A 72,089-nucleotide genomic window follows, 5' to 3' on the forward strand; every position below is an offset into this window, starting at 1 on the left:
TGATGCCGGCATAACAGATGCCGAGGTCTCGTTTGCTTTCAATCAGCTCCGTGTCACCACCGCGGCGGGACCTGACGGAGTGTCAAACAAAGCGGTCATAAACCTAGACCACACATCTGTCGCGGGACGGACTAATCAACACCTACTGGAGGGAAGGCGAGATCCCTCAGAAATGGAGGCACGCGAGGGTCACCTTCAACACGAAACCAGGCAAGAAGATCTAGATCGAGAATATACGGCTCATCGCCCTCACGTCTTGCATCGAAAAGCTAATAGAACATGTCATCCTTATCCGACCGCAAAATTGCTCAAAAAACCGCGGCTTACTTCCTCCAACAATAATTGGCTTTAGGACAAACTTGTCCACGCCGGCCGTGATGCTACAGTTTATGAAGGATGTGCTGGACCCTTCATGTGGAACTGAGACGAAGGCGGTACTTGGACTAGACCTGAGCAAAGCCTTCGACAACGTCTCGTACGAGGCAATCGTCACAAATATCTCTAAATTGGACCCTGATGAAAAGATATTTATATATGTCCGATCATATTTCTAACCGAGCGGACAGCAGAGCTCACTCTAGGTAGCCTTAAATCGGATCCCATTCCTCTGAGAAGCCAGGGCACACCTCAAGGCTCGGTGCTCTCACCTTTCCTATTTAATCTTGCACTCATTACACTTCGCCCCAAGCTCGCTGCCCTGCCGGGGCTACAGCACACGTTCTACGTGGACGACATCACCCTGTGGGTAACCACAGGGAATTACGGCCAAATAAAGGATACGCTGCAGCAGGCGGTCGCATAATCGAAATTTACGCGTCGGGAGCAGGCTTTGAATGCTCGCACGTGAAATCGGAACTGCTGGTTTTCAGGGCCAAGCCGCGCTGAAGAAATGCAAACCAGGCCACCTCGATCGCCCTGAATGTATGTGTGAGAGGCCAACCGGTCAGGGAGGTTCAAACTATGCGCATACTGGGCATGCACATGCAGGACAATCGCGAAAACACCGAAACAATCAACAGACTCACTGCCGCGGTGAATCAGACTGTACGACTCATCAAACGAACCGCCAACAAAAGAAAAGGAATGAAAGAAAAAGATATCTGTCGATTAGTCCAGGCTTTTGTACTGAGCAGGATTGTCTACTCCTTCCCGTACCTGCAACTGCAATTCGCGGAGAGAATGAAGGTCCAGAGCGTAATCCGACATGCGTACAAGGCTGCCCTTGGGCTCCCGCACAACACGTCTACGGAAAGGTTGCTGGCCCTTGGGGTTCACAACACGCTATGGGAGCCGTGCGAGGCGCACCTTTTCTCCCAGCTCGGACGACTCACCCGCACGAACGCGGGAAGGTCTATCCTGTACAGACTACACATGTGAGAAAAACTAAAAAAAACTCAAAAAGAAGGTCGCGGAAATCACGATAAAGGCAAGGGATTACGCAACACAACTGGCCAGGCAGGGACGGCAGCAGTTCAGCAGCTCACCGCTCAGTTCAGCACGGCCAAGACATGGCGCATACTAAAGGCCCTCATGAACCTAACAAAGACAAAAACAGAAAGTGGCAAGGCAATTCAGAAATCGGTCCACCAGTACGACGGAAAAGACGAAGAACTGCTAGAAGCAGTCCACATCAAATGCTACGGAAAGGACAACCCCCAGGGCTCCGACGGGGAGTACCAAGGGGCGGACAATTCTGCAATGGACAGGCCGATCACGAGAGAGGAAGTCCAGGCGGCGATAAGCGCGACAACACGAAATACAGCAGCCGGCGCAGACAAGATCAAGAACGCCTTGATTCGCAACCTCAGCGACGAGGCAATCGACCAGCTCACGGCGTACCTCAACATGCTGTGGGCAGAGGGGATGGTCCCGAAGGAGTGGAAGCACGCTGTCGTGGTTATGATACCCAAGCCCGGCAAGAAGCTTCAGATAGAGAACCTGAGACCCATTTCCCTCACGTCGTGTCTTGGCAAATTGTACGAGAGAATCGTCACCAGGCGAATCCAACAATATCTAGAGGACGAGGAGCAGTACCCGCACAGCATGTTCGGCTTCCGGACGAACCTGTCAACGCAAGACGTCCTACTGCAGATCAAGGAAGAAATCATAGACACGGCACCCAGAACTGGCGAAAACATTATCGTGACCCTGGACATCAAAGGGGCCTTCGACAATGTTAGCGACGAAGCCATCATGGAAGGCCTAAACAACGCCAATTGCAGAAGGAGGACCCACGACTACGTAAGATCCTTCCTAACAGAACGCACAGCGATAGTGGAGTTGGGAGACCTGCGAAGCGACACCTTCACCACCCCACGAAAGGGCACGCCGCAAGGATCCGTAATCTCACCAGTGCTCTTTAACATTGCGATGACGGGACTGGCCAGAAAACTCAGCAAGATCGATGGCATCCAGAACGCGATGTACGCCGACGACATTACGGTCTGGGCGAATCGAGGCTCGCTAGGACAAAAGCAAGAGAGACTGCAGGAAGCAGCAACATGCGTTAACGAGTACGTGAGAGCAGGGGGCCTAACCTGTTCCATGGAGAAGTCGGAACTTCTTAGGGTAGGGTCCAACCCCACCAAGGAGGACCTGACAGTAAGGTTAAAAGGCCAAAATATACCGGAAAGGGACACGATACGCATCCTAGGCATGTGGATCCAAGGAAACAGAAGATGTACCCACACAATCAGTCTACTCAAGACGCCGACAGAACAAGTAAGCCGCATGATAGAGAGGGCATCGCAGAACAGAAGCAGGATGAAGAAAAGCGACACGATCAAGCTCGTCAGAAGCCTCATAGTGAGCAGTGTCACGTACTCGTTGCCATACCACCGCATGACCAAGAAAGACAAAGAACAGACGGAGGCGCTGCTAAGAATAGCGTACAAGACGGCACTCCACCTACCAAGAAACACACCAATGAAAAGCTGCTACAAATGGGCCTAAACAACACATTCGAAGAACTAACGGAGGCCCAGCTAAGTGAGCAAATAGTCAGGCTCCAACAGACAGTCACCGGCCGCAAGCTCCTAGAGAGATTATGACACGACGTAGAAGGGATCGTAGATAGAACAGCCACATCCCAGACGAGGTCCGCCAAACACTGGATCTCAGCCCCTGCTGAGAAACATGCATCGCAACCTCCACGCCGCTAGAAGGCAGGCCAGGGCAGACTATGTGCAGCGGAACCTAGCCACACTGGAAAATACAGTATGCACAGACGCGGCCCTATACCCATGGGACCGCAGGACCAGAAAGTTCAGAGACGCCGCAGCAGTGGTAGACCACATGGGGGAACCAATCAGCAGTGCGACGTTAAGAAACTGTACGGTAACGGAGAGGGAGGAGGCTGCCGTAGCTCTAGCGGCGACCGAAGGTTACCGTAGGAACAAGTCTCTGATATTCCTAACAGACTCCAAAGCAGCATGCAGGAACTACACACGGGACAAAATAAAAAAGGAAGCGCTGAGCATCCTCTTCGAAGCAAGGCTTCCAAATAAGACGTTAAGACACAGGATTTTCTGGATACCGGCACACACCGGGATAGAGGGTAACTCGAGGGTAGACAGCCTAGTTCGCGAGATCACGAACCAAGCAGGGCAGTCAGAAGCCCTGGAGGACCCCATAATGGTGGAACCAACGTATACAAAAATACTGAACTGCCACAGAGGGCGGAGATACAAATACCCACCACCCCACACATCATTAACACAGCACGAGGCGGTCTGCTGGCGGAGACTGCAAGCAGGGACTTTCCACAATCTATACATACTACACAAGATGTTCCCTACACAATACAGGAACACATGTCCGTGGTGCGTGGCAACCCCCACACTATACCACATCACATGGGAATTCGAATGAAACAGAGCCTTCCACAAACTAAATAACCCGAGTGCGGAACAATGGGAGGGTCTGCTGACCAGCCTCGAGCTCACGGCCCAAAGGGCACTGGTGCGGCACGCCTGCGAAGCAGCAAGACTCAGCGGTGTCCTGGAATGGGGGCGCCGACCTTGTGAAGAGGCCGAAGATATGAAGACATCGGCCCGCCGCTAAAACCAGACATTTTAGAGCAATAAATGTTTTCTCTCTCTCTCTCCAGAGAAGGACGCGAAAACACCGTTACCTCACACATTAAGACAGCTCTCTTCATTAAACCCTTTCCCAAGAATATGCACCCCGCGCACTACGAAGGCCGAAGCATGGCGAGTGCTCGAGCTCTACATGCGAATTACGGCCAATACGTCAATGCAGCACACGTGGATGCGGCGGAATATCAGCATAACCAGAGACAAGCGTTCGCACTGGCCGCTGTGAATGGGAACGGTATACTCGTTGGCGGCCGAGTCAATCGCAACCACCTCCTCCGAGACGGCGGAGGAAGCGGCCATAGCCTTAGCTGTTATTTTCAAACACGTCCGTCGATATTATATTCAGTGATTCTAAAACAGCCATTCGCAATTTCGCGCGGGGCCGCATCACGTCTACTTCTCTCCGCATCCTCCAAAGCACCCCTGTTCCGATTAGGGAAATTGAACTAATCTGGGTCCCGGCCCACTCGTCTAATCCGGGGAACGAGGTAGCTCGCGCGCAAGCCCAAGGTTTCGTCGACCGGGCAGTGAGCGCGCCCTCCGACCCAAATTTCACGAGGGAAGGGTTAATTCCTTATCATGATATTACCCATCACTTCAGGCTGGAAAGGCGCACATATCCGCCTCCACCCCCTGAATCTTTAACACAGGCGCAGGAAGTTACCTGGCGCCGACTACAAGCACGCTACCTCCTAAATCCGACGGTGCTTGCCGTCATTTACCCAGGCCAGTAGAACCTAAACTGCAGTAAATGCGGCGAAAGATCGACATACGATCACATTCCCTGGAACTGCGCAAATGATCCACCTGCGGTGGAATACAGCTCTTTTCTCCCGAGCAGTGGAAGGCCGTGCTGGTCAGCTCGGACCCGAAGATTCAACTACGGGCCATCGATCGGGCTAATGAGATCACCACCAGCCATGGACTAGTGGCCATCTAGTAGGTTTCTCCTTAGACCTGCTTGAGACGAAATAAATGTTTTGGAAATATAAATAATTCATACCGGGCAGTCACCTTCTTTCTCTCAATCGTTTGGCTTAGTGGGATTGCTTATGCAACAACAGATAGCAAACCGCAAAATGTTTGTGATGGATGCTTTCCAGATTTGGCTACTGACACACCGTTAAGGCGAAAGCCATTATGACTCATGCTTGCTGCCAGGACGGTCTCCATCTGCCCGTAACACCTTAGTTCGATGACATCTAGTCGGTGATGAGTACTAACTAATCAATACCTAATAATTATGTAGCGCTAATTAGTCTATAATAATGACTACAAAGTCATGAGTAATGAGAGATGATTCACTAAGGCGTCTTCGGCCGTGGCGTCATGATCAAATGTGACGTTATCATAGTCACATCCATTCATGTCTAATGACCTGAACAGATGTCATAATGACGTCACAAGGATCCCTGCGGGCGTCCCTGTCCAGGCGTCCGTGCGGCGCCTCTCAAATGGCGCTTCATCGAACGCCGAACCACACAGCACATAGAACACGTCGGTATTATATGCAGTGATTCTAAAACAGCCATTCGCAATTTCGCGGGGGGCCGCATCACGTCTACTTCTCTCCGCATCCTCCAAAGCACCCCTGTTCCGATTAGGGAAATTGAACTAATCTGGGCCCCGGCCCACTCGTCTAATCCGGGGTGATTTACATGAAAGAGAAGGCGTTCTATCTGTGAAATTGGGATTACTGAACAGATCTGCAAAGAAAAGGAGGAAGGATAGAGTGAAAGAAAGACAGGTCCCGTGTGGAGGTCTACGGACCTCTGCGCTACAGACGCTTTCGCCTCATCGCACTTTAGGGGTCGAAAGTGCCCTAAGCATTTTTTTAATGCCGGGCGTTACACAGAGAGCCTCACACTACCAGTTTTAAAGAATGCGCAAGAGGGCCTTGTACGTACATCCTGACTATTTAGGTGCGCTGAAAAGTCAGTGCCTGACCTCGAGCTTTGTATGTGCTTTTGTAAGAAAAAATGTTGCGTGTGAACTGCAACTACGAGTACATTTCTCAGACGTTTTGAACACAGGGGTAATTATTAGATTAGGAAGAACAAGCTTAGCACTTAAGTTTCAGTTATCGACGATTCAGTTGAAAATATCTGACATAAATATGCGTACTTCGCTCGTAATACTGGCTTCCCGCCACGCACATCTTTAAAAAGACCTCGCGTTGTTTATTTTATGCTGTAGAACCTGTGCGCGTTATTTCTTCAACATTACGACGTTCAGAGGCTCCATTGCATATATTTTACGTTAAATATTTCAAACTTCATTACTGATAAAGAAAACGTAAAGCTGGATCCAGCGTTCCTCTTGACAGTTTTGAATTTGTTAATACAATGTGGACCCCTAAGAGTAAAAATAGGAAAGGTCATTAGTTATTTTAGCTACTTTTTTTATTACCGAGCTCTAGCACGTACTTATGTCAACTTAGCTGTAGTTCGTAGAGCGCACTGCTGTATGCTTTATATCCGAAAGGGCTTAAGATAATGACTTTTAAGCCCAGAACTTCATATATATATATATATATATATATATATATATATATATATATATATATATATATATATATATATATATATATATATATATATATATATATATATATATATTGTAGGGGGTGTGTTTATTCAGTCCACGCAGAGGGATTCAGCTTCAGCTGCTCAGGATGAATTCGCAGCGGAGCGTCAGGCGTATCGAATCACGAAGACAACGACCCACTTCTTCGTCCTCGAGAGCGCCAGCACGTGATGCATGTCAGTGGCAATAACGATGAAGATTACCACGCTACAATATATATATATATATATATATATATATATATATATATATATATATATGGACGTTATACGTCCACCGCCATGGTTGTGGGCTATATATATATATATAAGTATATATATATTATATATATATATATATATAGGCAGATCAAACAAGGGGAAATGAGGGTGCTCGTTATAATACATGAAGGAAAGATGCCAACAGTCGGCGAGGCCAAGGAAAGCGTTGGGGACGGCACTTTTATGTCCTTTTTTTTTTTTAAATGTTTACTTGGATAGTCACAGAAATTAGTAATGTAATCTGTTTAGGGGAAGATAATTAGACAGAAAGTAGAAGAAAAAACAACGTGCCGACGGTGGGATCCGAACGCACGACCTCCGAATAACGCGTCCGGTGCTCTTCCAACTGAGCTACATCGGCCGCTGTCCCCCCTGCTACGTTCTTGGGTATTTATGTTGTCTGTATACGAACCTTCTACTTTCTGTCTAATTATCTTCCCCTAAACAGATTACATTACTAATTGCTGTGACTATCCAAGTAAGCATTAAAAAAAAAGACATAAAAGTACCGTCCCCAACGCTTTCCTTGGCCTCGCCGACTGTTGGCATCTTTCCTTCATGTATTATAACGAGCACCCTCATTTCCCCTTAATTGATCTGCTTGTAGCTTACGGGGGTCTCGGTTCTGGCAGTCTTGAAGCCATAGGTAGCGTAAGAGGGTTCTAGCACAGCTTTCGCCCTCGCTCTTGATCAGGTTCTACGTGACGCTCGCGGTAACAAAGGACGTCCCACGTCCGCCGCTATGGCTGAGGGTGGCGCTGGTGAACACTCTCAAGGTTCGTATACAGACAACATAAATACCCAAGAAAGTAGCAGGGGGGACAGCGGCCGATGTAGATCAGTTGTAAGAGCACCGGACGCGTTATTCGGAGGTCGTGGGTTGGGATCCCACCATCGGCACGTTGTTTTTTCTTCTACTTTCTGTCTAATTATCTTCCCCTAAACAGATTACATTACTAATTTCTGTGACTATCCAAGTAAACATTTAAAAAAAAAGACATAAAAGTACCGTCCCCAACGCTTTCCTTGGCCTCGCCGACTGTTTGCATCTTTCCTTCATTCCTTCACATATATATATATATATATATATATATATATATATATATATATATATATATATATATGGACGTTACACGTCCACCGCTATGGTTGTGGGCCGCGCTGGTGAATGAACACTCTCAAGGTTCGTATAGAGACAACATTAATACCCAAGAAAGTAGCAGGTGGGACCGCGGCCGATGTAGCTCAGTTGGAAGAGCACTGGATGCGATATTCGGAGGTGGTGGGTTCGGTCGCCACCATCGGCACGTTGTTTTTTCTTCGACTTTGTGTTTATCTTTACCCTAGACAGATTACATTACTAATTTATGTGATTACCGAAGTAAAAATTAAAAAAAGACATAAAATACAATCCCCAATGCTTTCCTTATCCTCGCCGACTGTTGCCTTTTGTCCTTCATTTATATATATGAAGGAAAGAAGCCAACAGTCGGCGAGGACAAGGAAAGCATTGGGGATTATGTTTTATGTCTTTTTTATTAATTTTTGCTTGGATAATCACAGAAATGAGTAATGTAATCTGCTTAGAGGAAATATAGTTAAACACAAAGTAGAAGAAAAAACAACGTGCCGATGGTAGGGACCGAACGCATGACCTCCGAATATCGCGTCCGGTGCTCTTCCAACTGAGCTACATCGGCTTTTTTTTCTTTATTGCGTGAACTGGTACAAATACATCAGTAAAAGATCGTGGTTGCCATGCCCCTTGGCTGCAACCGTGTTTAATGGACTTTCATTACCACAAGTTCGCCCATCAGACTCAAGACCTCCTCCGCAGCGTCTTGCTGCTTCAAAATTTATTTTAGTTTATACACTTGTTCAACAAAATAATCACATAAAGATCGTGCACCGACATCACAGTGTCTATAAGCCATCCTACTCCTCCAAATACTGTGAAGGCCCAATAGCATGGTGAGGTCATACTGAAAATCATAATTAACAGTTGTCAAGTACCGAATTCCACGTATCGTCAATGGCAGGTCTTTTTTAAGTGTCCTTTGTAACACATCCCAGTAAAACACCGTATCCCAACAATGGTGGTGACAGAACCCACGACCTCCGAATATCGCGTCCGGTGTATACATATATGGTTGGTTTGTTGGTTTGTGGGGTTTAAAGTCCCAAACCGACTCAGGCTATGAGAGACGCCGTAATGGAGGACTTTGGAAATTTTGACCATCTGGGGCTCTTTAACGTGCACTGACATCGCACAGCGCACGGGCGCCTTGCTTTTCGCCTCTATCGAAAAGCGGCCGCCGAAGCCGGGATTCGATCCCGCGTCCTTGGGAGGAGTAGACGAGCGCCGTAACCACTGCGCCACCCCGGCGGGGCATAGATAGATAGATAGATAGATAGATAGATAGATAGATAGATAGATAGATAGATAGATAGATAGATAGATAGATAGATAGATAGATAGATAGATAGATAGATAGATAGATAGATAGATAGATAGATAGATAGATAGATAGATAGATAGATAGATAGATAGATAGATAGTTAGTTAGTTAGTTGGTTAGTTGGTTGGTTGGTTAGTTGGTTAGTTGGTTAGTTGGTTAGATAGATAGATAGATAGATAGATAGATAGATAGATAGATAGATAGATAGATAGATAGATAGATAGATAGATAGATAGATAGATAGATAGATAGATAGATAGATAGATAGATAGATAGATAGATAGATAGTTAGTTAGTTAGTTAGTTAGTTAGTTAAATAGTTAGATAGATAGATAGATAGATAGATAGATAGATAGATAGATAGATAGATAGATAGATAGATAGATAGATAGATAGATAGATAGATAGATAGATAGATAGATAGATAGATAGATAGATAGATAGATAGATAGATAGATAGATAGATAGATAGATAGATAGATAGATAGATAGATAGATAGATAGATAGATAGATAGATAGATAGATAGATAGATAGATAGATAGATAGATAGATAGATAGATAGATAGATAGATAGATAGATACAGACGACTACGACCGAGCAACGCGTGGACGACGATGTGTTCTGAAAGACGGCGACGCTGACAGAGTGAATGGTGCACGGCTCCAGAAGTATTTGCGCCTAGTTCCGCCCATCACCGCGCAAGTTACATTAAATACATCCCCGTAACATCTTGGTGGAGGTCGCGGGTCTGACATGATCTGACGCTGGATCTCCGCAGCAGTTATCAACTCGGAACCATCACGATGACAACCGACGCGGCTCCATCTACATCCGCAACTTTACCTGTCATCGTATCCCACCCCCGCGACCCTGGCTCGTTATGCGGTACAGTAGAGGTCGATGCCGACGACTGGTTCTCGCTCTATGAGCATCTTAGCCAGCAGAACAGGTGGGAGGAGGAGGAGCCCTATATTATTTGGCGGTTTTTGGACGTCTTCAGAGATGTCTGCATGTTGTATCCACAAGAGTGTTCTCCGTCGACTTCGTCCACTTTTTCACAATGGTCGGTTGCCCTCAGTCCAGGGCTCCGCTGGCTGCTGCCGCCCGTTGGGCTCGCTGTACTAGACCTTGCTGGTCTTCGCAGCGGTCGCTGGACAGCAGAGTCTCCCATTGCTCCGCACTCGGGTTTCGAATTTTGGGGACCACATCTATGTTTTGACATGCCCATGTGATGTGATATAGTGTTGGTGTTTCATCGCACCACGGACATCTGTCAGCGTATATGGTAGGGTGCATTTTGTTTAGTATGTAGGTTTGGGTATGAACCCGTCTGCAATTGTCTCCATATGACAGTTTCCTCTCTGGTGAGAGAACTGTGCGGTGGGGGATATCGCATTCTTCTTCCTCTATAGTTTTCTAGTATGGCCGAGTATGCCTTGGGTGCTGGCAAAAGTTCCGCGGACCCGTCGTATGCTCGGAAAGTAGTGTATGCTCGAGCTATCCTGTCAGCCTCTTGGTTCCCTGCCACCCCCATGTGCCCCGGTACCCATATAATTTTGTGTCTGGTCTTGTTTTCTTCGTGGTTTTTAATTCTGTCGCTCGCTTCGAGGAGTATACGAAGCGCGTGACGACCAATCCTACCATTCATGAAATTTCGACAGGCTGTTTGAGAGTCCGTGAGTATCGTTAACGACCGCCAAGCTCTATAGCCCTCCGCCACCGCTAGAGAAATGGCTACTTCCTCGGCCTCTGCTGCTGTGCAGTGTCGGATAGAGGCGCTGGTCACTTCGCGTATAGACGAATTGACACTGTGGCCACTGCAATTTTGTTCGGTCCTCCTCTCGAGGACGCGTCTGCATACACAGTCGTGTCTTGAGGAGCGTATGTTTTTTGAATAAAATCGGCCCTTGCATCTCTTCTACCCTTGTGGAGGTTAGGGTCCATGTTTCTCGGGATTGGAGCTACCTTGAGGGACTTGCGAAGTTCGTCGGGGATCGTTACCGTCCTCGCTATTTCTCGCATTTGCTCACAGTATCCGAGTCTCTGTAAGAGCGCTCTTCCAGTCGTTGCCTGCAGCAGCCTAAGTTTTTGCGACTCAAGCTGCGCCTCGCGTAGTTCTTCGAATGTGTTTTGCAATCCAAGCGCCATCGTTACCGTCCTCGCTATTTCTCGCATCTGCTCACAGTATCCGAGTCTCTGTAAGAGCGCTCTTCCAGTCGTTGTCTGCAGCAGCCTAAGTTTTTGCGACTCAAGCTGCGCCTCGCGTAGTTCTTCGAATGTGTTTTGCAATCCAAGCGCCATGAGCTTTTCTGTAGACGTGTTGCGCGGTAATCGGAGCGCCGTCTTATACGCTTTGCGTAGCAGGGCATCCGCTTGTTGTATTTCACTCTTGTTGAGGCACTGGTAGGGCAGGCTGTACATAATTCGGCTCACTACCAGGTTTCTAACTAGTTTTAGTGTGTCCTCTTCGCGCATGCCATGCCGCCTGTTGGTGATGCGGGTGATCATGCGTGTCACTTGTAGCGTTGTTGTTTTGAGCATGGTAAAAGTGTGACTACTGCGTTGGTTCGATTGAACTCACATACCTAATATTCTTATTGTTGTCTTTTCAGGGATGGGCATTCCTTCCAGGTAGATGTTGAGTTTCAGGTTCTCACTGGTTGGGAACGGTCCGGTTTTGTTTGCCTCTCCACACTCGAAGCAGTTCCGACTTCTCGGTCGAGCATGCGAGTCCTCTTTCTCCGAGATATTTCTGTACACAGGAGGCCGCTTCCTGCAGTTTTTCTTCCTTCTCCCCGAGGGAACCGGTGTTCGTCCAGACTATTATGTCGTCTGCATACATGGCGTGCCTGATGCCTTCGATCTTCTCTAGTTTTCGTGTTAGACCTATCATAGCTATATTGAAGAGGATAGGTGAGATGACTGATCCTTGTGGTGTTCCTTTGTTTGGCGCGTGAATTTTGGTCGATCGAAGGTCTCCCATGCCGATGGGGGCAGTTCTATCTGAGAGGAAGGCTTTGACGTACCCGTGGATTCTGCGTCCGCAGTCCAGGTCGTCTAGGCCTCTAAGGATCGCTTCGTGACTGACGTTATCAAATGCTCCCTTGATGTCAAGGGCCATTATGACATTTTCACCTGTTCGGGGTACGTTGCGGAGCACATCTTGTATTTGAAGCAGCACGTCCTGCGTCGAGAGTTTTGATCTGAAGCCGAACATGGTATGGGGTACATGGTCATTATCTTCCATGAAATTTTGCAGTCTGAGCATCACCACCCGCTCGTAAAGCTTGCCGAGGCACGACGTGAGCGAGATGGGCCTGAGATTTTCAATTTGGAGCTGTTCGCCAGGTTTAGGTATCATAATTACTTCGGCGTGTTTACAGTCTTCGGGAACCGTCTCCACCTCCCAGTGTTTGTTTAGAAAGCTTACGAGCTCTTGCATGAGGTCGTCACTCAAGTTTCGGATCAGGGCATTGTCGTATCTGTCGGCTCCTGCTGCCGTGTTTCTGGTCGTATTCCTTATGGCCGCATAAACTTCTTCCACAGTTATTGGACGGTCGAGTCTCTCGTTTTCGGCTCCGCGATAGTTTCCTTGGTATCGTGAGGCGTTGCGATCACCGAAACATTTTTTTTCGTAAAGGTCGGTGTCCGAACCCTCGAAGGAGTGGATGAATCTGTGGATGCTTTTATTGTTTTCTGATTTTGTTTTGGTCGGATCGAATAGTGCTCTTAGGAGATTCCAGGTTCTGGCCGTACCTAAGGTTTCCTTAAGCGAGTCGCTGAACTGTTCCCAATTTTGTCTCGCGAGTTGCGCTGCGTATTCTTCAGCTTTTGCCGTAACTTCTGCTATCTTTAGTTTTAGTTTCCTGTTGTGTTTTTGCTTCCGCCATCTTTTGGTGAGACTGCGTCTGGCTTCCCATAGTCGCAGAAGGTGCCCGTCTACTTCGGGCGTTGTTGTTGTTCGTCTTACACTTTTTGTGCATTTGTCTCGCGTTTCTGTCAACATGCTGCTCCAGTCTGCTAGTGATTGAATGCCACCTTCAGATTTTTTGCAAGCCCCGCGGAACGCGTTCCAGTCCGTGAGTTTTGCTTGTCCGATCCGGCATCTTACCCTTTCCGATGCTATTCGCGTCCGGAGGATAAAGTGATCGCTACCTGGGTTTTCCATCATGCTTTCCCACTGTGACTCCTTGCTCTTCCATACGAACGTGAGGTCCGGGCAAGTGTCCGTGCTCACACTATTACCGATTCTCATGGGGGTCGCGGGATCTGTGATTAAGCAACGCTTATGCTGGCCAAGGTTATCTTCTACCTCACTGGCACGGGACGCCTGTGGCTCGAAACGCACGAAGAAGATATTAACGCGGTAGCGTTAAGGGCCCTGCGTCGTCCGGCGTTGGCCGTGAATGAAAAATCCCAGAAGCATTAATAAATAAAAACGAGCAGGAAAAATCGCTGACCTGAGGAATCGAACGTGGGCCTCCGGGGTGCGAGACGAGCACGCAAACCACCCCGCCACGCCGGATGGATGGTTTGAAATGGACAAAGGCGCGTCTATTGATTGCGGTGTTGTCTCAGAAATGTCCCTTAGAGAAGGGTATTGTGGCGTATAATAATAATTATGAGCATGTAAATTACAGAATTACAGAACACGCAGTTAATTGAGTGGTTGGTTGGTTGGTTCACAGGAAGGGAAAGGCGCAGTATATATCACACTTGCTCTGTGGACACCTGAACTGCGCCGTAAGGGAAGGGAGGAAGGTGGGAGTGAAAGTGGAAAGAGAGAAAGGGGAGCCGTAGTGGAGGGCTACGGAGTAATTTCGACCACCTGGGGATCTTTAACGTGCGCTGACATCGCACAGCAGACGGACGCCACTTCGTTTCGCCTCCATCGAAACGCAGCCGCCGTGGTCGGGTTCGAACCCGCGAACTCTTCGCTTGGCGTCCACGTAGCGCCATCACGCGTGTGGCGCACGGAATAAGGCCTCCGAGATCTTCATTGCGCAGGCTCGGATCGGCAACAATGTTGCCGACGAACTACGACTGCAACTTGAGGCCCGCGCGTTTCGGCAAGATGGCTGGCAGCGCTTCTACATCCCGGAAAGATTAATAAGTAAAAATGAGTACTTTGGACAATTTAAGGAGTGTTGTATCATGTGAACAACGTCTTTGTGTCAGTCAAAAGCGCGACAACCAAATGAGTAGACGGTGCGAAGGGGGGCAATAACGCTATCGCCTTCCTTTCGTAAACGCGAAACTTAAGCGTCCTCCAAATTTTCTTTCCTCGAATGTTTGCGAACGAAAACTCCGTGAGCTGTTTGGAATGCCTGTTGGCCGTCAACACGCCACCAAGAGGGACCTCGCCACTCCGGCCCGGGCATCTACCGAGCCTTATATCATGACATTTTCCCCCTGTGCCGAAAGGTTGATAAAAACATAACAGATCCTGATATGGTGTGGCAGATCCTCAAAGGCATAGCCGAATATGCCTTCAATCTTCTGCTCTGTCGGGACTGTTATACGGTTGACTCCGTTCTGCAGGTTTGTCGAAGTTTCGAGCAGGCAAACACTATGCATTGCGCATGGCTTAGACTGGCTCCTTAGCACCGCCCCTAGCTCCACGTGCCAGGATCTGCTGACCCTGAGGCAGCCTTTAAACACTAAAAACGGGACTCGAATGGTGTGTCATGAACTGGAAGCTCTCGCTCCTGCTGCATCCAACCCGCCCTTCTCGGAAAACAATGTGGTGACTATATCTCTCATTCAAGTCGTCATCCGTCAAAAGGTTGCCAACCTGGGCGTCCCCTGTAGCGGTGCCGTGGAAGACCTAGGTTCGAGCCTCGTCTCTCCCATGGTCGCTTTCTCTACGCCCCGCAACACCTACACGCCACGCTATCGATACCGCAATCATAATGAGTGGCGCACTCCTGACGGTCAGCCAATCTATTTCACGCGCTCGCGTATTGGCCACATCTCTCGCCACTGCCGCAGCCGCTGGTCTTCATCACCTCGACGTTTCACTTACTTTGACCGTTACTACAACTACGGCCGCCACCTCCTCCTGTGTCCAGCCGTTCTCCTTCCCCGCCAGCCCGCCATTCCCGTTTCACCTATACTCTGGACTTGCGAAGTTTTGGAGACCACACTACGCTGCAAGGACCCGGCGAAGCAAAAGATTGCAGTTCGCCGGGCTGCCGACGTCATGGGCCAATTGAACATGAACGTTCGAGAGCGGTGGGGTCGTGCGGGGAACCAGGGGGCCAGGAGGCCCCGATTACCGCTGCGAAAATAAATGTTTGTCCTCTTCCTCCTCATCGCCGCATTTCCTCACCGCCATCCGCCGGCCGCTTCATGCGAAACTAGCTAATGCAGCTCCCGGAGGAGATGCTGCATTGGTACCCTTAACCTCGAAATCCTCTACTGCCCATTTCTTCGCCCTGTAACCTCCTCTCCCGGTTAGTGGATGGTGTTCCTGTCCTCAGCCCTCATTGACACTGGCGTCCAAGTCTCAATCATGAGCTCATCGTTTTGCCGCCGCCTCTAGAAAGTACAGACTCCCCTCCGCGTCGACCACCAATCGTGTTGCCGATGGCAGTACTGCTGCCATCACTCTCTGGTCATCACACCCCTGTTTTGCTTTGTTCACCGTCGTCAACCAGTGCCCTCACAATGTGATCCTCGGTCTTGAATGTTTAATGGCCCACTTTGCCTTTATCGACTGCTGCAGCGGCCTTCTTCGTTTGGACCTGCGTGTCTGCTCAGAACATCAATCTAGGTGCCTTCGCTCCGTCGAGTTCGCTCGCCTGCCGTCAGACTCTGCTGTTTATCTACCTCTGTCACTTTTCCCGCCTGTGCCTGGTGGTGACTATGTTGCTTCTACCTTTGTCACCTTTCCTGCCTGTGCCTGGTGGTGACTATGTTGTTTGCCCTATCACCGAGGTCCTTCTCGACCGCTAAGTCGTTCTTCATCACCTCATCGTACGCGTTACCCTGAACAGCACCTACCTTCCTATCCTGACCTTCAGTTTGTTGCCCCAAGTTTTCCCCGAAGGAATATCCCCTGCGACCTTGTCCCCTCTCACAGACTTCACATTTTGTGCAGTGACTTCTGGCCCACCTTCAAGCGTCATTCAAACACCCGTATTCCTCACCACAATTACCGACCTTATTTCCGCGATGATTGCCTTCGACCTCAGCCCCGAACACGCTCAGGACCTGCAGAACCGTTTCTTGCCCTTCACCGTCATTTTTTACTTTGCCGCCGGTTTTCTGGGCCACGGTGTAAATTAGGAAAGGTGTGTTAACGGAGGCGGCGGGCGTGACGAGTTTTCGCTCGGTGTTATCGGTGTACCAAGTAAATTGCTCTGGCGCGCTGCGGGTCATGGCTGCGGGCTGCGAGATAAGAGACGAAGAAGCGGCGCACATGAAAGTGTTCGAAGAGTGCACCTTTTCTATCGGACATGCCCGCATATTGAACTTCATTTATGTACATAGGAAGCAAAGCAGCAGTGCTAGATTAGCAAGGAAACACATTGCAATACCTCTTTTTTTTTTTTGGGGGGGGGAAGTAAAGCTGTTATTAGGCAAGGCACGATCCGTCACGATGTTTCGTGCTCGTATAACAATGCGAGTTTGCGATTCCTGCACAGAAACTACGTTAGCGTCGCGGCTGCTAATGTCTCCAAGGCTTATTGCAGGTTAGTGAAAACCTCAGAAAAAAAGCAAATCGTCATTATCATTTACTACTGCGAGATATTGTTGGTATGCACTATCCTGGCTTGATTGTATCAGATAAAAATTAAGGTAATACAGTTCCAACTTCTTGCTGTTACTATACAATTTCAGAAGCAATTCGAACACACTAGTAAAACTTTTATTTGATACGCACAGCAGTGTGCTCAGATAAATGGCAAAATCAGAGTAGTCGAAAGCACAGGGATATAAAACCAAAGGGATGATACAGACATAGGAAATATGTGCAGATCTGTGCCAAAACATGAACCACTTTCGTAATACGCGAATGCATTACTGAAAGACCTTTTTATATAACAATGCAAATAGAATAAACTAATTTGTTCCAATAATTTCAATGTTTCAATAAGCTGCATTTTCTATGTTCAGTGTTTGCATGCAATCACCCAGTTCACCTCTTAATTCGCCGTGAAACAGATAAAAGGTACCTAAATGCCATTTAATATTGTACATCTGCTCTCCCCGTCAAAATGTATATCACATACTTGCATTTGAAATAGTGCTCATCTATGGGAGCACAATGAGTTATCTCTGCGATAAGTTCTCACACTAGACCATTTTAATAGACCAACTCTCTCGTTTTGTTTGCCTTTTCACATGCTTTTACTTGTAGTATTGCCTCATTCTCATTAAGGAATAGTAGTGCAAGATCTGTGCAGTTATGTCAATATAATGAGTTGGGGGGTGGGGGAGGACGCGAAAGAAAGGTGTCCAAATCCTCATCTAGAGTTTTTTCGTGAGTGAACTTGCTTTCAGAGCGTTTCTGAACGGAAGTTTCTGCGGTAGAAACGAGAATAAATAAATTGGTAGTGGGATGCAGCAGTTTTCCATGGGTCGTGCAGCTTACAAAGGCTGATTCAGGCTTTTCTGAGAGATTTGTTGGTGCGACAAGCCATTCTGAACATGTCGTGTGCTTTAGAATGTTTCGGCACAAAACCCCAGTAATACAGTCTTCCACATTTACAGATTGGTAAATATGATCAAACACATCCTCACATGCTACTTCAGCGGCAAAAAAGGCCATCAAGATTTTGATCCAGCTTCTGAAGTTTACTTTCCTTAGTCTGAATCATCTTAAAATGCTGATGTACAACCTGACAGCGCACAAAATTCTGACTTTACATTCTGAATCTGGCAGTTACCAAATTTGGGCAGCTATATTTGGTTATAACTGGGCAGCATGTTATAAAGCTGAAGGAATGTTGGCATCGACAGATGCCGTTCTGATCACCTGCCTACCGAATTATTCCAAAACACATTTCTAGAACATCTTGATTAAACCTCTCAGTGAGCACGTATTTAAAACCACAGACCCTAAGCAGGTATTTAGAAAGTTCGATTGCGGAAAGTTCGAGCGTTCCTACAGCTTTATTCTTCAGATCTCAAATATGCCATTAACGTAAAGCTGTAGGAACGCTTACCTATAGAAGTGCATGCTTTGCTAAGGTGTCGAGTTTTTGCTTTTGTGGAATCATGTACAGCTACCAGATCAATGCCGTTTATCATTGAGTCGTTGAAATTCTGAACAGCAAGTAGTTTTTCATTGTATGTTCATGTATTGACATCTTTGGAACTCACGTAGGTAGCAAAGAACGCACATAATGGCACATTATAATTTGGCATTATGTGATTGGTTCTTTGTTGAGCCCTTTTTATGTTATTTCATTATATACCTCTTTCTGCCATCCGTAAACAGTTGACTATATATATATATATATATATATATATATATATATATATATATATATATATATATATATATATCCGGTAGGTTTCAATGGGCTAGTTTCCTGAATAAAGTAGAGCGTTACGACAGACGCGACTATTCGTTTTCACAGTTTATTTTATCGACAGTTTAAGGAATTGTATTCCCTTCGTCGGGACAAGTTTACAATATCCAGTCTTGATATCATCGGCTTGGAGAAAAACGCGAGGAGGTGTGAGCCCGCCTCCATAGCTCACGTGAGAATGAGGGCGAGACCGCATAGGATGCCACAGCAAAAGGCGCCGCTGCGCTACAAAATATAAATAAAACATCAACAGCGGACCTTGCAATGGTGCAAGAACGAGACGGAGACTGGGTAACAGACAAAAAAAAGAGAAAAAGAAAAAAATAAAATAATATTTTTTTTGCCGACAGATGGCAGTACACGCTGCGAGCCACCGTAGTGCTGGCCTGTGGGGCTTCCCACGGCTCTTTCTCACGTTTGTTGCTGGCAGTTCTGCGATTGGGCTTTATTCACCTTGTTCTGCTTCGGGCTTGGTTAGAGTATTTTTTTTAAAGCTTTATTCCTAGCTTGCTGGGGCCATGCCACAAATGCCGTGTAAGAGGAGGATTTACTCCCTCAATTGGATGAGAAGGGGTGAAGTACGGGCACACAGATGTGCCTAAACTAAAGCACGCACTATCGGGCTCTTCCTAGTCAACGTCCACGTATTTCAAAAAGCTGCGTTGAGTAGTTTCCTTCACAACACCCCCCCTTCCCCCTGGCGAAAGAAAGAGCCGTTCTGGCTTGCAAAGGGGAGGGCAATATGGACGGAGCCCACCTCGCGGCTGCGCAGATAGGGAGCAAACGTAATAAGCTCTATGTCAGAATACAGCGGTACGCGTCTTGTTACCTGCCCAGGGGTCCTGGGGCTAGGTTGGGAGTGATCCGAAAATCCTTAATAAAACACGAGAGCTGTCTGAAAAGGGGTCACCAGTTCGAATTTTCGGTGCGAGCTTATTGGCGAAGTTGTTTTCCGTAGCCAATGATCAGACCAGGCGGCAGTATTCAGGATATTTTCAGGCTTTGAAAACTTGCAGTACATTCGGGGCTCTTAGGGCACTTTGCGATGAAAGTGGTCTCACATCACGTAGAATGAGGACAAATGTACGAAGTAGAATGAAGATTCTAACTATTGCCGAAGGTGCACAAGCTTGGCGTCACTCGACGACTAATTGTTTGAGGCATGGAAATTGTGACGAAATATCTTTCTCGCTTTGTGGATTCCCTGATCCGCCATATCCCCTGCACTTTTTCCTCTTACATAAAAGAAAGCAACCACTTTTTGTGCGCCACTGCTTACCTTCACAACCCTTGTGACCCTCTCCTCGTTATTTAACGTATGTTCGCTGTATATAAACATACCCCACGAAGACGGTATTCAATCCCTAAAGCACATTTTTGAATCTTCATTCGCTAACGATCGTGCCGATGGCGTAACCCTTGATGCTTTGCTGAAACTAATCAATGAGTTGGACAATTGTGAATTTAATAACGACCATTACGTTCAAATCAGCGGCACGTCGATGGGCAAAAAATCGGGCCTAACTATGCAAACACCTTCATGGGCGTATTAGAAAACAATTTCTTGTCCGGTTGCTCACTCAAGTCTTTTTATTGTAAACGATATGTAGACGGCATATTCATAATATGTGAGCATGGTGAAGCTGAACTTCTTTCTTTAATTTCTGCTTTTAATAATGTATATTCGATATTGTTTTCGCATGCTTACTCAACTGATCGTATTAATTTTCTAGACGTGACTGTGCTCAAAGCAAGGCGTCCGTGTGCTGTGCGATGTCAGCGCACGTTAAAGAACCCCAGGTGGTTGAAATTTCCGGAGTCCTCCACTACGGCGTCTCTCATAGCCTGAGTTGCTTTGGAACGTTAAACCCCACAAACCAACCAACCAACCAGCTCTACAAGGAACCCACAGATAGAAGCTGGTGCCTTCACTTCCATAGTAGCCACGTAGAACATTGCAAGACGAGTATTCATTATTGTCAAGCACTCCGCTACAAACGAATGTGCTCCGATCAGTCTGGATTCGGCTCTGATTGACCCTGAAAGAGGCAATAATGAAACAAAAGTATCCAGGTTCACTAATTGACGACGCGTTTGCAGTGCGGATCAGCTTGATCGAAGGGCATTCATGGACAGATCTCCTCGCCCTAACACAGCCAGGCAAACAGATTTGATTCTGACGCATTTAGCTTCTATTCATAATGTCACTGGCATTCTTCGCAAGCAGCTCATCATTATCAGACTAAGTGAACGTCGTAAAGTGACATTCTCTGATTCGCCCAGGGTAGTCTATACGCGATCTAAAATTTACGTGACATGCTAAATTATAAAACTTCACACACCTCGGAAGCCTGCCGCCCGGCCAATATGCAAAATTTGCGTACATATGATCAGCTATGTAAAAGCTACTAGCACCGCTTCTAAGTATCAGATAAAAATAAATAGTATCTTCTGTTGCGACAATTCACTTGTAGTCTATCTGTTGGAGTGCTCAGCGTGCAATAAGCAATACATAAGGCAAACTGAAACTTCCGTTTAAGCTTTAAAAACCTTAAGGCTCACTCCACATATCTCCCCAACCTTCCGCTTTCCAAACACATAAGCATTCCTGGGCACTCATTCGACAAAATAAGAGTAACCATTTTAGAGTGAGGTTTTAGAACGCATCATGATACAGAAACCCTTAAGTCATATCTAATTTAAAAGCTTAATACTATCTCGGCAGGTTTAAACAAAATCCCAGGTGCGCTATCTTTTTTGTCACGCTAATTATTTGGCTTTAGGCGCGTGTTCGCATCTACGATTTGTTTTTCTGCATCGCTCATTATTATTTCTGATTGTATCGGAACAGCCAAGTGTGTTCTGTGCTCTGCTGAAAGTTATATTTCTTGATAGCTAAAAGCTTGAAAGCTAATTTAAAAAAGCTTAAAATCTGGTTGTCCAAAGATGCAGATAGGGAGAAAGGAGCAGAAAAGAAGGTGGTGTCGAATAGAGTTGTTGGTTGGCGGCCATAAACTAAGAAGAATGGGCTGTAGCCAGTGATGCGTTGAACGGCGGAATTATAGTCATAGGTAACGAAAGGCAAAATGGTGTCCCAATTCTTATGGTCATAACTGACGTACATGGATATCATGTCGGACATGGTGCGGTGAAAGCGTTCGATGAGTGCATTGGTCTGAGGATGATAACTAGAAGATGTCTTGTGGACTGTGTTGGCAGCTTGGAGTACTTCCACCAGGACATGGGAAAGTAATGTCTTCCCACGATCGCTAATCAAGGTACGGGAAGCACCGTGATGCAAGACGATAGCTCGCAGAAAACATCGGCAACTTCAGAAGCGGCACCAGAGCAAAGAGGGGCTGTTTCAGCATAGCGCGTGAAATGATCAAAGGCGGCTACAACCCATCGATAACCGGCGGCCGTGAGAGGTACGGGGCCGAATAAGTCAATGCCGACTGAAACGAAAGGCATGGATGGGGAAGGAAGAGGTTGAAGGGGGCCGGCAGGAAGAGGTGTCGACCGCTTACGATGTTGGTAAGGCGCACATAATGATATGTATTTGGCGAGGCTGTTAGAAAGCCCGGGCCAAAAGTAGCGGCTTTTTATACGGTCGTACGTCTTGTGGTGTCCTAAATGACCGGCAGTGGAATCATCATGGTTAGCCTCAAACACTCGATGATGGAGAGAGCGAGCAACAACGGAAATCCACCGGTGGCCAGTCGTGTGGTATACAGAGCGATAAAGCGGTCAGTGTTGAATCCGGAAAAGGCGAAGCTGATGACGCAGGCGATTGCTGGGTGCCGGTGAATGACCGCGGAGGCGAGCGATAATTGTGCTGCAGTAAGGATCAGCCTGCTGCAATGCCGTGAAGTTACTGCTTAGATCCAGCGGAGAGGCCTCGATGGGTGCAACATTTAGATGATCACCGGAATGCTGACGTGAGGGGCACAGTGTACTGGCCGCATGGGAGTTGGTTGGAGTAGAAGACAGCGGGCAACGAGAGAGGGCGTCAGCATCGAGGGGTTTTCTGCCGGATTTGTATGTGATGGTGAAGGTATAGTCTTGTAGACGTAGCACCCAGCGGCCGAGCCGACCGGATAAGTTCTTCAACGACGACAGCCAACAGAGTGCATGATGGTCGGTGACGATTGGGAAGTGGCGGCCATACAACTAAGGTCGAAATTTTTGGACAGACCAGACCACACAACGGCAAGGCATTCTTGTTCCGTAATGCTGTAGTTACGCTCAGCTGCTGTGAGAGAACGGCTAGCATATGCCACAACCTGCTCTTCGGACGCAGTGTTGCGTTGCACAAGAACGGCACCGATACCTTCTCCACTGGCGTCATTATGATGAACGGTAGAAGCTGTCTCATAAAATGAAGCACCGGAGTTGAAGTGAGTGCTTGCTTGTGGAATCGCAAGGCCTGTTCACATTCATTGGACCATAAGAAAAGCGCGTCAGACTTGAGGAAGTTGTGTAAAGGCGCCGCAATTGAAGCAAAGTTTCGGATAAAACGTCGGAAGTACGACGTCAACCCGAAGAAGCTGCGCAGTTCTTTCTGGCGTTTGAGCTGAGGAAAATCAGCTACAATTGTGTCGAGATCGGACTTGGTAACGACATGGTCGAGGACCCTGATGGTTTTGCGGCGAATTGCCATTGCTGAGTTGAGCTGGAGACCGGCTGAGACAGTGCTGAGCTGGAGACCGGTCGTGCCAAACACGTGAGAACTTCGATAAGACGGCGCAATTGCTGGGTACGTCTAACGAAAAGATAATATCATCGAGATAACACATGGATGTCTTCCATTTCATTCCTCGAAGCACTGTGTCGATCATGCGCCCGAAGGTGGCTGGAGCATTGCATAAATCGAAAGGCATCACATCAAATTCATAAAAACCATCGGGAGTAGCAAATGCAGTCTTGTCCTTGTCGGATTCGTGCATGAGAATTGGCCAAGATCCGAGTGCAAGTCGGGACTCTGCTCCCTGAAGGGAGTCCAGTGCGTCATTAATGCGTGGTAGCGGGTAAACATCTTTGCGGGTTATCGTATTAGGGGCCCGATAATCGACGCAAACCCACACAAAACCATTTTTTTTTTCCTGACGAGAATAACAGAAGAGGACCAGGGGCTGCTCGATGGCCGAATAATGTTTCGCGCGAGCATTTCTGCAACTTGGTCCTCAATGATTTTGCATTCTGATGAGGAAACGCGATATGGTTGCCGCAAGTGCCGAGGAAGGTCGTTGAGGTAGAGCATCAGATGGTGGAGAAGCACAGGAAAGCGTGGCGAGGCGAACAGGATCTCCTTCAAGAAGAAAGCCAACAGTTGTTTCAACCGCGCAACCGCGGTGAGGCGGTCACGGCAGGAGATAAGGGCAGACGCTGCCGATATAAAGTCCCAGCCTAAAATTAGTTCATGAACACGTAACGGTGTCACCACAAACTCAATATGATGCCGCTGGTCATCGATAAGAACGCACTGTGCATTGCCCTATTGGTGTGCTGATAGTACCATTGGCTCCACGGAGAGGGGGAACGATGTACGGAGTTATTACTTTACGGAGATGATAACATAAGTTACTATTATTAACGGAACAAGCGGCATCTGTATCGATGAGGGCTTCAACGTAAACTCCTTCGTTCAGTACTTTCAGCATGTTAGACGGGTGTCCGGGCGGAATTGCAGAGTTCGTTAGTGAAGCAGATTTGCCTCCAAAACCTTGTTCTGTTAGTTTTCCGCGCTAGGAAGAAACAATTGGGAAAGCGGTCGAAATGGGGACGGGTGGCGTAAAGGCGATGGGGAGCGGCGTCGGATAGAGGTAGAGGGTTGGGAATTATCCTGGGAATCCTGCGGCGAAGGAGCACGACGGAAGGAATCGGAGTATGGGATCGTAGAAGCTTCAGGCTGGCGCAGGAGGGCATTCTAGAAGGGAGCATAACCACGCTGTTCGTCTTGCTGGCGCCGGCGCCAGACGCGAGAGACACAATGTGACCGCGCATTCCGCAGTAATAGCAGACTGTACGGGAAGGACGCCAGGATTGTCGATAACAGGGCGGTTGAGAGCACGGGACTACTGGAGCCACATGACCAGACACAGAAGCAGGACAAGGAGAATGAACTGGGGCAGGTGGCTTCAAAGCCATCTCAGCGTACGTGAGGAAGCGGCATGCGGTAGCCGACGTGGCTAGGGCCACGGCGCAGGTGTAGGCGGCCAGTTCGTCCTTAATGACGCTGCGCGAACCTGAAGTGGCTGGCGGGTTGTTCGAGCATCCAGGAATTACGCTTGCTTGATTGGCGAGAACCTCTCGTATAATTGCACGGATAATGGGGCGCAGGTTTCCCTCAACAAGAACGCCGTCATTGATGTTGTCTTGCTTCAGGCGGCACGACTGAAGTTCGTCCAGGCGATGGCAGGTGGTGGTTATGTCCGACGCAGTGGAGAGGTTCTGAAGAAGCAAGGCGTTGAATGCAACGATTCCGATACCCTTAACAATATGGCGAAAGCGTTCAGCTTCAGTCCTAGCAGCATCGACTCGGCGATAAAGGGCGAAAATGTTCCCGATATATGATGTGTAGGACTCATCAGACTGCCGAAGACGGGCTTCGAGCTTCCTCTTAGCCAATTCAAAATGACTAGATGGCGTGCCGAAAATTTTCCGCAGCTGCTGGGTGAATGTTCGCCAATCAAGGATGTGGTCCTCGTGATTGAGAAACCACGTTTTTGCGACGTCAATCAAGTAGACGACAAAGTTCAGTAGCTTGTGGGAGTTATCCCAGCATTTCAAGGAACTTACTCTGGTGTAATTATCAAGCCAGTCGTCGACATCGTCACCGTGAAGGCCGCAAAGGGCTGGGGATCGCGTTGACGGCTGGTGATGGTCCAGGCAGGGGTAGCCATAACAGCAGGGGGAGATGCCGGGAGCGGGCGGGTTCCGCTGCCCTCGTTCATTCCGAAGTGGTGTGAGAGCAAGCGAAGGCCGGAACGGAGCTCCAGGGGGAACAGTAGACAGGTCGAAAGCGAGAGGCTTGGGATACTAAAGGCACCTCTACCACTTGTGAGCCACCGCTCGAACAAACGTCTTTATTTCAACCACAATCTGGAACGCTGCGCGGGATCTTGTGAACAACGGTTAATGATGACGATACTGCGTATGTACAGGTGAAAGAGTTGGAAGTGCTGACACCACACTCACAATATATATATGTATATAATTTGACAACTGAAAAACTGAATATCTTTCCGAATGGTGAGTCATCCCGTACCATGCGCTTTTTTGAATCTTTAGTCTGTTTTTAACTCAGGCGCACTGTAGCTGCCTCTTGTAGCTGTCACGTGCTTTTTTGAAAGTTTTGCTTTTTTCATTTTTTTATTTTTTATTTGGCGTCTAACTCAGCCGCACTGTATCCCTCAAAACCCTATAAAACTAATCCTGGTCTGCAAAATGCCACCCTGATGAATACTGGTTCCGAGTCTAAAGTCAGCAAAACCTTGTTTTTAAGCATGTGTCAGTCTACGTTTATAAAATATGTATATATATATATATATACAACATTCGCTAATATGATCCCTTATTTACAGCGGCACTGACAAAGCAGATGTTGAAGACACTATCGTCTCTTCGTAATTTTCATCATCATCATCATCATAATCAGCCTGACTATACCCACTGCATGGCGAAGGCCTCTCCCATATTTCTCCACTTAACTCGGTTCTGTGCTAGCTGCATCCACTTGACCCCCGCGAACTTCTTAACCTCATCCGCCCACCTAACTTTCTGCCGCCCCCTGTTCCGCTTTTCTTCCCTTGGAATTCAGTTTGTTACCCTAAGCGACCATCGGTTATCCTCTCTTCGCACTACATGTCCCGCCCATGCCCACTTCTTCTTCTTAATTATTTCCACTAGAATGTCGGTAACTTGAGTTATTTCTCTGACCCACTCTGCGCGCTTCCTATCTTTTAATGTTACCCCTACCATTTTTCGTTCCATAGCCCTCTGGGTTGTCCTCAACTTAAGTCGAACTCTCTTGGTTAGCCTCCACGTTTCAGCCCCATAGGTGAGTACAGGTAAGATGCAACTGTTGTATACTTTCCTTTTGAGCGATACCGGTAAGCTGCTAGTCATAAACTGCGAGTGCTTGCCAAATGCGCTTCATCCCAAATCTTATTCTTCTTATTATTTCCTTTTCATGATGCGGATCTGCGGTTACTACCTGTCCTAAGTAGACATAATCGCCTACTACTTCCAGTACTTCGCTATCTAATGTCAACTGCTGTTCCTTCCCGAGGCTGTTGAACATTACCTTAGTCTTCTGCATATCGATTCATAGCCACCGCTGCATAATATTCTGCATATGCAGCGGTGGCGTAGCGGTAGAACATCCGCCTCGCATGCAAGAGGATCGGGGTTCAAATCCCAGTGCCGTGCAATTCTCCACCGGATGAAAAGAAAAAAGATCCGCGTGTCGATGGAATTGCATAAACAGGTTTGGGGTGCGACCTGATGCCGGTGAACACCTCCGGCAACGCACTCCCTCACCAGAACAGCAGTTGGCCACCCTGGTGCAGTAATTGGCCACAACCTCCTATGATAAGTTCCATAAAACCCCGGCCCTCAGTCACCAGCAGCTGCGGAACAACTGACCACGGCGGCGGTCAGACCTGTGAAGCAGCAGGGGGTGCTAAGAAAGCCTGGCTCCACTGGACAGGCCGCCATTGGAAACTGACCCTGGCAACGTTTAATGCTAGAACCCTAGCTAGTGAAGCTAGCTTAGCAGTGCTTTTAGAGGAACTAGAGGGCATGAAATGGGATGTCATAGGGCTTAGTGAGGTTAGGAGGCCGAATGAGGCATATACTGCACTGAAGGATGGGCATGTACTGTGTTATCGAGGCTTACCAGAGAGGCGACAACTAGGAGTAGGTCTCCTTGTCAATAAGTATATAGCGGGTAATATAGATGAATTCTATAATATTAATGAGAGGGTCGCAGGCAACGTAATTAGGCTTAATAGGCGGTATAAACTGAAGGTTGTACAGGCCTATGCACCTACATGTAGTTATGATGACCAAGCAGTTGAGAGCTTCTATGAAGATGTGGAATCGGCAATGCGAAAAGTAAAGAGGCAGTATACTGTACTAATGGGCGATTTCAATGCCAAGGTAGGGAAAAAACAGGCAGGAGACAAGGCAGTAGGTGACTATGGCATTGGTTCTAGGAATAGCAGGGGGGAGTTACTAGTTGAGTTTGCAGAGCGCAAACCCTTACGAATCATGAATACCTTCTTCAGAAAACGGAAGAACCGGAAATGGACATGGAAAAGTCGGAACGGGGAGATTAAAATGAAATCGACTTCATAATGTGTTCAACCCCCGCCATCATGCAAGATGTAGAGGTAATCGGGAAAGTGCGATGCAGTGACCACAGGATGGTGAGGTCCCGAATTAGCCTAAATCTGAAGAAGGAACGCAACAGATTAGTAAGAAAGAAACTCATCAACGAATTAGCGGTGAGGGGGAGGTCAGAAGAGTTCAGGATCTCGCTACAGAATAGGTATTCAGCTCTAACCGAGGACGGCGACATTACCCTAGAAGACAAGGAACAATAATTTCACAGATATCATTACTGAGTGCGCGGTAGACGTAGGCGGTAGGATAGTTAGAGAGGATACCGGCAAGCTGTCTAAGGAGACGAAAGATTTGATTAAGAAACGCCAGAGTATGAAAGCTTCCAATCCAACAGACCACATCGAATTGGGCGAGATATCAAAGCTAATCAATAAGCGCAAGGTGGCCGATATAAGGAAGTATAACATGGAGAAAATTGAACATGCTGTAAAGAACGGGGAAAGCCTTAAAGCGGTAAAGAAGAAATTGGGCATAGGCAAAAACCAGATGTATGCGATAAGGGACAAGGCGGGCAACGTCATCACTAATATAGAAAAGATAGTCAAAGTAGCCGAGGAGTTCTATACAGCTCTCTACAGTAGCCAAAGTAGTCAGGACCGTAATGAGATTGGCGGTAGGGAAAAACAATCAGACGTTCCACCAGTGACGAAGGACGAGGTCAAGAAAGCTCTAGAAACTATGAAAAGGGGGAAATCAGCTGGAGAGGATCAGATAAATACAGATTTGCTGAGGGACGGGGGGGATATCGTGCTAGAAAAACTGGCCACCCTGTATACGCAGTGCCTGGTGTCATCGACGGTACCGGGACCATGGAAGAATGCAAACATTATCCTCATTCACAAGAAAGGGGACTCTAAGGACCTTAAAAGTTACAGACCAATCAGCTTACTGTCTGTTACGTATAAGGTATTTACCAAGGTAATCGCTAATCGAATCAGGACAACCTTAGACTGCAATCAAGCAAAGGATCAAACAGGGTTTCGGAAACGGTACTCTACTATCGATCATATCCATACCATCAATCAGGTGATAGAAAAATGCTCGGAATATAACCAGCCCTTATACATAGCATTCATTGATTACGAAAAAGCATTTGACTCAGTTGAAACCTCGGCTGTGGTGCAGGCATTGCGAAATCAGGGGGTATACGAGCCGTACTTGAAAGTGCTGGAAGATATATATAGTGGCTGCACAGCAACCATAGTTCTGCATAAAGAAAGTAACAAAATTCCCATAAAGAAAGGTGTTAGGCAAGGAGACACAATCTCCCCAGTACTATTCACAGCTTGTTTAGAGGAAGTATTCAGAGACTTGGAATGGGAGCAGTTAGGGATAAGGGTAGATGGAGAATACCTCAGTAATCTACTATTATTATCTATTCAGTATCTACTCAGTTTACTATTATATATATATATATATATATATAATATTAAAAGAAAGTGAAACCAATTTTGGCCCTCACGTGACACAGCAAGCAGTGTCATTTAGCATTAATCCTAGTTTCTGCCTGCAGTTGCGGTTTCTGCCTGTTGAGACAACTGCAGAAGGTGCTACAAAAGAACGCGGAATAATCGGACCCCTTCTCTCTGCTTTTCTCCTCTCTGGAGCATGGGTCCGCTCCGGATACTAAAAACCCAGCGTATCAAGCACGCTTGGAGTATGACAATATTGGCCTCGATCCCTTAACACCCGGCCTCGAGGGCGTCAGGGGAGGATGGCCCCGAACCGTACCGTCGAATCCAGGTCGCGGGGTCTTCTTCTGCTCATGATGGTGACCTGCTGTCCACTCCCTTTATGTTTGGCGCGAACGGCAGTTGTGCGACGAGCGCGACGGGTATATGGTCATTATTTCCCTCTTCTTACCTTCCACTGACTTTTTTCGCTTCTCTTCCGATCAGATATATAATAGACGAAATACTTCGTCTTCAAATTGTGTTGTTGCAGCAGCGAACAATGCACGACCCATGAGTGTCGTGAGTTATCTTTCAAACAGCAGCATGGCAATGAACGGATCCATTCTTTGCCAACTAAGACTTCTTTACTCCCCTTTCAGTGGCATCGGGTGTCACACTATACAGATACGTGGCAAGAAGGTTAGCTTAAAAACACAACAGCTGACGAGTTGTGCGAACTTTCTGGAAAGCGCTGTTATGCCCGAGCCATCGGCCATAAATCAACCCAGGGAGTCCGCACATTCGGAGAGGGTCATTGGAGAGGCGGCTGTGGATTTTCGAGAATGCGACCGCGGGCCGAGGTGTGTTGACCGGGAACATCAGGACAAAGAAGCACGGATCCTTATCCTCCCGACATGGAGAGGCGCGTCTTCTACAAGTTGTTTTAAGTTAATCGCTTTTGTCGGCAACCAAAACGGGCGTCCTTTGATCTCCATACCCCCTCTTCTGAACAATGGACCAAGGCGGCGGGGCGAACCAGGAGCCGCGGCACGCTGTCGTGTTGTGACCGAGCAGCGGGAGATGGCTCCCTTAGCTGTTCTTAGGGAAGCGACTATTGACTCAGATGCTACTTGTGTCACCCCATGATCATTAAGGCATACTGGCGTAGTTCCAGGCTGTAGTTCTCTCAGGCTCCAGGTAGCTGCGGGGATATGGGTGCCCTATCACCTGGCACGCGTCGTTGCAGCAAGACTACGTTTTGTGGCTACAACCTTCTCAACAATGGATTTGGTAACGGGGCGAAACGGAGCATATAGGGAACCCAAGCTCAAGTTTCGCTGCGCGACGGCAGCGCCGCATTCCTGGCGTGGTGTCGAAATGTGAAACGATGGGGCGTCGCCGGAGCAGACGTTCCGCTAGCTTCCTGCGCACGTGCGGCGATCGAGCTGCGCCTGGCGGTTATTTGGCGATAGAAAAACGCTTCCGCTGACGTTAAACGGAGGTACTAAGTAGCATTATGTCATGGGCAGCCTGACTAACAAGAAAAAAATACACCACGCTGTATTTTCTTGTTAGTCAGGCAGCATTCACGATAAATTATTCTAAATATTACGATCTAGCGCACACAGCCACCTGTGATATCTGCGCTACCCGGCCCTTTCGCACATAAAGAAAACAAACGACAAAATGTATCACCATCAGGCCCCGTCACACATAAAGCAAACACACGCCGGATAAATGCTCATTGCGGCTATCACGGTGAGTTACAGGCTTGGTGCAAACTCGAGTAGGTACTTTTCATCATGCATATTTCCTTTAGATGCATACATACTTGTAACGAAGTGTTTTTGGCAGAGTCGAGAGTACGCAGTTGGTTGCTATGGTCGATCATTCACATCTTGACGCTTGGGAGCCCTAATTAAAGCTTCACGTCGTTGTTGGTCGCCGTTCCCCGAAGGCAACTTGAAAAACTGCGTCTTTCATCCCGGCACGCCTCGAGAGTGGCAACTGTATTCAGCAGATGCGGTTGGCATCGCTTTGCCAAGCCTGTGAGAGTCACAGTACCGCCCGGTGCCGTCAGCCCTGACTGGCGGCGCCGAGAAACGCCGTCGACGCCCTCCAATGTGTTTCCATTGGTCGCGAATGCTCAGAACGCGCAATGTGTTTCCATTGGTCGCGAATGCGCAACTTCGCGAATGCGCAGAAAACTTGCGCAAAAAGGCGGATTATTATTATTAATGACAAAGATATGTAAGAAGCGCAGTACAAAAGCGATCCTAGCTATATGGCTTGACTGACACTACTCGCACCCCGCGTCGCAGGGTTTTTTTTGTGAGTGCAAACCAAATATTATCATAAATGAAGCACTCGCATTTATTAAGAACCGAAAAAAAAACAATGTAGTACAAGGTTGGATTGCGCCTACCTTCCGAGCCGGCGAGCCGGTTATACCGCGTGCAGCGCATGGAGCACGCATGTGCTTATGAGATTGCTAGCGTTCTTGCCTTTGAAGAAACACCTCCTTCGGACTATATACTTATTCTTCTACTGAAGGATTTGTTTTGTTAACGTCGTAATAATAAAAACAAAAGCCTAGGTAGATCGAATATGCTACAGGCCAAAACGATGGTCAACGAGCGGGCCACTTTATATTCACAGTACTGATAATACTTTAGCAGTTTTTAAACATACTATATACGACAATATCGTTACATAGCGGACCTACCTCGAGATGCACTTCCTACGCTTTTGCTAACGCGGGCGCATTCACAATCAATATTTACTCATCGCCACCTGTCGTCAGCTCTACAGTGCAGACGTGAATAAAAGGTTTCCCGCCTATAATTAGGTATCCTTCATGAAATATGCGTCAGGTTGACCAGTCAGCACGGAGGGCAGGTGGCATGTCACGGTGCGCCTGCGGGGGCGCGTCAGGGCGCGTGCTCGTTCGCGAGAAAAAGCACGGCGCACGTGACGGCAGCGAGCTGATCCGGTGGCATCCCAGTGTGTGCTTTTCTGTCACAGATGGCAGCCGCATCATTACGGCGTGCTACTAATGCGCGGAAGTGAGAGAGCGAAAGGAGAACACTTGCACGGGAGCCTAGGTGGCAGTTTGTATCTTTCTATCAGAGATAGCGCTCCCTGTCAGGAGCAGCAGCGCAGATCGACAGGGCTTTAGAAGCCTATTGTGACTTCACTGCGGAAGACTGCTTCCTTAATTGCTCTCAGGGAGGCGGCGGTGAATTAAAAGGAGCTGCTGCACGCGCCGCTCGAGGGCCACTGAGACGTATTGGCTTGGGCCAGGCTTTGTGCTGCTGAGGATGTGTGCCACATCACCTGGTCGGCGCCATTAAGGATGGCTGGAATCAGCTGGGACATCGCCGCATCCTATAGAAAGCAACGGGGACGGCCTAGCTACTCTGCTGCGGTCTACGGTATTCCCTGTTCAAGTGCGAGGAGGTGTGTGTATGTGTGCGCGTTTGTGCGTGAGGTGCTGGTAGAACAATTGGACTGCGACAAAGAAGCTATGGGCGGAGCCAAGCGAAGCGGCTCAGCGCCCATTGGACGTTTGGGAAGCTGCGGGTTCCACAGTTGGACTGAAAAGGGATTTAAACAGCCTACGAGGGCTGCTTCAGTGTGAATCGCCTGTGCCCTTAGTTAAGAGCTACCTCGCCCCCTTTGACGTGCTTGCACGTTTTTGTTCTCGTAAATAGGTAAAATAAATCTTCAGTTTACTCCTCTTCTAACAACTCCTGCCGTCGTCTACTTTTCTCAACGCCTGGCGGTGAGTCCTATAGGCCCCGCTCCTCCGGTCATACCAGAGCAAACCTCCTCGTAGCACCAACTACCGTTGCTACAGCTTCGTCTTTCTTCTGGGTGACAGTTGCTGATCAATTGTCTTCTTCAACTACCAATGACGCGGGGCATAATATTACGCTTACGGAGCAAACGGGGACCACTTTACACAGCGGACGAGTACGAGTACCGATCCCCACTCGTCGGCATGGAACTAAACCAGAAAACTGGAAGACAAAACAAAATAGCGTGCACCAGCACCAGTGCGCCCGCAGTAACCGCGGGAAGATCCGAAGGCAATGGGTTGTTGTGGCACTGACAAGGAAAGGCGGTATAGTTGCTTTTTCGCTTTGCATTTTTTTAACGATATCACCCGGCTCCGACAAAACAAGGCTGACTGAACGAGAGAGAACCGACTTTTCAAAAGAACCGCCGTTCCAGCCATCTAACAGGTCTCCAACCATAGAACAAAAGCAAAAGAACCACATTACTCGGTCTCCAAAAGAACGGCGCACTCCTCTCAAAAGACAGCCGATGGCGAGGACATTATTCCGAATCTTGCGAGAAAGGGCAGGAGGTTGCTTCCTCGCATCGCTAATAGATGGCGCGGAAGTCGCACCCGCCTGTGACAGATATGTTCACTGAACTAGAGATCCAGCAACTAGAGTGACTCTACCAGCAACCAGCTCTCCAAACGACCGACGGCTCCGACTGCTCCGATGGCTCCGAGCGCTCTGAAGTTGACATCTCCGGCGGATCTGGCTCCAACTTTGCGGAGCCAAATGGCTCATCCGCTCTCTGAAAGGAGCGGCTCCGAGGATCCGGCTCGCTCTGGAGCGACCCATCCCTAGGACTGATACTTAGACCAGTGTGTGAAAATTTCCAGACTGCTCTTGCGAGTTATAAGTGCCTTAACTCGCAAGATAGTGATACAGAACTATCGATAGTACTAGTCATACTATCGATAGTTTGGTCACTATCGAACTATCGGTGGTAAAGAAACTATCGATATTTCTATCGATAGTAATTTCAATAGTATATCGACAACGCTATTGATAATTTTTGTAGTGCTATTGGTAGAATAAAATCAACCGTGCGAACTCATTACAGCAAAACTTGGTTCCCCTAGTGCATGGTATGATTGTGGTGGTAAATATGGCAGGACTCATTATCGCAGTCTACGCATCACCGTGAGCTGCAGATGTGCAGTCGAGTTAAAAAAAAAGAAACATTAGAACTAGTGACGTGTTACTACCGCGCCGATAACAACATTGCCACTCCTGCTCGAAAAACACTGCGCAGTGCCAGCCGCGCCATTACGCGGTGCAATTTTCGCCGCTCTGGTGACGTCATTTTGTTAATCTTTTTTTCAACACATCTGTACCCAATGCAGGGTTGTGTTGCAAATTTCCTAGTCGTGCTGGCAGCTACAACCCGAGACGCACCCTTTGGCGTTTCTGCTTCTAAGCCGACATTGGCTGAAATTAACCATTCAGCGGGTATGCTTGCTATCACGAAAAACTTTTATTGCCGAGATCCGAGCTCTCTGTAGCATAGCTGCTGCTTTCAAAACATTAGCAACTGCCGGTTGTGCCGGGTAAGCTTGTACAGAACGTTCAACACCTGGACGCTGACTATGTCGACTACGGTAATCTAATAGTTGCAAACTCTTCAGAACTCGTAAGAGCAGCATTTTTAAAAACCGATTTTAGTTTCTTAGTCGACATTTTGCCTGTGTTGTTATGGGGAGGTTCAAAATTACAAGAGTCCTCAAAAATAAGTTTTCGATATTCCGAATGCAATTAGAGTAATTTTTTCGCTAGATAAGGCTGGCGTCACCCTGACGCATGCTACTTCGACTCTGGTGAAGTAAGAAAAAAATATGTTAATAGAAAAAAATTGGTACGATCAGTAGGGGTGCGTGAGAGGTTTTTTTTTTCTTTGAGCATCAGTGCATTCTAAAGTATTATATCCATCGATACATCGGCGGTGCACGAGAGACCTCTTTTTCTGGATATGCTTTGTCTATGTGTAAAAAACGACATGAGAAGCATACACACGTTAAAAATCACACCGCGGTCGTCTTCCACAAGCTTGATCACTTGCACAATCGAGACTGACAACTTTGTTACAGCTCGCAACAAACGACTTTTTTTGTTTTTTATTGCAATCGTAAATAGTGACCGTCTGCGGATGTACCAAATGCATAAAAATCAGTTATTAACGCTCTTGAAAATAAACAACTGTCAGCTGATTTTTGTTCTGTACATTTGCAATATTAATTCGCATCATTACAATAGGACGTGGGAATCGCACGCCATATGGCATCATAGAACACAGTCACATAATGAGGCACGCCTTCTAAGTGGAAAACAAAGCATTCCTATTACGTCGCATGGCGTCTGCTATCAGCATCAAGTGTAACCCGAACGGTAATGTTTTGCTGTCCGCAAAATAAAATATTAAAGGGAAGAGACAGGAGCGGCAGGAGACGAGCGCCTTTGATAGAGGCGCTCGTCGGATAAGAAAACCAATGAATTCAACAGAGCCATGTCGAGTTAACTTGGGGCATGCAAGCTTGTACGATAGACCAATGCAACAAAAACTCGCGTCTACAACTCGCGTCGTCCTGACTCCGTGGGCGCATCCCGACTCGACGGCGCACCGACGTAAGCAGACTTGTATCGAAGCTCTAGAGTGCAATCAATAGTACTAGCAATATTACTATCGACTGCACTTACTATAGTACTGTCGATTTGTACTATCAATTGCACTATTGATAGTTCTGCATCACTAGTAAATGTGCCTCGCAGCTGCCGTGTACATAAGAGAAGGCTTTATGTACAAGGTATGACACAGGACATGAAATATGGGCATACACAGTCCGCTGCGCCCAAACCGAGACAAGCATTCTCCATTTCTTCCTGTTCGCCGTCTAAAAGACCCACAAAGCTTCCGCAGAGTCATTTACTCACCTACAGCCGACATATTATCGCCTTTGCTAACTGAATGTTCAGGTGACATAACGTACTCGCCCAGACACTCTTGACATGCTTAGTTCGGTGAATAATCGTAGGAATGCAACGTGAAGAAACTGCTCTTTGGAAGTAACCAATGGCAACTTTGCTAAAATGGTGAGAAGTGCATGAATACTATTACTCATTTAAAAAGTAATCGAATATATGCTTCTACGTGCCGATTTCTTATTGTAATGCAGAATTTACGATAATGGGATTCCCTTGCTAGATATACAAAAAAAGGTTTGCAAGGTTTTCCTCATCAGCCACCATTCCTTAGAGCACGTTTAACACGAGATACCGTCTCTGCAGGAATATGATGTTTATGTCAACATACGTGCTGGACCAGCTTTACGTCATGTGATGCGTGTCACTTAAGGAAATGTCACAGGCATATATAAGCAAGTTAAATGAGCATAGTGACAGAGGACAGACAGGGTGGAATCGAAGAGGGAACAAGGGTCTGGCGCGGTAAATAAAAAGTCGCGAGAAATATAATTTTCGAAATAAGGTACCTTTTATCCAACAGCAAACGGTCAAAGTGTTTGTCATTGTGAATATTCTTATCTGTCTCCGCTTCCGTTCTTACTATATTTGCATCCATCCACTGCACATTCTATGTCTGATATCTTTTGTGTTTTTCATAATGTTCTTGCGCTTTGCCTGATGTATGCCTTTGCTTGCTTTTTTTTTCTTTGTTTTTTGTTTGAAAACTTACACCTGCTTACTATTGTGTAACTTATTCATTGCCGAAATTTTAATAATAGGTTTCAATTTGATTATATCGTTTTCTAGATCCTCTGCCGCACTTGTGTATTTATACTCACGTATTCCTGATGGAAGGTCCCACAGACAGTCTTACTTCGGGACCTCCTACTGTACAAACGTTTTTATGCACTTATGATTCATTTGTATTTGGTTTTAATTAGCCTTCAACCTTCAACCAACTTCTTAAGTTGCCTATCTAAAACATTGCTATCTTACTCGCTAAATCAATTTATATACTGAACGTCGCTCGTATTTGAGCTTTTCAATTGCGTTTATTCACAAAACGCACGCCCCAAAAAATCTGAAGATGACAGAGAAAGAACCAACAATAACAAACGAAGCCATAGGAATGACCAGCATAATATGAAATGACCACATATATTTAACCGCAAAAGTGGTGTCAAGTTTAAAATATTAAGCCTATGCGGGGCTGATATCACTGTCATACACCCGACCACACGCGGAATTCAGAATGTAAAATGTCGAACATTAACGTGTGCGATGCCATTAGCATAGGCAAGAAAATTGTCTGCATAATAGCTGTTTTATCGCCGTGCTTCATTCATACCGAAATTAGGTTTTTCGGCGTGAAATAGCTATTCGTGAAAACACCCTGGCCGCACAACTGACATTGGCGGCAGCGTCCAGTCAACGCCTGCTTTTTGTGTTAAGATTCACAAATATTCAAAATTCTGAGATATTCTCAGTTTTTAGCTGCATGGTGACCTTTGTTTCAAAATTGCGTGTCGGCCAAGAAAACTGCTGCAACAGAGCGTTTCGGCGAAAACTAGTTTGAAACTTAGCTATCGATGACTTTATCCTTTTTCAGGCAGGACTGATGCGGACGCCGTGAATAAAAATGCTATCATCTACATCTCCAAGTTGTATGAAACTTGCATAGCTGGTAAGTATATTTATCGTATTGCTCCCCATGATATTTTCTCCTGGGCAATCACGGGAACGTTTGGTTTATTGTGTGCGGCACCACCGAGTTCATCAGAATGTTTGGGCGCTAGATTTGAGGAACGCTTGCAAAGTTAAGGTCACGAGGGTTTCGGAATACTGGTTACCACCAGAAATAGGTATTTAGCTCATTCTGCATTATTAGAAATTGAGCCCAAAGCACGGAAAAGAGGCTGTTGTCATGTATTGGTCATTTCGTGAGTGACACTCTACGGTGCCGCGTAGAACTACAAATGCACCACTTTCGACACTCTTGCGAGCATCGCATGGACCACTACAATTTGGCCGGGTAGTTTTGTGCTGCGGTATATAGGGGGCTAGATGACAGGGAGCGTTGTGACCTCGAGCCGACTGACTAGGCTGAACAGCTTCATGTGGTGGGTTTCTGGACTGCTAGCTTAATAAGATATTTTGTATGTCCATATTCTGACGTAGCATAATATTCCAACGGGCGATGGTTCTAAAATGCCACATTACACAGCCACTGGGAGGCTTTATGGCAGTCTCAAAGGGGCATATAGCCAAGCGCTAATTAGTCTTCGGATGTCGTGACGTCATGCGACAACCTGATACGGAGGAGTTTGCAGGTATGCAGGGGGCGCTGCGGCAGTTGAAGATATGTCCCAAGATAGGAAGCTGTCGAGTAGTCGTGAAGCCGCTCTTTAAGTACAATTGTAGACTTTCGTCGGTGAAAACTGCAGGAGGCGCTGAAGGCAGACAATGCGGACCTCTAAAGATGACTTCTTCTAGGTTATAAAGGCAGTGTGCTACCTGAGTCTGCCGAGAATTGGGTCTATAATTCGATCGTAAGTTCCCGATGCGTTGCGCAATCTTGGAAGCGTGATATTGCGTTCAAAAGTGCCTTCGTGTTCCAAAGTTTCACAAGGAGCACACGGCAGTAAGCTGAGCGCAGGTCCAGAAATGAAACGAAGTCCACGCCTTGCTGGCAGTTGAGGCAACACCTACACAGGTTTTCAGGCTTGCTAGTCACGTTGCATGACGTCGACGTCGTCACTGTGGCCGTGTTTGCGGGTGATATTTGCGCACTCTGCGAACACTTGAGCATCGGACAGGAAGAATCGGCGCTGTGAGGCCGTCCGTACTGCGTTATAATCATAACGCTAGAAAATTTACAGATGCAAATGCTGCTCACGCATATGCTTGCCATTCATTCAATGCCAATTTATTAAATTGTCATCATCAGCCGACCCACATCCTCATCAGGGCGAAGGCCTCCACCATGGTCCTCCAATTAACCTGGTCTTGTGCTAACGTATATGCTACAAAGAAAGAGGATTGTATAATGGAAAAACTTGTGATAAGGAGATTACACAATTTTCATGGTCCCATCTTTGATTGCATAAGTTATTAAACAGCAAGCAGATCTCGCCAAACAGGAGTATCCTTGTTCATTTTGAGCAGCGTTAGTGTACGCAGAAATTGTAGGCGAACTATTTTAGGTACCAATGTCAATTAAAAATGAAAATATAAGCATTTAAAAAGTGTTAATGAGAATAAATATTCAGAATATATTGTTACGTACTCAGTACGTAACGGGGGTGTTTATTGGTAGTCTAAAACGCTGCGAGTCACGCAATGAACACCAGCACACACCACTGTGTCTTCCGTTTCTTCGTCTTCTCTCTAGCCTCTTCTTCCTTTCCTGACGCCCAGAAGCACGTGACACTTCCCCCCTCGCAGACGAAGCCCCAGGACAAGCACTTTAAGAAAGGTGCCGGGGAGGGAACCTTTTTAGTCGAGCGACATGCACCACCTGGGTCCGGCGTGAGCATCGGCCACTTTCGGTGCGGCGTGAAATTACGTAGTTCACGTCACTCAGGCGCTCCAAAATGACAAAAGGGCCGCTATAACGAAACAGCAGCTTTTGGGCTAAACCACGCTTGCGCAGCGGCGTCCACAGCAACACTAAATCACCGGGCACATAAGAGACATGTGGGCGTCGGTTGTCATAACGCTCCTTCGAACGTTCCTGTGAGTCTAGGATGCGGATGCGGGCAACGCGGCGAGCTTCTTCGGCTCGACATAAAGTAGTGGCAATAGAAGGCTCGTTGTGGAGGGAGAAAGGAAGGATGGTATCAAGACTGCTGCGGGGAACTCGAGCATACAGGAGGTAAAACGGACTGTAGCGAATGTAATAAAAGGGAGGATTTCATCCCAGTTCTTGTGATCAGAGTCCACGTACATCGCCAACATAGTGGTCAGAGTCCGGTTGGTCCGTTAAACAAGTCCATTCGATTGCGGGTGATACGGTGTTGTATGACGGTAATCGCAGGTGCATAGACGAAGCAGTTCTTCAATAACTTCAGCAGTAAATTGGCGCCCACGGTCACTGATCAGAACTCGAAGAGGTCCATGGGGCAGGACGAGAAATCGCAGAAGAAATAGGGATACTTCGTAAGCAGTGACTGAGGGTATTGCGGCTGTTTCTGAATATCGAGTGAGATGGTCAACACATACCACTATCCACCGGTTACCGTTAGAAGATCGCGGAAAAGGACCCAAGAGGTCGATGCCCACCTGCTCAAAGGGTGTGGTCGGAGGTGCAATAGGGTGCAGCGGTCCAGGTGGACGGGAAGTAGGGAGCTTGTACTGCTGGCACTTGACACAACTGGCTACATAGCGCTGAATGACTTGACGCATTTTCGGCCAGTAAAAGCGATGTGTGCGATGAAGGGTCCGGGCGACACCCAAGTGGCCCGACGTGGTATCGTCGTGCATTAATTCAAGAACGGGAATGCGGAGGTTTTCCGGCACGACGAGGAGAAAACGTGCACCTCCGGGGTTGAAATTCTTCTTGTAAAGTAGGCCGGCACGAACGCAGAAACGCGCATCTCTTGAATCATGAGCGGCAGAGAAGAGCGGTGCCAAAGTCTGATCGTTGCGTTGTTCTGTCTAGAACAGTTGAGGGTCAGGAAACGTTGTCGAGATAGGCGCCAGGTAGTCATCAAAGTTGTCATCATCACTACCAGTTGATGAAAGCGGCAAGCGTGACAGACAGTCAGCGTCAGCATGTTGGCGGCCGCTTTTGTATGCCACAGTGAAGTTAAATTCTTGCAACCGCAAAGCGCATCGAGCGAGCCGGCCGCAAGGGTCACGAAGATTTACGAGCCAACAGAGCGAATGGTGGTCAGTGACGATGGTAAAAGCATTGCCATATAGGTAGGAACGGAATCGTTGCACCGCAAAAACCACTGCGAGGCACTCCTGTTCAGTAACGGTGTAGTTGCGCTCCGCCTTGCTCAACGAACGACTAGCATAAGCTATCACGTGCTGATCGGTGCCATGACGCTGGATGAGCACAGCACCAACGCCTACGCCACTAGCGTCGGTGTGAACCTCGATGGGGGCAGAAGGACAGAAGTGACGTAGGATAGGTCCTGATGTCAGAAGGAATTTGAGGTGGCGGAAGGCAGACTAGCAGTCAGTAGTCCAATTGAACGGTGCATCTTTGTGCAAAAGGCACGTGAGCGGGTATGCGATGTCAGCGAATCTGGGCACAAAACGACGAAAATAGGAGCATAGTCCTAAGAAGCTCCGAAGCTGCTTCACTGATTTCGGTCCTGTAAAGGTGGTTACAGCCGCAATCTTCTGAGGATCCGGCCGAACACCATCCTTATCGACCAAGTAACCAAGAACAATTGTTTGGCGCCACAGCAAGGTGTGGCCTCTGGTGACTGAAACTATGCAACGAGGCACCAAGACACTCTTCTTTGCGCAGGCCAGCGTTGTAGGTTCCACTACGGCGTCGAAATTCTCGCTCAAATTCGTAAATGAAATAACTTGAATGAATTCTCCGGACATCGCAGGTACAACTGTATCTTCAGACACAGAAAACGCTCCTAAATTGAGTGACGAGGTTTCTACAAGGGCCGACATCAACGCAGCATTAAGCGAGATCTGTCCACTACGGCAGTCTAACGTTGCACCACACTGTTGCAAAAAGTCTATACCTAGAATTACTTCATGCGTGGAACGAGGCAACACTGTGAATTCGGTTCGAAACGCTTGGCCACCAATCACAACTTTCGCATAGCACACACCCAGAGGCACCAATGATTCACCGCCAACACCACGGAATACCACAGCTTGATTCACGCTAAACATCACTTTATGTCCTAATCGATTCTTGAATGCTAAACTCATAACAGAGACTGTTGCGCCAGTGTCAATTAATGCCATGGTGGGGATGCCGTCAATGGATACTTCTAGTTTGTTCTTTACCATAAACACAGGCAGAGGTATTGGGAACGTTGATTTTCCGGCGACCTCACCCCCATCGGCCGCGTCTTCTAGTTTCCCGAAGGGGAAGAACGGCGCCGAGGAGACGGAGATTGTCGCTGTCTTTGGGTTGGCGGCGTCAAGCTGCGGTTCGAAGCAGGCGATCCGTTTCGCATCTGTGCCGTGCGGTATGTATCCAGAGTCTGTGCCGGATGAAATTCAGTGCCGAAATCATTAGAAACGTTGGGCAGCGGTCGGTGATCTTGTGGTAGTAGGCCCCGCCGACGGCAATACCGGGAGATGTGTCCGGTCATGCCACAGCTATAACACACGGGTTGCTGGCGCCACCGGTCCGAGTAAATGCGGGCGGAAACTGGTTCTGGTTGGCGGTAGTAATCGGGTCGGTATTGCTGACGAACCACCTGGCGTGTGAAGGTGGTTCTTCGGCCCATCCGTGGCTGAGAAGTGCTTAAATCGTTCTGTTGTCTGACCCCGCCAAAGCGTGATGCATTTAAAGCCGGAATCCAGGAAGTTGATGGGTCGCCGGTTCTGCTTGCAGCGCGCAACCGTCATACTGGTGTTCCTCCCGGCACGCAGAGTCTTTGTCACGCAACAATTCTTCCCGCACAATCCGGCGTATCAGATCAGCCATGGACTACGGAGCACTGACATCAACGCTCGCAACAGATGTGACGTTGGCCAGTCGCCCAAATTTAGGAGTAATGCGGCGCAAATTCAAGGTTTCGAAAGTGCGGCAGTGCCTGATGAAGTCAGCTGTAGAGTTCAAATTGTCTTTGCTGATAAGAAAATTACACATCTACAGCGATACCTTTAAGCAAGTGCCCCACTTTATCTTCCTCGGACATCCGAGGGTTTACCACCTTCCACAATTTCACAATATCCTTGATATATGCGGTGCATGTCTCGCCAGGTACCTGGGCCCGCTGCATCAACGTTTGTTCTGCGCGTTTCTTCTTCGCGGATCCGTCGCCAAAGCAGTCCTTTATCTCTTCTGTGAAACAATCCCAGCTGGTAAGTGAGTCTTCATGGTTATCAAACCAAACTAGGGCAGTGCCTTCCAAGAAGAACACTACGTTCGCTAGTTTAACGGTCGCGTCCCAACGATTGTACCGGCTCACCCGCTCGTAGTTGGTTAGCCATTCGTCGACGTCCTCGTCAGGTTTTCCACCAAATGTGCGCGGCTCGCGGTAGTGCTGCCAGTTGTTCACCGCAGGTGTTGTTCGGTCAGCGTCGCCGTCTTGAGCCATGTTAGGTGGTAGGGGTGGCAAACCAGCGAGCCGGCGGCTTCGTCGAAGACAACGGGGATCCGTGTTGATCTACCCCGCACCTCCACTCCAACTGTTACGTACTCAGTATGTAACGGGGGTGTTTATTGGTAGTCTAAAACGCTGCGAGTCACGCAAGTAACACCAGCACACACCACTGTGTCTTCCGTTCCTTCTTCTCTCTAGCCTCTTCTTCCTTTCTTGACGCCCAGAAGCACGTGACAATATGATGGCCAAGTGACAAGCTTTGAGGAATCTCCCTTAGTTAGATATTTGAACATATCACTCGACGCAAAGTACACAAATTGTCAGGAAAATAACTTTTCAACAAGTTTTTTCACTCAGTAAATCATAACATTTGTCTAAAAAATAACACACATCTCTAGACGCACCGGAACACAAAGTATAAAACATTCAAGACTTAAGATCAGAAAAACTGCGGCATGCCTTTTTTATCAAATTACCGTCACGCACTGTACTCTATAGTCCGTTTTGTAACGAAAGCAGCACCACGCCAGACACTTCGCCTCTTCAGCGTGGTCGCACCTGCGTCCTGACGCCGACTCCACGAATGACATTGAGTTAAGAAGGAAACGAAGCTGTCGCTCCACATCCGGCTCAGCAGCGTTGAGCCCCTCTAACATTTTTCCGCACATATAATATTGAGCAAGACAGCTGGAATGGTATGTGTCATTATTGCTACCAGAAAATCTGACAAGTAAAATTTTTTAAAGTACACTCCATAGCATTGATTCTATTTACAGGTGGCTTACAAGATTTACTTCCCTACAATGGATTTTAGTTCATCACCATGGTGAACAAAATGTCGATGTATATTTGAGGACATCGCCTAATATTCCCCTGTACAAAGTTTCATGACAGCTGTCGCATTTCATGGCAATGCGGCGTGCGTACAATCTCAGCCAACAAAAGCAATGATTCGCATCGCGACTTGAGAGCATTGAGGTCAGCATCTGTCCAGGATGAAAATTTAGTGCAGATTCGGAACGTAAATGATGCACTGACACGGCGACCCCAAGCATTACTCCGATGAAAGAATCGGTGTGCTAATTTGTCTCAAAAAATGAGTACACGTTAGTTAACTGGCACTTACCTTACAAGCATTATCGCTACTAATTATGCTGCCATGTCAATGCATTCAGAGTAAACGCTTTAATTAGAGCACTATGAAACGCAGGGCAACTGACACTAAAGCTATAGCTTGTTGTTTCTTGCTTTGCGTGGGATTGTGCTGCAAGAATGATCTATACCTGGTTACGAAGTCGGCTGATAATCCTTATAGGGAATAGAATCTATCCATATCATTAGTGCATTCTCGTGTTTTGGAAATAAAAATACCTAAACCTTTTACACTTAAGGTTTTTGCTATAACTTACTGGCAAGTTGCAATTACCTTTCAATTTGCCCTAGCAAGCGTTGCAACGCGGACCGCAGTAGCACAGAAAATGCCCGAGCGTCAGGAAGAGTTCGAGGGTCACTGTCCACTACCGCCCTTTCGCTGCCAAGCAGATTTCTCGCGGCAAAAATGGTTGCAGCGAACGACGGCCGGCGTGCCGTGGCGTCAAACGTTTGAACGCAGGCCTACAAATCCTGTCTAAGAGTCATTCGAAGGCGTCATTATTGCTTTGAAGAGGACACACGTCATTTGGCGTAATCATGCCCATCCAGTAGAATTATGTCGTTCGTTCCGTTTTGGAAGGTTCTTTACACCCTTCCTGTTATGTAGTTCGGCGTAGAGAAGACCAGGAGGCGTACTTAAAGGTGATGATGGTAGAGCATATATGTACAGCATGACATATATATATATATATATATATATATATATATATATATATATATATATATATATACAGAGTGAAACTGGAACATGAAATGAATTTACAAAAACAACACTCTGCGCTACTTTACTCTTCGACCTAACTGGTTAGAGCCTAAGCAGAACAGTCGCGTTTCATGCCTACGCATGGAGCCCCAGCTCAGACTGGACTGACCTTTCTTGGATCACGTCTCATTTTACACATTCACAAACAAATAAATAGGGGCGGTCATTTTCAGAGGCCAGCCTCACACATCAACTATCCAATAAGAAAATATGCTAGATGGGCCCAGCCGCATGGGTTGGCCTTAGCCTCTAACCCAGGGCCCCACTAGCAATACAAATTACAACAAATAAAGCACAGCGAAACCCTTTCCCCAGTGAGGGTGTCAACCTCCACTCGGGAGACTTTCTTCCCACTTGTCTCCCGCACACCACCGGCTCATCTACGCTGCCGCTGCTGGCTGAATCCTTTCCACAGTGCACTGCCCCGCGCCACCTGTGTTTACTACTACGAGCAACGACATAGAAAGAGAAAGTTCAACCAGCCGCCATTCCGTAGGTGGCGCCGGGTTAAAAGGGGAGCTTCTGGCTCGCCCGCTCTGAGCACAATACCCGAGTCAACTCCTGAATGCTTTTTCGGGCGCTTTTTTGTCGCATCTGCAGACAGGATAAAATTCCTTTCGCACTGCTCAAAGTTGCAGTGTAAAAAAAAGGCCGAAGGGTCATTTGGGTGCTCGCTACCGGCCAGTACGAAGGGTGCCAAGATGCGTGCACCTGGCATGCACCTGGCAGCCCGTTCCGCTACGCATGTTCCCATGAATGACCTTCGGGCTAAAACGATCCCGGCACGCTTGTAGAAGGGGAACCGCTTTTACAATACCAGAAGCAGACAGTCGGGTGAGGGCGCCGTGCAGAGACGCGCACCTGCAAGTGATTATCCTTTGGGCGCGGCGCGCACCTGCAAGTGATTATCCTTGGGCACGGCCCTACAATTGTCACTAGACGCGCACCTGCAAGTGATTATCCTTTGGTCGCGGCGCGCACCTGCAAGTGATTATCCTTGGGCGCGGCCCTACACATCCTTTTTCGCCACGAGAACGGCTAATGCGCTATGGCAATGTAGAGTGACGCTGCGCACGTCAATTTATGAGGTTTGATAATCACATTGCGATCTGTAGCTCATATTCCATTAGGGCGCTGGAATAAATGGGCGTGCGTACGGATGCCGATGGATCGGCTTAAAACTGATGCACAGCTCAACGATGTCTGGGAGAAGTCGAAGGGGCAAGAAAAGCGGTGAATCAACTTGACGAGCTGGCAGCATTTGGCTATTTAAAGGTTAACATCAAAACCACGCAATAGAACCGAAACTGTTTACTGTTCGCAGGATCATGCCAATTGGTGACATCCTCCTGAACTGGAGCAGGTTCATCAAAAAAATCATATATAAGAGTAGAATAAAGATTTTACGAAGCAGGTATTCACCGCTATAAGGTTTGGTGGAAACGAAATTGCTTTGGAACATTAAGCTGTGGTTACCGCGGTAGGCTATAAGTACGATAGGAAGGAATAAGCAGTAGCGGCATCAGGCGGGGTGGAAAAAAGCCACAAGTAGAGAAGGGGCAGACTGTACAACCGAGGTGCATGCTAGTACGTTCGGCAACTAGAATTTCAGTAATACTGGCAGGGATGTGTCAAGGTACGGCAGTACAAAGGAAATACAATCCGATGCCGGCACAGACAAAATCTAAGTTTGCATTATAAAGAGTTTTGACGGAGAAAAAATGAAATCAAGAGTTCGAACCCGACCAGGGCGGCTGTTTCGATGGAGGCGAAACGAAGTGGTGTCCGTGTGCTGTGCGATGTCAGCGCACATTAAAGATCCCCAGGTGGTCTAAATCACTCATGAGCCCTCCACTACGGCTCCCCTTTCTCTTTTCATTATTTTCCTTACGGCGCGGTTTAGGTGTGCACAGAGTAAGTGTGACAGATGCGGCGCCTTTTCCTTCCTGTGAACCAATTAATAATAACAATAAAACGCTCAAACAGCACAAGAAACTAGGCGCCGTACAAAACGTCCCCTATAACCACTGTGAGCTGTGAGGCTGCCTGAGGTTGTTTCTGGTGTTAGTTGGCAGGTACGCAGAAAGAGCGGAACGGACACCATAAATTCACGTCCACAACAAATCTTTGCAATTATACGTTATAACTCACTGCAGCACCCCTTTTCGCAAGTGGGAAAGCGATAGGCATAACGAGTGACAGGACGAGACTTGTAGATTGATCGGATCGGTACTGGAGCCGGCAGAGTCACGTTGAGAAGAAGGAATATAGTCGAAGCGATGTGGGCGTGGTTCATGCCGAAAGGAGTCGCACGCATAGGGCTTAAATGCGCGGTATGGGGAGGAATGTTACAAGAAAATTGCCGTTGATTACGTTACCTCCTAATGCGAAATGTGAGCGCAGCTCAACAGCTGCTACGCATTTCGGCTCGGGCGGTGCACATATCGAAATCAGCCGCCATCGATCCGGCACTTTGATTTCCGCTGCACATGGTGGCATTGGAGGAGGAGCGAAGAGAGAAGTTACGTTATCGGGAGGCAGCGCGGGGGCCCACAGGAACGTTGCGCGCGAAGAAATAGCAGCGTCTGACTGATACCGCCTACGTCGCTAGGAGTCACGTCAACTTGTAACAGTGTTTTGGCATGAGATGCACGCACCGTAATCCGCCGATTCCGGGCCGGTGCTTCGGAAACTGGAGATTTGATTGATTTATAGGAAGGAAAAGGCGCGGTAACTGTCTCGCTTGTTTTCTGTGGACACCTCAACCACGCCGTAAGGGAAGGAAGGTGGGAGTGAAAGTGGAAAGAGAGAAATTGACCACCTGGGGATTTTTCGACCACCTGGGGATCTTTAACGTGCGCTATCGCACAGCACACGGACGCCTCTTCGTTTCGCCTCGGAAACTGGAGATTTTTAAAAAACAAAAAAAAAACTGATTCATTTATAGGAAGGGAAAGGCGCCGTAACTGTCTCACTTGATTTCTGTGGACACCGGACCCGCGCCGTAAGGGAAGGGAGGAAGATGGGAGTGAAAGTGGAAAGGGAGAAAGAAGAGCCGTAGTGGAGGGCTACGGAGTAATTTCAACCACCTGGGGATCTTTAACGTGCGCTGACATCGCACAGCACACGACGCCTCTTCGTTTCGCCTCCATCGAAACGCAGCCGCCGAGGTCGGGTTCGAACCCGGGTACTCCGGTACAGTAGTCGGGCGTCTTACCACTGCACCACCCCGGCGGGGCTCGAAACTGGAGAACACCGTTGCCGTCACGCAGGAAGAGGGGGGGGGGAAATCGCGCGCAGCAATCGGAGAACCGGCGCGGTCACCGCCACGGAGGAAGAGAGAGGGGGGAGGGTACACGCTGCGGCGAACGGCGGCGGCAGGAGCGCGCGCTGCCCCGGCTTCGGAGTTGGTCACGAGGGGAAACGCCGACGCCACTGAGTCGATTTGCAGCTACGCTCTAAAACAGATTGAGGGGACATGGATGGGGCTCTGTTTTCAGCCGAAAAAGAAGTAGATCGGGGGTGAGAAGAGGGAACGACGGGGGAGAGAAGGCGATCTGCGTTGCGAGTGACAGGAGCAGTGTAGTAGATTGATGGAATCTGTACTGGAGCCTACGAAGTCACGCGGGGAAGAAGGAATATAGTTGCATTCCGAAAGATCGACGCACTGATAGAACTGAACTGGTAGATATGGTGAGGAATGTTAAAGAAAAACAGGGTGGTTGTTGGGGGTTCTTTATGAAGTCATAAGGCCTTGAGTTGGAAGATAAGGTCGTAGTGCGGGGCATGAGGGAAGGGTGAAGGGAGTATCACGGCGTTGTGGCCTGGCGCTACGATCGGCTTAGGTAGGGAGCCCTGTCACAGGAGGGAATCGAGACTAGATGGCAAAGCGTTTGGGTGATGCTCCTGGTTGGTACATTGTAGTGTGGAATCGCGGTGTGATGTGTTGTTTCCATTAACCGGGACAGTGATAGGTGTGCGCCCTCTTCTATTACGAAGGCCTATATCTCTAGGCAGGAAATACTGTTCAGAAATGAGACCGACAAGCTTCGACAGGCGGAGTGGCTCAGCACGCATTCCGGAATGTCTAGTAGAAGCTAGATGCCGCTTGAGAACGTCAGACATCTGAGTTTCACAACATCGGCGGGGTTTGCGGATATATGGAAGCAAAATTAATCAAATATAGCGTCCAGAATGTCGTTAATTTTGTCCAGTTGAGCCATTGATAAATTGACACCCTTTCACAAATCATTAAATTTAGTCTTCTATATAATCTGATACATATTCGTCGGGGGTGGTGAAAACACTTTATTACAGAGAGTTATATACACTAAGAGGGATGCCTAGACATACACTCCATTGTCGTTTGCCGCAGCCCTGGTGCGCTGCGTTAAGACCTTTTGAGCTTCTAGGGTTCAGCAGCCAGACAGGGTCGCCTCCCACTTCTCTCGGGTGGGGTTGGGGATATAGGGAAAAGATGAATTTTACTGGTAGGCCCACACCATGGGGTAGGTGTCAGACATCTCCCCACAGTGCGAGCGGAGAGAAAGCGCGTGGGCGGCTGCGTCGGCTGACCTTTTGAGCTTCTAGGGTTCAGCAGCCGGACAGGGTCGCCTCCCACTTCTCTCGGGTGGGGTTGGGGATATAGGGAAAAGATGAATTTTACTGGTAGGCCCACACCATGGGGTAGGTGTCAGACATCTCCCCACAGTGCGAGCGGAGAGAAAGCGCGTGGGCGGCTGCGTCGGCTGCCTCATTTCCTTGGAGACATTGGTGACCTGGAGCCAAAACGAGAGATCGGTACGCTGGACCCGAATCTCGACTACACTTTTGGTATATGCGGTGGTGATAAGCCCGAGCGCGGATGATTAGCTGGGTGCCTAATTTACACACCTTGGGTCACTGAAAGTCTCAGCGAAGCAATTCTAGCGGCACATTTAGGCAAATTGGCTTCGTGATATAGCAGCCATGGGGTAGTCGCGCCGGTTGAGTAATTAGAATATCCACAAGCTTTGTGGTATTGTCCGATTGTTCAAGTCGTTGTCGCGCTGTCACGGTGAGAGGTGGTCGTCGACGTCGTGCACATCAGTGCCTCAGAAGCATTTTCAATCTCACAGCCGAATTCGAGCAGAATACAATGTGGCAGCAGAACGGGTGGCTTGGGGGGCACAGGGGTTGAAAAAAGCAAGGGTGCGGCAACGAATCTCCGGGGGAGAGGAGAAAAAAAGTTTGAGCCTCTATCAAATGTTTGACTGGGCTTAACTGGTTCGATTTTGCGTAACGTTCAATCAGCAAGCGAGCATTTCCTTTCACTTAGCCTTCTGGCACACAAGAAACAATCCCCCGCAGTGTTCGTTTCTTTCGCAGCTGTCGCCGAGCGTTGGCGCGATACTAAAGTAACAATATAGAACGAACACAGGGGTCTATGTTATATTTTTGTGCTACTGAGTTTATGAACTAAGGGGCACTGTACAACAAATATGAGACAACAGCTTTGGCATATCACGTTCTATTTGTTGATAACAAATTCAGCGGAGTGTTTATTTTGCGTGCCTATGGGGGTAATGCTCCGCATTTTAACTGTCAATTTCATTTCCAGGTCTCACGAAAAATGAATCTAATAAATACCACGACTTTGTGGTATTCTTGGACAATACTCTCTGGAATGGCATAGTCAGGGGTCATGTAGGAGACGCTACCGCACAAACCGCATTCATCCCTTACCTTGTGAAAATGATAAAAGAATTCAACTTCCACCCTTTCGGCCGCCTGGTGAAGGATTCGACACATTGGGTCGTAAGTATACTCATTGCGGTATTGAGTGGCACATTAGAGTAGACATCATAACGGAGACGGTAAGTATACTGAATGCTGTCGAATTTGAGACGGCCCACATAAGATGACTTCGATTTCCAATCAAAAATGTTTGTGGAGCATCATACTTAAGAGTTCTTTATGAAATGCCAGTTTTAGGTACTAATATCCATAAGTAGTTTTCATAAACGTATTTATGCCATCTGCACTGGTTCAATGTTTGACATATGTACAGGAAGGCTGATGCATAAAGGTGCTCCCCACAACCATTAAGCCGTCTGTTGGTTTTCTGGACAATGTGTCAAGAGTCTCTATTCCGCCCGTGCAAATAATGACATCAGAGGTAATTCCAGATGTTGCTTATGAAATTTGTTCACTTTCGACTACGAGCTGCATAAAATACAGATGCGTGCTTTCAATCCCAGTGCGAGGGCACATATGAAGGGGTTTCTTTAATTTGATAAACAACTTCTTATAGAGCATACTGTTAGGCCTACCAAAATTTGGTTTGCTCTAAAGCATGCATTACTAAAATTAGTGCTGCTTTCAGTCTGTTTAGAGCACTCATCAGGGCACGTGTAAGAGGCGGTGCCACTCTTCCTTGATATCAGCTTAGGGCTTCATACTCGGCGGGTCTCTACAGTTGAAATCAATATGAGGGAAAATTTATTTTTGTTACAAATCCAATGCTGACATGCTGGTTTCCGCATTGAGCAGCTGCATGCAGCAATTTTATTTTTTTCGTGAAGTGTCGTTTGAATAAATTGGTTGGTTCACAGGAAAGGAAAGGCGCAGTAACTGTCACACTTGCTCAGTGGACACCCGAACTGCGCCGTAAGGGAAGGGAGGAAGGTGGGAGTGAAAGTGGAGAGAGAGAAAGAGGAGCCGTAGTAGAGGGCTACGGAGTAATTTCGACCACCTGGGTATCTTTAACGTGCGCTGACATTAATAATCATAATTCGTTCACAGGAACGGGAATGCACAGTATCTGTCACAGTTCTGTGGACACCTGACCTCAAAGTAATGGAAGGGAGGAAGGTGGGAGTGAAGGTGGAAAGAAAGGGGTGCCGTAGTGGAGGGCTACGGAGTAACTTCGACCATGTGGGGATATCTAACGTGCACTGACATCGCACAACACGAGGACGCCACTTCGTTTCGCCTCCATCGAAACGCATCGACCGGCGGTCGGAATCGAACCCGGGACTTCGGCACATTAGTCGGGCGGCTTACCATGGAGTGGTTGTTGTGAAGCTGAACCTCAAAGGCATATTAGTGTGCTTTAAAATTGACACGGCAGAATACCCAGCGGTCAGTTAGGTTTTGGTGTAAATCTGTGGCGTCAGCTTTCGTTCTACGCGAAAGCCCCGGATGCCACAATAAATTCGCAATTAAAGAACAGTTCCACGGCGTCACCAAATTCAATGTTACAATTAACTGTCGGACTTTGTATCTACTAGTCATCGTTAGTAAGAATTTCATTTGCGTCGCAGACATTAATAATGGGAGATATTGGCGAAAGGGCACAGGTCAGAACTTATGTTCACGCACATGAGAGGAAGGCAAAAGTAATAACTCTACGTAACGTCTTGCAATGGAGAGAGAGCACCCGGTTTGCTGAGTTGAGTAGTGGAAGTAGTGGATGGTAGTTACTAGTGAAAGCAAACTACCATTCAACGATTTACATCATTTGAAAGCAGAAGTCGTCCATGAAAATAATGCCCACTTGTTGCACTATTTTTCAGCTCAGGCTGCCCGGCTCTTATGATTGGGGATTGCTTATAGCACCGAGGCTGGAGGCATTAATCTAGAAACTAACAAGGCAATAAAAGCCTCCATTGGCTTGATGGAGCGGTTGTAAAGTTTTAAAATACCCGTAAATAGCTTTTTTGTGCATAGCCTAGAATAAAGTGGAATATATGCACTGAAAATTCAGACATGGAAATTCGTGGAATATCCCATGTAGTAAGTGTACACCTGCTGGAGAAAGTGAAGGATCTTGCGAATCAGCTTGATTTCGCATTCCTCACAGGGAGCGACGCTTAAAGCCTACAATATATGCCGCTTGAGCTAATGGGCCACCCACATGGAGCGAACTTTCTCTGCGAACTTCATGCGGCGCGTCGGAACGCCGACGCATCGTCGCCGTGCCGAACCACATGCAGCGGGAAACTGGCGGCGTCGGCAGCGTCGGCAGCGTCGGCGCACGAGACAACGTGCGAGCTGGGTTCACTTCAACAAAACACTTTTCACACTAAATGACATTCCAAGAGCAACACATAAAATAGGCAGCGCTATGAATTGGGCCCGACAGCGCTTGCATACAGCCTCCGAGTATACGTCTGACTCCGCAGCAACAGCGTATTGCAGGCGCGTCTATCTGAAGCAGGGTTTGTGCGAGTGTTGTTGAGCGGAACCTCGACAAACATCCCAATTCAGTTGTTTCATCAGAGTAGGCAAAATCACAACGCTTAAAGCACCTTACGGCGCGACCTTGTGGCGTGACCTTACGCCCGCTGGCGCGGCGAACGACAGTGCTGTAGCTGTGCGCTGCTTGTTTGTACGCTGCAGTTTGTTTCGCACCGATGGTACATGAAACGGCGTAATGAAATTCCTTCGTGCTATAGTAAATGGTTTATTGATAGAACTGCCTAACTCTCAATCGTATTGTCTAACAATAACGGCAAAATAATTTCTGCTCCACATTTTAGAGGAGGTGACGTGCAAGCGGACCGGAGCCGCAAAGGCGGAAGCTGGCTGTGCGCCAAAACGTGCTTGCGTCGCAGCTGTCGCTTCTATTTTAGCCACTCGGCGCTACTCAGCGATTCTCAAGAAAGCTTCAGCATTGACATTTGGCTTATTATTTACGGGAACAACAAACTTTAGCACACTTTTCTGAAGTTTCTCGTATCTTCGGATTGTATGACTCGCCGCTGGCGCGGAGTGGCAGCAAGTGCTGCCATCTCATGGTGGTCGCGCCTAGGAGCGGCCGTTCGCTCGGCCGCTGGCGGAAATATCTGGGCCGGCTTGGTCGGCGACGAACGGCCTCTGGGCGTAAGTTCGCAAGTTTAACCGTGTGAAAATCGCTCCATGTGGGTCGGCCTTAGCAGGGTGTCAGCTATATTAATGATGTATGCAATGAGATCGACAGAATCAATTTGGATGGCCCAGCGTTCATGTCACAAGGACCATGCCTATTTTGTTTACAAATTCACTGCTTTAGATAAACACATGTTGTGGCTTAAAAAATCCACAGGTAAAAAGAAAGGTTACGAATTTGGACAATTTAAGAGGACTCAGTCGACCGAAAACAGGTATTACTGCCGTCAGGATTAGGTGCGGCAAAGATTTGAATATGCTAATGTTATATGCACTCTTATGCAAATGTTATACAAAGGTCCTCTTCCAGTTACCACGTATTTTTAAATTTTAATACAAGTGCTACTCTGGAATGCTAGCTATTCAGTAGACAAGCCTTTACTATTTCCTACTTTAAATGCTCAAAATCTGCAAAATAAGCTGGAATATATTGAACACAAAATGAAAACACTAGCGTACAATTGTGGCTTTATTTCATTTGTACAAATTTAGTTTAGCTATCCGGAGGATTAAATGCCAATTGAACGGTACCATAAGGTCTCTAAATTCAGGGTAAAATATCGCCAAGGGCGGTATTCCTAATCATAATGAAGAGCCTAAATTTCGAGATATTGAATAGTTAATGCGTTGTGACCGACCATTGTGAAGCTGTTACTTTTCTATATAATATTTTATATTTGATGGTGGAGTACCGTTCAGCTCATAGCGATGTGGCTGTCTTTTTCAATGTGTTGTATTACTAGGTGACCTAAATTTCTATATAAGGATTGTAAATCCTATACAAATCAGGTTACTGAAAATGTTTAGCTTTAGCGGAGAAACATTTATATGCCAACCCAAAATGGATGTGAGAAAGATACCTTCTGGATGTATTTTTTATGATGTACGCAACAATATAGGCACGTATTTTCTCGTCGAGAATAAGCTATCATGTTCCCTTTTTTTTGGTACTTGTTTGATATATGAAGTAAGCTGATACCCCTGTTTGCAGGCGTAAAAGCTGAGACTAAATGGACATTACTCAGTTGAATATATTTATGTTTAAAACTAGCTGCGTTTATGTGTTCAAAACAGACAACCCATCTTTCGCGTACAACTCATTCGCAGAGGTAGAACTGGTTACCTTTTATCAAAACATATCCAGACGTAAAAATTAAATAAAGCAGGAACACAGAAACATGCAGAACACAGGAACGACAGAAACGAGTGGTTCTCTGGGGACCTTCTCAAGAATATTAAACTACACAATACGTTACTTACATGATAGCATCAAACGCGAAATTAACACAACTATGGAGAGTATAAAAGTTTGGAGTAAAGTAAATCTCATCTAAAATTAAGTCCCTTTTTTATTGTCATACGTTTTCTTCTATGCATAGACTAGGTTCCTTCGGAAGGCATCTCTAAGGTTATCAGAAAGCGAAATGTACTTTCTTCCCAGATGCAAACCAATGTAGTTATTTTTGGCGGTGTTTGACTCACCTGTAAACTCAGGGGCAATGTTTTAAATGTAGGTAATTCTATTTCGTACATTTTTGAGGCAGTTGTCCAATCAGTCTATTCCTTTTTGGTTCGAGCATGTCAAAGGTAATTATTTTCATCTCCGACATCAGAAATTTTCTCCATTACATACTCAATACGCTACACATGCTCTCCGTTTCCAAGCCTCATTAATGGACTTGAAATAAAAACTTCTGTTACGATTGTTCGCATTCTTCTTCTACATGTTTTCAAACTAATGCTTATTACAGGTGCATTCGAAGGTAGTACGAAGTGTTCACGAGATTAAGAAACTTTCAAATGGTCCCAATTATTATCGTTTTATTTTCGTACTATGCCTATTTTTTATAGTCGCAGACCGAGTTATCGTCACGAGGCTACACAAACACCTGAATTTAAATATCGGTTGTCGGACTAAAACCAATCTCAGCCTAAGAAATCCACGTAGGTAGCTTTGCTTGAAATAGAAAAACGTCTGATTCATAGTATCCAAGATAAGGTTTTCACTGTGCTCGAGACTAATTTTATTATCGTCCTTAGTATCATCTAAACTCTTGAGCACTTCCCGTAACCATTTCTGACGTGCAGTTTGGAGCAGCCCTTTCTAGAGCGCGCAGACGGTGCTCCACGGAGCAAGTCAGCGCCATCTGACGCTATGCCCTCTGTTTGAGTTACGCACCACATGCGTATGCACGGCCAAAATAAAGCAGCGCCTGCTCGTAGGTTCTCGCCCTCATTTCCGTTCAGACGTGTGATATATGTGATATCGGGTGATCGCTCGGTTCAAAAGCAATTGCAAGTGATAACGGACAATCGCGCGTTTCAAACAATCACCAGCTAATAGATAATTGGGCCTAGTTGGTTATTTGGTGGGTTTTCACACTGCCCATATAAGGCTACGATCATGTACGATACATTACAGACGTATAGTTTGATGGTGTGTTTTTTTCGTGTGGTTATCAGCTACTCGGTACTTGCTTTCCTCCAAGCGAAAGCACAGTGCAAGCGAGCGGTTCGTATGCATCAGGTATCATTCGCGCTTGCTTGCCTGGCCGTCTCGTTACACTCGAGAAACACGGCAGCATCAAGACGCTCTGGCGACCGCCGCACCTTCACAAATCCAGGCGGTGCGACACTAGCGGCAAGAAAGTTACTCGCAAGGCGGGGCTAAACAAGGAAGCGATTAGCATGGTTAAAACCCAGAGCCTAACGTTAGATGTCTCTGAATTGGTCCGCAGAGCGTCTTCGGCGCGCTCTAGATAAGGCTGCTCAGCACTGTACATCTCTAGATTACAGGATTCGTTACGGTAAGTGACTATCGCACACGCCAAGTAACTCCACAGAATGAGATATGAGACGCTAAAGAAGCGCCTTCCTAATGTTCTTCTGAAAACAATGGGATGGGGGGGGGGGTCGTGACAAGCCTATGACACAGACGCCGCATAAGTGTCGAAGCCATTGATGCTAGTTTCTATCGTAGAGTGCCACAACTCAAAAGACAGTCCGTGCCAACATGAGGACGATTACTATTGTTTGTGGCAGCTGGCCGTGGTATATTCCTGCAGCTGCAGGGCCCTTCACGAAGGCGGCCGAGTGGACCTTCAGTGTTAACATCCCAGGAAAAAGGACGATTTTTTTGGTAATGATGGTAAACGGGCGCCGTTAGGAGAACGCGACTATGCTGCCCAGTGAAGAACAGAAGCAGACATTTTCCTCTGCATGAGTATGCTCCTGCTCAGTCTTGCAAACGGAAGGACTTGCATACGCAATAATGTGCCCCGTGCCGTTGCAGAGTTGGGAGAGAATAAACCCCATTATATCACCCCTTCTCTCGGTATGGGCATTTGTTTCCTGATGCATCCATTTGTTTAGGTAAAAGCTGCGAGTTAAGAAAGTTTCGTTCGCGGATGGAACAGTCGAGCATGGCCTCCTCTTGAAGATGATCTCCTTGTGGACGAGGCTTATAAGGGGATACGGTTCTGGGTAAAATCGTACACAAAACCAACAAAATCAAGCATAATTATTCAAAAATTCCCGGTTTCTGAACAGAATGGAATGGCTGTCAAGGCTGAACAGTTGCAGCATTTGCTGAATCCAGACTAATGCGGTCTTTGCCCAGAGGATACCCAAGAACTCGCGCTTGATGGGCTACAAAGCTGCACTTTGGAAATAAGCAGGAGACCAGCTTTGTGCATGAAGTTCCGCACAAGGTCTACCGTTTATGGTGCACAATAAACATAGTCCCCGAAATTGCAACATATGCAACATGCCGGTTATTGTTAAAAAGATCACAAAAAACCCATAGATTTCTCGGGCGACACTGCAGTTAAAAAGAAAACTGAAACGGATGAAAAAGAAAAAAGCAACTAGTAATTCTCCGGAATTAGAACAAAAGATCAGTTTGCTTAGCTCCCAGCTCAAACAGAACACTATCGCTGAAAAACAGCGTTACTTTGAAGAATCTTTACCCAAATTTATCTCGGAGTCTCCCGGGAAATTCTGGCGTTTGGTCTCCCCAACATCAAAGGTTAATAATGAGTTTGAAATCAAACGTGTTTTGGTCAGTGATGCAAAAACAGTATCTAATGCTCTAATGCATTCAATAAACATTTTGAGTCCGTGTTTAATGATGACAATAACATTTTTTCCGAAATTTGAAGCTTCCCTCCCGCCTCTGGATGACGTTGTAGTTAGTGAGCATGGCATTTTAAACATGCTACTTAACCTTGACATAAAGAAATCACCTGGACCAGAGAACACACCTAACGCCTTTTTGAAACGATATGCACAATGGACAACTAAGTACTTATTTGTTACATTTTACAAGGTCCTTACATGAGGGTCAAGTGCCGAGAGACTGCGGGACTGCTAGAGTGAAACCGCTTCATAAAGCGGAGACAAGCGATTATTCAAGAACTACCGCCCTATTTCACTCACATCAACTGCTTGTAAACTACTTGAACACAATTCACAATCCCATATCAAACTTTCTCGAAGCTAATAATTTTTTACTAAATGTCAGCATGGATTCAGGAGGGGTTACTCCACTTGTACACAGTTAGCAGAAACTATACATGATTTCGCCTCGTCCATTAACAATGGAACGCAGATTGATGCCGTATTTATGGACTTCTCGAAAGCTTTTGATAAGGTTACTCACGAAAAGTTAATTTATAAACTGGATACAATAATTCATAACAAACAATTAGTAAAATGGATTTCAGCCTGCCTTTCAAATAGAGAACAATTCGTTGTCTTTAACCATCATTCTTCTGACAGGCTTACAGTTCACTCTGGCGTCCCTCAGGGCTCTGTTGTTGGTCTTCTGCTATGTTTAATATATAATAATGATATTGTCGTTAACATTCCTGTAAATATTAGACTTTACGCTGATGACTGTGTTATTTATACAGAAGTGAGAAATGTATCTGATCAACAACTACTTAATTGTGCGTTACAAACAGTTTTCGCATGGTGTGAAGCATGGCAAATGTCCATTAACTTTGAAAAAACTGTACTAATGAGAATCACTTACAAAAAGAAAGTCTTACCCTTCGATTATTGTATTAACGGCATGACACTAACTGAAGTGGCACAATATAAATATCTAGGGCTCTGGGTCAGTAACAATCTTAGTTGGAATAAACATGTTGATCTCATAACGCGTAACGCTTTCCGTAAACTCTTTTTCTTGAGACGGGCATTGCGGTTGTCTATCCCATCTGCACGCCTGCTTGCTTACAAATCTATTGTTCTGCCTACCTTAGATAATGCTTCAATCATTTGGGACCCATTCACGCAAACTAACATGAATAAATTAGAAAAAGTTCAAAAGAAGGCGGCACGATACATATATAACAATTACCGGCGTACATCAGTAACACACCTTTTAATTCAAGCTGGCCTTCCGACAATACCCGAGCGAAATCGTTGTGCACGACCTAAATTTCTGTACCAATTAAAAGACACTACTTGTTTTTTCGTCTGGATACGCAACCCGACAACGACACCAGCTAACTTTAACTCCTTTTCGCGTTCGAAATAACTGCTTTAAATACTCATTTCTTCCACGAACTATTTCCGATTGCAATAACCTCACTAACAATGAAGTGCTGCAGCCATCACTGACGTTGTTCTCGCAACATATCACCTAGTTTCTTTTTATTGCTTTTGTTATTTCACTGCTGTGTTGTATATGTTTGGTTTCATTATTAATTGTTCAGAAGAGCTTTAACTTGCACTGTAATTGTTGTTTATTTTTGCCTGTTTTGTTAAACTACATAGGTTGTACTCCCACCCTGCTAAAATCCCAACAGTGGGATTGCAGTATCAATAAATAAATAAATAAATGCTGGTCTCAAATCTCGAACCGCGGAGGCTAGTATTCGAGAATATTGGCAAGACCTACGGGCATCACATTAATAAACGTTATTATTGGCGTCAGTTGGCATAACAATTTCTAAATTGGTGTCTAAATATTTGCCTACAGCTACATTTACGGTTCACGAATACAACATAGAAAACCATAAAAAACAACACAGAAAACCGTAAAAAAAGAACAGTCACTGTAATTGTTATGTAGAGAGGTACACGTTTTTTTTAGATAAATGAATTAGAAGAGAGTAATTGACGGTTTTACAAAGTCAGGAGGCACTCAGATGGGTGCAGCTGCCGGCTAAAGTAGAGCATGGTGGCCAGCCCTATAATATGGGTGCCTCTGCTCGTAAAGTATGCCACATTTCTTCATATACTACAAATGTGCATGTCGCCGTTCTTTGCTCTGCAGCAGCGGTCAATGTCGTGCCTCCACCAAATTGAACGGCGGAAAGGAGGGTGTACAAGAACAAAACACGAATTTCACAATGCGCAATGGGCTACAGCCAACCTCAGTAACGATTAGGAGATCCTTATGGTTAAGCTTCATCTGCACAACGTGCGCAATGTTTGTACGCTTAGCGATCCGCGGTGACCTCGCTGATGTGGCTGGTGCGACTTCATACGTAACGTCGGTGAGCTCGCGTACAAGAGAGGAGCAATGTACCCGCGCATTAAACTTTCAGGCCCCCCGAACGAAAGGGCATCCAGGCCCACATATAACCAGGCCTACATATATCCTATATCACTCACATCAGTACCATACAGAATAATGGAGCATATAAATTTTTACGCACCTAGTAATCCATCTAGAAACTAATAATTTTTTCAGCATTTTTTCAGCATGACTTCCGTAAGTCCTTTCCTTGTGATGCCAAACTAGTCTTCTTTACTAACAGCGTACATACTTATCTAGACCTAGGGTTTATCACTGACTGCATTTTTCTTGATTTTGATAAAGCCTTTGATAACGGTAACCACACATTGCTCTTACATGCATGCTAATCGATTGAGGCGAAAAGCAAGGCGCCCGTGTACTGTCAGTGTCAGTGCGCGTTAAAGAACCCAAGGTGGTCGAAATTTCCGGAGTCCTCCACTATGGCGTCTCTCATAGCCTGAGCTGCTTTGGGGCGTTAAACCCAACAAACCACAAATCACCACGGCAGATATTGACCCATACATACTTAATTGGATTCACGCCTTTCTGACATCACGTATACAATGTGTATCTATTAACACTAGCTCTCCTTCAACGCCAGTAGTATCGGGAGTTCCCGAAGGATCAGTTCTTGGACCATTATTATTCCTAATTTATATGAATGAGTTATCCACTCACGTTTCTTCTGAGATTTGTTTATTTGTGGATTATTGCGTCATTTATCGTAAAATAGCCAACCAGCCTGAAACTTCTTTTCTTCAAGATGATCTAGATCACATATCACAGTGGTGCAACACATGGTGCATACAGCTAAGCCCTAATAAATGCAAGACTATGCGAATCTTTCATACTAACACAGATTGTCACAACTACTATCTTGATAACAGTGCTCTCGAACCTGTCGCATCATACCGTTACCTTGGCGTCAACATAACAAGCAACCTGTCGTGGGAAAAACATACTGAGTACTTAGCATCCACAGCTAATTCTACACTGGGATATCTAAGAAGAAACTTCTCCTCCGCATCATCTTCCTTAAAGCTACAGTTATATAAATCCTACGTACGCCCACAGCTAGAATACGCATCGTTGATTTGGGATCCATACCACACAACACTCGTCAACGAGCTTGAAGCCGTGCAAAATCGTAAATTCTGTTTCATTTTTAACAACTATCATCGAACAGCCAGTGTAACACAAATGAAGATCAGAGTAAATCTATCGTCTCTATCAATCTGTAGGAAGATCACGGCTTATTTCCTTCACACACATATATATATATATATATATATATATATATATATATATATATATATGTGAAGGAAATAAGCCGTGATCTTCCTTTGCCTTTTCCCTCTAAAATCTTACCCCGCAAGGAACCCTAAAAGACGAAATTCAGTGTGGCAGATGCTCTGCCAACACTGCCTCCTTATGTACTTGGAGGTGAATGGACACTCCCACTCACTTCCAAGCGTGCGCCTACCTTTGCCTTCATTATATGTGTTGCCCTTAAATAAGCTTTATCAATTTTGTCATTTAAAACTTCCCTAATCAGGTACGTTTTTGATGTGTGCCGTTATGGGCGTATGGTCTCACAAGGACATGCGACTTGAAAGCATGGCACTGAATACCGCCGCCAATGAGAACTAGCCCATGCGGATTCTAATAACAAATCAATAACAGCTTTGCCGTGCACAGAAGCGCCGGAAGGCACTTTGTGGGGGAGCTTTAAACCATATTTTTGGACACTACGGCGTGCAAGGTAGGTAATCCGGACCTAAATCCGGACCATGTAATAGAAATAATTAGGAAAATGGTTTGGTTTGTGGGTTTTAACGTCCCAAAGCTACATAAGCTATCAGAGACGCGGTAGTGGAGGACTCCGGGAGTTTCGACCACCCGGGGTTCTTTAACGTGCACTAGCATCGCAGAGCACACGGGCGCCTTGCTTTTCGCCTCCATGGAAAATCTGCCGCCGAGGCCGGGATTTGATCCCGCGTCCTTGGGAACAGTAGTCGAGCGCCGGTACTGCGCCCCCACCCCACCAGCGGGGTTAATTAGGATAATAAGATTAGGATGAAGCGCATTTGGCGAATAATCGCAGATTAACGGCTTACCGTATCGCCAAAGAGGATAGTACATAACCGTTGAATCTTATCCGTACTCATGTATGGGGATAAAACGTGGATGCTAAAGGAATGGGTTCTGCTTAAATGGAGTACAACACAGAGCTAGGAAGCGGAAAATTGTGGATGTAACGATAATACCAAGCGTGTAGAATGGGTTAGTGAAATATGGTTAATGATATTCTAGTGAAAATCAAGAAGATGAAATGAGCACTGGGAGTGCATCTATTGAGAATAGACGATAGCCGATTCTAGTAAGGGGAACGAATTGAATGCCAAAGGAAGGAAAGAGTAGCAGGGGGCAGCAGAAGGTCAGGCGGGTAAATGAGATTAAGTAGATCTCAGGGATCAAGCGGAGGCAGCCAGCACGGGACCGGGTTACAGAACTTCGCTCTGCAGCGTTGATAAGCAGGCTAATGACGATAACGCGCTATGAATATTGAGTCAACTATAGTGAATGTATTGTTAGAGGGTTATATGGAACCTCAAACATAATTTAGCAAGATTCTAAACACTATTCGATGCCATTTTCACTCATCATCTCCTCTTTGATTCCCTGTTACCACCTGAGCGTCAGCTTGTTCGCGCTAACTGCTACACAGCGTTTTCTTGGAAAATAATGCGGCTTACTTGAGCTTGGGATGCATAAATAATCCCATAAACTCGGAAAGGGCCACTAGGCGTAGGCTAAAAACCGGTTATAAAACCTCCCCTCTGCACTGGCAAGTCGTCCTTTACGTTGTCAATAAATGGTACCGATACTATTATTTCTGGCTGGGCTTAAAAATGTGTGCAAATCAATTCTTGAATCCGAAAGCTGGCATATTTTGAGCATTCTCTATAAGAATGCTAAGGGCGACATCATGATACAAGGCATGTGCTCTCTTAAAAGACATGGACTAAAATGTGAGAAATTGGCCCTACATCATCCTGCCATACACCGCATACATCATACACACGAGGGAAGGACATCGCGCATGACAGCTTGTCGGTATATGAGTGGAGATCGACGAAGATAATTGCCGATAATTTTTTATAGGTAGTCTGAGATGAACAGAATTGAAAGCTTCTTGCCCTGAGCACCCCTCTCCATGTCTTCCTGTGCTGGAACTTCGGCAGCTATGTACCAGCTAGCTAGCAAGCACTCCTTCGAGCAGGCTCAGCCTACTGGATAATCCAATGAAGAAAATTATAGGACTCGCATTACTCGTTTATTGTATTGTAGACCTGCGTGAAAACCGGATTGAGCTTTCATGTAGGATTACTGCAATTGAGTTCCTTGATTGCCGCAGCGAAAAAGCCAGACAAGTTTGTAAAAAATACTGAACCGTAATATAAGACAACTACCACCGACACGCTCGCACAATTCTAGCCATTCTTCTTTCTCGACTAACCCGTGTAGGCTACAAATACTTTGCGTAGACGGCAGCAAAGTGAGCCCTTATCGTTTTCTCAAGTACAGGAGCAGATGGTAGTTAGCCCATCGCATAACGATTCATGTGCGCTCGCTTTTAGGATGTGTTGTCAATTTCCCCCATCTTCATGAGGCATCATTATGTACCAAAGACATCTACTGAAACAATGTGCCACTATATGAACATAGACACAAAGTTGAGTCTTAAAACAACGCACTGCACTGCCATACCCATTTGCGCACGAAATAATTGAACGGCTACATTTTCATCTCACATTGTCACTCGCGGTTGCGTCTACCAAAGTTACAGGACATCGAAAGGTGCGCTAGTGAGGCTCAGAGGAGTTTTAAAAGTTCTTGAGTGTTTTTAATGCAAGTATCAGTTATAAAAAAACATCATGGAAGGAAGCAGTACTAACTACAAACGGTTTTTATTTACTACCTACAAAAACGAGTTGGCAAGCATTAGGATTTTTAATCTGGATAAAGTTCTAGCACGTGTGCTTGAAGCTGTTCCAACAAGACAAGCGGTGTTGAGTCAAGTTTACCGTGAGGTAGCAGATGAAGTGTGCGGGCACCGGGCGCTCGATCCGCTCCTAATCTATGCACTATCTGCTCGGGACCACAATATTAGCAAGCACACATCAAGCCCATAGCAGAAGTTATCTCGCATTGATTCATCTTCTCAAAACACGTCGATGTATCTAGCATGAACTATACAATTTCACATCTTTAGAGTTCATTTAGAGAACAGCATTAGAGATGAAAGTCTAGATATAGGGGCTCCTTTCCGAAAAAAAAAAACGACGTTTTTGACGTAATGTATTATGTGGTATTTTAGGACAGTGTGCTCAACGGATCGGTAATGTAATTAGAGGACAGGTAACTGAACGATTAGCAATTACATGTACGCGAACGAAGAACAGCAAGGGGCAAACCCATACCGCTTTCACATTATACCTGGAAGTCTCCGCTAGGTGTCACGTATGTGACATTATTCGAGCGCACAAAAACCACGCGGGCAAATTTAGAGGAGATATACAAACCCCGGGCTTCAGTTGAGGTCTATTCCGCAAACAGGCGTTTATGTACAAAAAGGGTACAACCGCATCGAAGTATTCCTAGACCAGGTAACAATATCGGAAACGCACAGTATCTGCGAGTACCATGCAACACGATTTTACTACATCAGTGCACATTCTATCGCCTACCTGGCTGAACCCAGTTTGCCTTGAATTAGGTGGAGGTTAGCGGAGCGCCTCAGAACATTTTCTGATGCAGTTGTTTTTCTTTAAATACACTGAATGCTTCAAAACTTTCTCGGCCTTTTTGAGTCTTAAACTTGCGCATCACACATCTCTTATTCAAAAGCGCCTTGAGTACTGGCTTGTGTGAGCAACTGCGAATGTGGTCAAATAATTGACCTCCGCCAGTTGACGAATGAGCTGTTCGACGATGCTCGAGCAAGCATTATTTATTGCACCGTGTAGTCTGTCCAATGTACTGTCTGCCTTAGGCGAGGGGGATGCTGCACACCATTCCAAGCTCTCATATAACGAGAGGTTTGGCGTGCTTATTTTGCGCACCAAACCTCTCGACTTTGCAATATTTTTACGGCGGCCGATGCGTTCGAGCTTTTCTGAGCTATGCACACTATGCACACTTCCTTTTGGAGCAAATAGAGCTCAGTAAAGATGACTAATGTAGCATAGAGTTAAAACCCAGAAAGATCTGCGAAATTGTAGGTTCATGTGTGCTGTGCGATGTCAGTGCACGTTAAAGAACCCCAGGTGGTCTAAATTTCCGGAGTCCTCCACTACGGCGTCTCTCATAGCCTGAGTTGCTTTGGGACGTTAAACCCCACAAACCAACCAAACCAACCAACCTTTTCTGAGGCAGAAAATAAAACATACATGCCGTACATGTCACCGACCTTCTTGAGCGGTGTGACTATTGAGGCCAGTAGGACACAGCGACATGTCGCTGTTGCGAACGTGCGTTTTCTCGTAGCTTGCAATGCCCATCAGACTTCAAGTCGTGAATCTGGCTCGCCAGCGTAGAGGTCTCCATTTCTGCTGAGAAACCAGCTTTCTCCAGCCGCTTTAGCTGGGCATGGACGCTGTCATACACTTGGTGCTCGCTCGCCTTAGTAAGAGTAGATTAGATGCAATATTTTTGCTATAGTTGTTTGCACTAGCTTGGAATGGCCCGATTGGTAGTTAAGAATTTGATTCTGCAACCGTGCCTTGTGCTGGCAGCACACACGCGTTTCTTCAAATATAAAGCCCACATCAAGGAACTAGATGCAACCTTCCTGCGGCAATCTGCATATAAACTTAACGCCGAACGCATATGGCAAATTGTTCAACAATGTTATTCATTCAGTACATCTATCCTCATGCACTACACCAAAGTAATGTCTACATACGTAAGAACTCTTGCAGGTTTGCTTTGTAAAGGGACGCTTGAAAATTCTCGTCAGTAGTAGAAAAGATATATATATTAATAGTGGCGCTAGGCAGGAGCCTATGCACACTTCCTTTTGGAGCAAATAGAGCTCAGTAAAGATGACTAATGTAGCATAGAGTTAAAACCCAGAAAGATCTGCGAAATTGTAGGTTCATAACTCTGCCTTGTTCTGAAAGACCACCAATCGTCATCTCCAATTTAATTCCTTACTGTGCGGAAAACCTCAGGATGAGGTATAGCATAGAAGATGTCTTCTAAATCAATTAAAAATGTGAACATCTTTTTAGATGAAGCTTAACACTAGAGACATATTCAATACCAAAATTAAAATTCGTAACCAGAAACATATCTTCTAGCGGAATATATCCAAAAAGCTTCGGCAAGAACCTAGACAAATACTTTTATGTCCATGTTCCCCCTTTGTACAAAATACCTGTTTGGGGAATAAACCTCACTTTATGTCCGGCGTTAGCGTTATCTCCTCAACCTTCGTCCGCGTCTTTTCTCGTGCACTGGAATATCTTTTAATTGTATTGACCACCACCTAGCCAAGCTTTTACGCATAGTGGCCTAGGTTTTCCCAGTTATTTTTTTAATGCTCATCGATGTGTTTAGCTTTGCTGAACCATACTTTTATGTTACTGCTAAAAGGTTACGCTGTTCCATGCAGTTTTGCATTGCAAACTGTTCTTCAATCGGTCTTGTAAGCGTACACTTTGTGATCAGATGAAGTGCAGCGAATGTGAGCAGTAATAACCTCAAACGCTTACGGAAAAGAAGGCGTAGAAGTAATTTGCTGTAATTTGCATTGTATACGTTGTGATGGTTCTGTGTTCGCTGCCCCGAAAGTCTCTGCAGTTGAGTACCTCATCCCCTGTCCTCACTCATCGCATCTCGCTCGAAAATACTTCTCAGTCCGATTTCAGTTACAAAGCAAACATGACCACTTTGGATTAAGCTTTCAGTCGTCCAGCTATGCTCTTTTGATGTTTCTAATCAGGCCGGTGTACCAAGTGAGAGCTCTGAACCAGTTTGATCCCCGAACTGGGCGTTTTACTTACGGCTCCAGCTTTATAGTTGACTCTCTTGTTCTGGTTGAACACTGCACCAAGCCGATGGAACTCTGCTTAGATTTATACATGATGAGCAGCATCGATATCAAATTTATACTGGAACGTTGTTAGGCTGAAAATGTGGCAAATGCTTTCCAGTGGTGCAGACTGCTGCATAATTGGAAAGGATGATACAATAGGATGTTTGAAAACACTACTTTCAGCAATTTGTTTATTAGAAGGTAGCCGGTAGGACAGGTAGATCTTCATCGGACCTGTCGAGAAAGGTGTTAATGTTGGACTTGTTAACTTAGGATTACAAGCTAGAAATAGGACAGGTTGGCAAAACAAAAATACCTTTTTAATGTCCGTACCAAGTAGAAGAGTGTTTCGGTTCAACAAGCGCTCTACAGGAGGATAACGACGCAAATATTCTATGTACCTCTTCATTCGTAGCATCACCGCAGTGGTGCATGAATGCTATTGATTCCTTAAGTGGTAGCCTGGCTGTTCGTATATCTCAAGCAAGGCTGCTCTAACCTGTGTAATACCTTGATCGTGAGGCTGTCCTACTTGAGCACTGCGATAAAAGTTTACCGAGAAATACCGCGCTTACCCTATGGAGGTAATTTCGACGAAAGGCGAAGGTGTCTGCAAGCACAATCGAAAGGTCGAAACAATTTAGACTAATGTAGCGAGGCGTTTTCCACCATGAAGTATTTACTTAGTTACGACGGAAGAACTGTCAATTTTGGGCGAAGGAAAATGAGCGTCCGGAATGTAGCTTTAATCAAACATGAGTGATTTGCTTTAATCAATTCCCTTCTGCCTACGTATGCCGGACCTTGCCTTACTATTATCGTCGGTGTAACCAAGGTACGGTTTCCCACTTCCTCTTATATGCGTGATCTTAAAGTGCAATACTTAAATGAGATAATAAGATGTGTTGCTTTTTACTGCAGGTTTCTTCAAACAATAAAATGTTTTCTCTATCAGCGGCATCTGTAATAAAGAACGTGCTGTTTAATACCCGACTGTGGTTTATTGTTGCGCACGCATGGTGTCTGACTAGATGTGGAGTTTCTGTATTCAGGTTTATTTGAGAGACTGAATCCCTCTAGCGGAGGCTGTATTGCAATGCGCAGAAAACACTGATCCAGCTTTGCTGTGAGTGATTTTTTAATGTTTTCTGAATGTTTTTATTGTTTCCCTTTTCAGATCATGCCGATGAGTCTGTTGGGAACAGCTGAACAGATAAAACTTGCAGGGTTCAAGAAAGAGATGCAAGAAGCATTAAGCGCCTTTTTTGTGACATACGGAAAAGGGACTGCCGATAGCGCCTCGGGCGTTCCAGAGGTTGAAGAAAATATGGCAAAGGTAGTTTTATCAACACATATCTTTGCGTCGTGCTGAAGATGACACCAATATAGCGTGGTGAAGCAATATTTACTGTGCTTTCGAGCTTTAGAAAACATTTATGGTAATAAAAATTGAAACGGATTTCGCTCAATTGCAAGACGCGAAGTTCGCTAAATAGTCATGTTTCACTGAGTTTCAGTTCTAGGCTTGGATCTCCTTGAGGGGCTCCAGGAAACGTTCAGAGAAATCGTAGATTCAGGACCATGGTAGATGCGCAAGTTAAAATTTGCGTCATAGCCGGTTCTTAATCCCCTCTCAAGTTCAATTTTGGCGATGTTTTCACATGATGTCACATCTTTTCAAAGGGATTGCAAAGCGTAAACTACAGTCTCTAGTAGCAACAAGTCATGTTTAACAATGTTGTAAGAAACAAGTAGTCCTGGCGACTTGCGCGTTCAGCACACGAGGGAGCACGCTCCGTAGAAAGAAAAACGAAAACAATAACTGACTCAGTCAATAAACAAAACGTTATTCAATTTGTCGTGCATTTCCTCACTGTAAACAAGGAACACCTACGCTTTCTGACTCGTCCTTTTTCTATTGAATTGTTCAGTGATTTTTTTTTTGTGTTTCTGTCTGCTACATGCCCGAAGTGACTAATTTTCTTCGAAGCTTATTTTACAGCATGCTCTGTGTAGGGAATCAGCGCGGGCCAGAAATTTCTTCTTATCGGCTGATTTTGAAGAAGCAGTAGCTTTATTTCTTATCGAGAATGACCCTCATTTGCTGTTGTAGAGCCATGCCTTTACCGATTAAAGCAATGGCAATTCGCGTGCGGCTTGAGACTACTGGCGATTTCGCTGCTGCTACTGGAATTTCGGCTCCCGCTCATTGACGCATCCGACCTAACGTCCACCTCCAGCGCTTCCAACAATCAGAAGCGAGCAAATGGTCACACCGAAAAAAGACTTAAACTTGCAACCCGGAAAGACAGCAGCTTAGGCTAGTTGGTTATCCATTTATGACAAAACAGCGCGGAGAAAAGGGTCGAAACACAGGCGAAGTGAAGTTAGCCAAGGCAGCAATTCGGGCTAGTTGGTTTTTCATTTGTGACAAAACAGCGCGTAGCAATGGGACAATAGCTTTTCTCTTTTCTCGTTACTACGCGCTCTTTTGTCACAAATTGAAACACGGGTTCTGGACGAAAATGACGTTGGACTCATAGTTCGGGCACCAGCAATATGACTGATCACGCCAAGGTCACCTCACAGTATATTGAGCAAGTAGCACGCGCGCAATGGGACGGTTTTCAGTCCACGCTGCTCGTGGTTTAATCACAGAATTGGTATAAGAGGAAAATATAAAGTAAAATTATTTGCGGAGGAAGTCCTTCATCCTTCTGGGCATTCCGATCAGCAATGCGACTGCAACCTATGGCTGATAGCTAAAAACAAGAATGTCCTACCTTATGTGCGGAACCGTCCACTAACAGCCCGTTCTAAACCACTCGTTCTAAACCAGGGTGGGCACATCCGAGCTTCTTCACATCCATACGCTATAATGTGCCGGCGCCGTTCATGTTTTGCCCATCCCATAAGAACGTTTCGGTAGCACACTAGTACAAATCTACGAACCGTGAATTCATGCTTTAATTCCCTAGTAAGCATTTTTAAACTGCAAGAAAAACGGACTTGTGCGCTTATCAGCGCATCTCGACTATAATAAAAATATAAAAGTTTTCTTTGATGGACCATGCTTGTTGCAAAATTGGTACGGAATGCCATCCGAGAGCACTGCAGAATCTACTCTGGAGAAATGCGATAGTCTTAGCGTTGCTGCAGCACCCAGAATATCGTCTGCCCCTTGCCGAGATTTTGCCAGCAAGGCAATGGCTCGTGCCGCGCAGTAGAACATTTCTTCCTTTCGCATGCGTTCGTTGCAATGCGATATGTAACTTTAATTGGTGTCCAGGAAAGTATAGGTACAATATTCGAAATACGTTCATCGGCAAGAGCGAGTTAGAATGTTACACGGTCGCTCTTGTCGCTTGACATTCTAAGCGCATGTTCGTTGCAGCGCACATTCAAGTGTGGGATTGATGCTACGGCGTAGCTCCTATCGCGCGGCGTTTTATAGCCACATGACATTATGAAGCAGGAGCCCCTGAAATGGAGGCGCCGCGCGAACTATTCTAGGTGCTTTCATTGCGCCGCCGTGCAATCACCATTGGAATCACCGTGGGATCACCCTTACCTCCAGGAGATCGGTCTCTGACACGTAAGGAGTCCAGAGACTGGCCAAAATTACAAACAACTTGATTCTTTCCACCTTATCTATACAGGGAGGGAGAGGAACCTACAGAGTTCGACACCAAATGCGCGATAATAGCCAATCAGGATAATCCTTTCGGGAATTCCCAATTCTCCTCGGTATATTGATGGAATAAGAGAGAGAGAAACACCTGAGATGCCCTCCTCCGGAGCAGGGCCCCGGAGCAGCAAGCTCGA

The sequence above is a fragment of the Amblyomma maculatum genome, chromosome 3 (genome assembly GCF_055883805.1).
Source record: "Amblyomma maculatum isolate TAMU_Amacu chromosome 3, ASM5588380v1, whole genome shotgun sequence".
NCBI lineage: Eukaryota > Metazoa > Arthropoda > Arachnida > Ixodida > Ixodidae > Amblyomma > Amblyomma maculatum.